General features: G+C 27.4%; 12 protein-coding genes across 13 annotated transcripts; 3 read left to right on the top strand and 9 right to left on the bottom strand.

The window, feature by feature from the left end:
• Positions 1–3,815: 3,815 nt before the first annotated feature.
• Positions 3,816–8,755, top strand: Bma-rnp-7 (RNA binding protein, putative; the record flags this gene model as incomplete). Of its 2 annotated transcripts, XM_043076532.1 has the most annotated exons (9): positions 3,816–3,959; positions 4,288–4,350; positions 4,642–4,696; positions 4,848–4,912; positions 5,315–5,377; positions 5,715–5,793; positions 7,804–7,905; positions 8,170–8,395; positions 8,644–8,755. In XM_043076532.1, 9 exons carry the CDS (start codon positions 3,816–3,818, stop codon positions 8,753–8,755), a joined length of 909 nt encoding a protein of 302 aa, XP_042932466.1. The 2 variants fall into 2 exon arrangements, with proteins under 2 accessions (XP_042932466.1, XP_001896768.2); XM_001896733.2 differs by lacking the exons at positions 7,804–7,905; positions 8,170–8,395; positions 8,644–8,755 and adding an exon at positions 6,652–6,671.
• Positions 8,756–9,458: 703 nt separating this feature from the next.
• On the bottom strand, positions 9,459–10,629 carry Bm6061 (Hypothetical UPF0205 protein C40H1.5 in chromosome III precursor, putative; the record flags this gene model as incomplete). The annotated part of the gene is made up of 3 exons (XM_001896735.2): positions 9,459–9,596; positions 9,830–9,966; positions 10,467–10,629. The coding sequence occupies 3 exons, from the start codon at positions 10,627–10,629 to the stop codon at positions 9,459–9,461; spliced, it is 438 nt and encodes a 145-aa protein (XP_001896770.1).
• A 2,093-nt stretch (positions 10,630–12,722) lies between these two features.
• Positions 12,723–13,765, bottom strand: Bm2684 (Hypothetical UPF0205 protein C40H1.5 in chromosome III precursor, putative; the record flags this gene model as incomplete). The annotated part of the gene is made up of 3 exons (XM_001896736.1): positions 12,723–12,860; positions 13,189–13,325; positions 13,600–13,765. 3 exons carry the CDS (start codon positions 13,763–13,765, stop codon positions 12,723–12,725), a joined length of 441 nt encoding a protein of 146 aa, XP_001896771.1.
• Positions 13,766–17,639: 3,874 nt separating this feature from the next.
• On the bottom strand, positions 17,640–18,857 carry Bm10653 (Hypothetical UPF0205 protein C40H1.5 in chromosome III precursor, putative; the record flags this gene model as incomplete). The annotated part of the gene is made up of 2 exons (XM_001894159.2): positions 17,640–17,854; positions 18,695–18,857. 2 exons carry the CDS (start codon positions 18,855–18,857, stop codon positions 17,640–17,642), a joined length of 378 nt encoding a protein of 125 aa, XP_001894194.2.
• Positions 18,858–21,727: 2,870 nt separating this feature from the next.
• Bm10652 (Uncharacterized protein) lies at positions 21,728–25,353 on the bottom strand (the record flags this gene model as incomplete). Its single annotated transcript, XM_043076531.1, has 8 exons — positions 21,728–21,756; positions 22,459–22,639; positions 22,842–22,891; positions 23,553–23,696; positions 23,828–23,905; positions 24,329–24,454; positions 24,842–24,939; positions 25,262–25,353. The coding sequence occupies 8 exons, from the start codon at positions 25,351–25,353 to the stop codon at positions 21,728–21,730; spliced, it is 798 nt and encodes a 265-aa protein (XP_042932465.1).
• Positions 25,354–32,538: 7,185 nt separating this feature from the next.
• On the bottom strand, positions 32,539–33,842 carry Bm10651 (Uncharacterized protein; the record flags this gene model as incomplete). The annotated part of the gene is made up of 4 exons (XM_001895684.2): positions 32,539–32,727; positions 32,865–33,016; positions 33,425–33,595; positions 33,821–33,842. The coding sequence occupies 4 exons, from the start codon at positions 33,840–33,842 to the stop codon at positions 32,539–32,541; spliced, it is 534 nt and encodes a 177-aa protein (XP_001895719.2).
• A 3,687-nt stretch (positions 33,843–37,529) lies between these two features.
• On the bottom strand, positions 37,530–39,469 carry Bm3650 (Uncharacterized protein; the record flags this gene model as incomplete). Its single annotated transcript, XM_043076530.1, has 7 exons — positions 37,530–37,559; positions 37,647–37,838; positions 38,024–38,224; positions 38,331–38,492; positions 38,610–38,852; positions 39,200–39,265; positions 39,398–39,469. 7 exons carry the CDS (start codon positions 39,467–39,469, stop codon positions 37,530–37,532), a joined length of 966 nt encoding a protein of 321 aa, XP_042932464.1.
• A 1,264-nt stretch (positions 39,470–40,733) lies between these two features.
• Positions 40,734–43,121, bottom strand: Bm16948 (Uncharacterized protein; the record flags this gene model as incomplete). The annotated part of the gene is made up of 6 exons (XM_001902771.2): positions 40,734–40,813; positions 41,069–41,214; positions 41,474–41,748; positions 41,939–42,085; positions 42,722–42,790; positions 43,041–43,121. The coding sequence occupies 6 exons, from the start codon at positions 43,119–43,121 to the stop codon at positions 40,734–40,736; spliced, it is 798 nt and encodes a 265-aa protein (XP_001902806.2).
• Positions 43,122–47,373: 4,252 nt separating this feature from the next.
• Positions 47,374–49,084, top strand: Bm6212 (uncharacterized protein; the record flags this gene model as incomplete). The annotated part of the gene is made up of 5 exons (XM_001902770.2): positions 47,374–47,383; positions 47,459–47,669; positions 47,916–48,053; positions 48,526–48,660; positions 49,018–49,084. The coding sequence occupies 5 exons, from the start codon at positions 47,374–47,376 to the stop codon at positions 49,082–49,084; spliced, it is 561 nt and encodes a 186-aa protein (XP_001902805.2).
• A 1,645-nt stretch (positions 49,085–50,729) lies between these two features.
• On the top strand, positions 50,730–52,199 carry Bm10650 (Zinc finger, C2H2 type family protein; the record flags this gene model as incomplete). Its single annotated transcript, XM_001895435.2, has 3 exons — positions 50,730–51,168; positions 51,398–51,664; positions 51,928–52,199. 3 exons carry the CDS (start codon positions 50,730–50,732, stop codon positions 52,197–52,199), a joined length of 978 nt encoding a protein of 325 aa, XP_001895470.2.
• An 887-nt stretch (positions 52,200–53,086) lies between these two features.
• Positions 53,087–54,079, bottom strand: Bma-fog-3.3 (Uncharacterized protein; the record flags this gene model as incomplete). The annotated part of the gene is made up of 4 exons (XM_043076529.1): positions 53,087–53,109; positions 53,422–53,622; positions 53,731–53,844; positions 54,010–54,079. 4 exons carry the CDS (start codon positions 54,077–54,079, stop codon positions 53,087–53,089), a joined length of 408 nt encoding a protein of 135 aa, XP_042932463.1.
• A 2,306-nt stretch (positions 54,080–56,385) lies between these two features.
• On the bottom strand, positions 56,386–61,009 carry Bm5981 (Uncharacterized protein; the record flags this gene model as incomplete). Its single annotated transcript, XM_043076528.1, has 11 exons — positions 56,386–56,550; positions 56,685–56,941; positions 57,148–57,280; positions 57,360–57,556; positions 57,629–57,676; positions 57,758–57,940; positions 59,733–59,902; positions 59,983–60,136; positions 60,235–60,447; positions 60,537–60,620; positions 60,757–61,009. The coding sequence occupies 11 exons, from the start codon at positions 61,007–61,009 to the stop codon at positions 56,386–56,388; spliced, it is 1,857 nt and encodes a 618-aa protein (XP_042932462.1).
• Between the last annotated feature and the right edge of the window lie 2,929 nt (positions 61,010–63,938).

Here is a 63,938-nt window from a genome sequence, read left to right as displayed (position 1 = left end):
ATCTTTAATCCTTAACTTACAGCGAAAAAAAAAAGACGAAGCATTTGAATGCTTTATCTTTTTCATAAACCAAAATATTTTTGTGTAATGGACACATTCCAAATATTATTTTTAATTTAATTTAATGGAAATATCTAAATATTATTTTTTATTTAATGGAAATATTTAAATATTACTTTTAATTTAAGAAATAAATAATCACTTAATCAATCGATACTTTCGTTTTGTAGTAGTATGTGATTGATATCTTCCGAATGGTTGTAATTCATATATAACTAAATGAATATGATTAAGTAAACAGCAATGTTACTTTACTACTACCTTATTCATATCATAACTAAAAGAACTAATATAAATTATTTCTAATCACTGTTTATCATTGTCTTATCACCAAATAAGTCATATTTTTTATGCAATTGTATGAAACAAATCTTTCTTGAATTATTTCCTTACTTATTTGTTCTTATCATACAAATAAATCTCAAATAGCTTGAAAGAATTGATTACAGTAATGAATTTATCATCCATAAACTTATCAAAAAGATATCAATGAGAGAAGAAAGCGGGGGAGAGTGAGAATAAAATATCGCGAGAATCGGGGAGAAAAAAAAAAGAAAAAAACATGAAGGAAGGAAGAAGAAATGGGAAGATGAATTGATGGTATAGTGAAGGCATTAACAGAAAGAAGATAGGGAAAGGAAATGGTGAGAGTAACCAACGATGATAATGGCACTCTTGAATAAATCGTCGTTAACAATCCAATTTTTATTGAGAATTTTTATGAGCAGAAATACCAGGGATAATAATATGAATGATGAAGAAATATTATCAAATTGTACAAAAATAAAAATTTATACAAAAATTATAACATCGATGAATGAATGAATCATTTTTAGTTATTTAATTAAAAATTTTATTTTTTATTTCTACTGAAATATTAAGTTTTTCAGTTACTAAATACAATATATGATTGGAAAAAAAATTTTATTTTTGGAAAAATATAATGCAATTTATTGTGATTGGAAAAAAATATGTACGTATTAATTAATTAGTTAATTAATTATTTGTTATTATTAAAAAGAAAAAATTTAATTGTACTGTCGAAATTATGAAAACATAAGTTAGTAATTGAAAAAAAGGAAAGGAAAAACAACAAATATTAGAAACTGAAATGATTTAACAAACAAAATCATACTTACCATATTTTGTAAATAATCTTAAGATACAATTTCTGTTTTTATAACTTATCGTAATTATTCTTTATTAAAAGTGAATTGTAATTGTAGCTTACCTTGCAATGACTTAACATAATTTCGTTTATTATAATAGTTAGTAGTTATGGTCAGATTATAATGATGACTGAATAATAATATTAACAATAATAATAATAATAATAATAATAATAATAATAATAATAATAATAATAATAATAATAATAATAATAATAATAATAATAATAATAATAATAATAATAATAATAATAATAATAATAATAATAATAATAATAATGCATGTGCCATTTTATACTTTTTATTTCATAATAAGGAATAAATTAAAATAATTTTTTTTTCTATGCAGCAATAATATATACATTAGTTAAATGGTAATTTAAAGTGATTATCGATTAGATTTTTCCATGATTCGAAATTTCCAACTAACACTAATACTAATTTTTGATTACTATTTCACAGGTGCGTTTTACTGTCTTAAAAATAATATTTTAATTTCGATAAAATCAATCGACGATTCCAAAAAAAAAAAGAAATAAAAATGTTGGAAATCACCGCATTTATCATTAGTTAAAAGTTGGGCGATATTTGGCATTTCATGATGGAAAAAATGAAAGAAGAATGAATTGATAAGATCGCGAAATTTTTACCTTTTTATAATTGCAAAGTTTGAAAATTATCAAAAATCGATTTAAAATGGGAAAAAGAAAGGATTGTTGCTCAATAATGAAATGTATTTGTAATAAGCAATCGATCGGCCTAAATAAAGAAAAAACTTCAATTTTAAATTTAAATTTTAATTAAAATGAAAACTTACAGGCAAAAATTTTGGAAAATATTCGCTTTCAATTTTATTTGTTTTTTTATTTATTTTAACTTTCAAATAATATATATTAGCGTTGTTAATAAAGTATTTCAATATATGCACTACTTTTAAATAATAGTTTAGCTTTTTTTTTTTTTTGGTTTTTCTCAAAAAAGTTTAATTTTTTTTTTTAATTTGCAAACGCTCAAATACAGCACATTTTTCTCATTTGGAAAAAATAATTCGACTAAATAAAATCAATTAAATATTAACAAGAAAGCAAAGTGAAGTATTGTTTTATGTCGCAGCAATTTATTCATTCATTTAACTATTTAAATTTTAATGATAGAGCTCGAATAATTATAATAGAATTCTTAATCTTCATATTCTAACTCTTTGAGAATTCGAAATTAAAATAATTTTAATTATACCATAATATTTGAATATTTATTTTTTTCTCTATTTGGGTTAGTTTATCCCTTCATTTGAATTCTAGCAGTAAATGGGTAGAAAAAAAGTGTTTGAATATTTAATTTCTGAATTAATGTTAACGAATATATATATTTTAAGCTCATTGGATTTAAAAAAAATTACTTTGCAATAATTACAAAATAATTTTATAACATGAAACAACAGTTTTATTACATTTGTCCCATGCTATATCATTTGATTCGTTTCATATAAAACAGTTAAAGTTAAATAAAAATTTAATTTCCATTAAATTTTTTGGAAAAAAGAAATCTTACAGACTATATGCTTAACTTTCATAAACCTATGTCATCTAGTTATTATCATTATGTCATCATTGCCATCACTAGTTATTATCATTATCAGACCACTGTGTATTGCCAACATTATTAGTTATTATCGTTATATTTGTTATAATCATTAGTTCACTAATATCACAGCCATTAGTTTATTGCTACCGTTGTCATCACCGATTAATTGCAGTAATCGTTTTATTCGATCGTATCTCTTATTTTAACTTTTATCATAAATAGCTAACATTTAAAATTCTATTTATTCCTTTAATTACATTTAATCAACTACAACTTGCTCAATATCAATGACTATTCATCAACTAATTAGATTATTAATTATTTCTTATTTTTTTTATTTACTTTAATTTGTTATCGATACGATTATATTTTTAAGATATGAACTGTAGTAAAAATATGACTAATTTTATTTGATGAAATAAAATTTTTAAGTGATTTAAAGAAAAGATGAGTAACCTATTTTCAATTTTCATAAATTAATATTAAGTTATGGAAAATTAAATTAGACATTATCGCATTGGGATTGACGATTTGTACAACGCAACCGCTATTTTGACAGTTCTAAAGTTGCATTGGTTTGACAAGTTTGGTTTCAATATGACTTTGAGGTCGGTTGACTGGTGGTATGATGATGAGGTTAGGGGGACGTGTAATAAAGTGTTCTCACTGCTTTACGTATAGCGTTCACGTGTAAATTCACGTATGGAACTTTTTTTTCTTTTGATTTTGTTTTTGGAAAATCGTTTTTTTTTTGGTTTATATAGCCATGTTTGTTCTATTTTGTATAATAGTTTATATGTCGTTATCTATACACTTAGCATTGTTTAACTCAGATCAGATTACTTTAGCATTACTTTCGATTTCCTTTATTACACATAGCACAAAGATGTTTCATATTCATGTTACATCTAGTAACATTTTAATTATTTGTTACTATGAATTTTGTAATTCCTAATTCTTCTTACCATTTCAGACATTGTTATCATTGGCCATTATTGCACTATGACACAGTTTTTACCGGATAATTTGTTGGCGTTGTTTGAAGCACGACCACCATTACCGTATAAACCACCGCCCGATGATTTACTTATTGACCGGAAGCGACCGAAAATGTCTGGTTTATCCGAATACATTCATCTTTTCGAGGTATGTTTTTGCATTGTAAGATGACAGTTAATTCTGTAGAGTTATTCGAAACTTGATTTGATTTTATCATCTAGTTTCATACGGTAAATTATAGCAGGTGTTTCCGAATTATGAGGCAGTTATATCATATTAACATATATGGACTTTATTTTAAGTAAAGCGTTAAAGTGAAGAAGTAATAATCGCCTTATTGTATTTTTTATATGACTAACTGTTTTATACATGCGGAAATTTTCTTCAGAGAACCTTCATTAATGGTTATACTAATAAAAACTTACAAACCTGATGTCAATAAATAGTATAAAATGGTGTTTATACTTGTTTACAGGACCCTAAGGATACGCCACCAAAGCCAGTCTATGAATCGAAAGAAGAAAGACGGGCTCGACGGGTTAGTAAAATATATTTCTCGATCCAGAATAAAAAATTTAATTCATTTGTAGTTCCTTTTGATTTTTTTGGCTAAATAAATAACAAGATTGCAGAAAGATTTAAATGAAAAGATTCTAACTTTTCAAGACATTTCAGAAGATGAAATTTTAAAGATGTAGAAAAGTTTGTCCTTCGGTTTTCTGAGATGTTAGATTGCATAAGTAGAAGAGCAGTGTTCTCTACATATGTATGAAAAAATAAATACCATCATCTTTTAACAGTAACTGCACATCTTATATGTTTGTTGCAGCGAAAAGAAAAGGAGGAATTGTTGGCATATAAGATTGAACAAGGCATTGCGACATGTATGTTACGTTATTATTAATTATTGATTTCATTGCTTCGATCGCAGAAGCTTATTTTTACCTTTTTATTGAAATTCTTTACACTTTTATTTTTTTTTGTGTTTTCAGTTTTAAAATTTTTGTAATTGTAATTGTAGTTTTCCTGTTTCAGGGAATCCAGCTCAGAATCCAAGTGCAACCACCGATCCGTATAAGACTTTGTTTGTAGCTCGAATAGTAAGTTGTTAATACAATATTATTTTTTCTGAATTAATAAACGGTTTTAAACAAATATATGAAACAAACAAAAGATTACCAAGAATGGAATGATTTTCGGTATCATTTAATTCGATCTGAATTTTACATGCACTGTAATTGAAGTTTATTCGGCCTAAGAAACTTATTATGAGGGTAATATGGAAAAAAAAAAAAATCGTTCATAGTTTTGCAAGTATCGCTCCGAGTTCTAAACTACTGTGAAATAATGAAATAAAACTACGTCGAGAATTTTTTGATGCATGTAATTTTTTTTTTGCTTATCCTCACTTTTTTTTTATGATACGAGGGAAATTTCTTCGATGCATTATAGTTTACCTTTGTATTCAGACTACAAAGTAAGTTCTTTTTTTTTGTATTCAGAATTATGAAACGTCCGAATCGAAACTTCGACGAGAATTTGAACAATTTGGGAAGATCACACGTGTAAGTAAAATTCATTATAAGTCTTAATAAGTCCGGGATGCAAAAAAAAAAAAATTATAAGTCTTAATAAGTCCGGGATGCAAAAAAACCTGCGGTGCAAAAAATGCAGAATTATTATGTTTTACAAGATTTTTTTAATATTCTTTAGATTTTTTTTATATTTCTTTAGTATTGATTAGGTAATGATCATTGTGTTATCATATGTTACTGGTTTTTGGATGAACAAACTTGTGTTTGCACCATAGCGTTCGTATATTTATTGTCAACATCCCATGTGAAGCTTACTAAATGACCTAGTCAATAACAACCAGTGACGATCGGCGAAAACAAATTTCAGTTAGCATTGGTTCATGATAAAAATGGAAAACCACGAGGTTATGCTTTTATCGAATATCAACATAAAGAATCAATGTCAGGTAATTTTCTAAATTAGTTTATGAAAATACTGAAATGTTTTAATGATGGTAAGTCAATTGCTTTGTTGAAAATTTTGGTACTATGGGTAGATAATAATTGTATTGTCAAATTTTCTTACATTTCGTACATTCATTAACTTTCGCGGACGCTAAGCTTGGATGTTTAAGTTTGTTTATTAAACTTGATTTTTACACATTGAATCTGCAGACTGTAAAAAGTTCAGATATGAATGCAAAATAAAATCCAGCTGATCTTTGTTCTTTTAAAGTAACTTATTTTTATTGAAATGCCGCTTTATTCTTTCTTGTTTAAACCACTCTTGTTCCGTTTTTTTCCTTGCAGTATTTAGCTGGTTTTCTCGTAAATTATACGGCCTTATTAGAATTGTCTTAATCTTATAGTACAATCCAACAATTCAGTCGACACATTACACTTAATTTTTCTTTGACAGTATGAACCAACTTTTGATGACACCTGAACAGATACTCTTTCAACCGTCTCTCGCATGACCTAACTTGACATATGGGCTGAACAATGCTGTATAGTAAAGGTAACAATACTGGGTTACATTACGTGATGCAGTTGCTGTTGTAATTCTTTGAGCATTATCATGCATCTTTCCTACTAGAAAAAAAAATTCCTTCTGAGGTAATTCTGAGATTGTTAGTGAAGGAGAGGAATTATTTCTTCAAATAAATTTTTAGTTATTGGGACATTTGTTATTGTTTGTTTGCAAATGGGTAAGTTACATGGTTGTGTGATATTTGGACAAGCACACCTTTCTTTCTTTCTTGGCACAACTTTTTTAATACTTCTTTTTTGGAAATCTACAAAAACTTATGGTGCTGTATTTGCAGAAGGGCAGCATTCGCTTTGAATGGTCGTGCCTGTCTCTTGAATGCACACATATATCAGCCATGGGTTTGTTTCTAAACACTGTGATGAGTCGTCTAAATTTCACATGATTTTTAAAATAGAAGTTTTGAAGTTAAAAAAAGGAAAAGCAAAAATAATAAAATACATAACAGGATACGACTCACACAGAAAAATGGTTAAGAAAACATGAAACTGGCGCAAGATTGCAGAGCGTTTTGCCATGGTTTGTTTTAAGTGCGGTAAGGCTCTGTGTATGTGTGTGTGCATGTGTATGTATGTGTGTATATAAGTATATATATTTAAAAAATATATATATGTTTAATATTTGCGATACCGTCAATTAGCAGTTTTATTAGGAGTGAAGCAAGACTAATAACTAGCAAACTTTATTCTGAAACTGATTGAGGCTGCCAGAACAATATTTCAAAACGATGTTTTATACATGAATGAAAGAATGAAATTTTAAAATTAATGGATGAGGGAGCATCCCTGGTAATATCATCATTAAAAAAAAAAAAACTATTAAGCATGCAGAGATTTATTCGTCGAAATGCCTATCCAAATCAAAAGATTGGGGTATGTGGCCTACCTTGTACTTTAATAATATTGTTACTTAGATGTTATAGCTGGCAGCTTCATTTTTTTTTTTCTGCTAGTATGGATATGTAACAGTTTATTTATTATTTAATTTTACTTTCTACTCTGTTTATAAGCAAAAAGAAAAAAAAATTGTTTATTATTTGATACTAAAGGCGGGTAAGTTGAAAGGAGTAAGTTGTTGTGTGGGTAAGTTTTCACATGGACGCATGCTTCTCCAATTGGCACATGCTTTTCATCTAGCAGATATTATTGTCATATTGTCATTAACGTACATTTAAAGGTAAGCTGGGTGAGTTCCTTTGAGTAGCAATAACCTGCGTGATGTAAGGTAAAGTTAATGTCAGCAATTGTTATTTGGACTAGAGATTGGAAAACCTTCTTTGGTTTTTTCGACAACAATTATTTCTTCTAACAGGGAATTATATATCACTGAATTTATAGTGATTGATGTATCTACTCTGACAGAATATAGACTGTTGCAGACACAGCGTTACGTGCTGTTTACCAATTATCCATTAATAAATTGTTTTTAGAAGCTTACAAAAAAGCTGATGGCATGAAAATTGATGGACGACGGGTGGTTGTTGATTATGAGCGCGGTCGTACACAGAAATCTTGGTTGCCACGACGGCTTGGTATGTTTATTATCGCAAGTTTACAAAATGTAACACTTGTAAATGTAACTGATTTTGAAGTTTTGGTCTGTTTTATTCACAAACTTTGGCCCGTTTTTTCACAAGAAATAAGTATTAGTGATTCAAACGATTTGCATGCAATTTTAGCTTTTTTTTCGTCAATGATACAAATTAAAAAGTGTATATAAAAAAATACTTTGAGCTTGGAGTTTAAAATCCTGAAGTTGTATCACCACATAGTAATGGAGATGATACCATTTCTAGGTGGTGGTAAAGGTGATACACGACGTCTTCGTGAATCAAAAGCTGTGCTAGAAGCAGCTGCATTAGAAATGGCTCATGAAGACCGTGATCATCGATCTTCATCTACCCATCGCTCATACTCCCATGATCGCGATCGGGAACATAATGGCACAGTTTCGAATTCAAGGCGTCACAGTCGTAGTCGTGATCGTGATCGTGATAGAGATCGTGATCGAGATTCAAGACGGTCAGTTCTTAATGTTTAATTGTTACTAGTATTATTTATCTCATCTTCCGAACTAAGAAATAAGCATAAAAGTATTTTGGGATGTATAAAGTGTAACTTATAGGTCATTAATGTGGAATGAATAATACTGATGTGCAAAGCTAGCTGCATGTACAAAATTGCATTCCTTGTATTTAATTTTTATGTGTTAATATACATTTCTTTACATGTTTAAGGAAATGCAACAATCAGGACTTATAACATTTTAGGTACGATGATCATCGTTCGTCACGTGATGGTCGAAGCGATGGTGATCGGGACCGTGATTATCGGGATCGTGATCGAGATAGAGGCCGCGATTATGATCGTCGACGCCATTAAGTTACCGGATAATTTGAGCAAGGCTTTTCGTTTTCCTTTTTTATTTTCTTTTTTTGTGAATCTGAAGTGTTCATCAAGTCATTTATTAGGCCATTCAAAGCAAGTCATTTTAATGGTTCTCTGATTGCGCAGCAGAGCTTCTTGATCACGGTAAGTTTAGTTCATAACGCAATACAGCTTTGGCAAATCCCTTTTTTTATTGTTTGAAATGAATTGTGTAATGTTTTTATGAATTGATATAAAGTTTTATTTGTCGTATTGTTCGTTTCGATGTTTATATTGATAAATTTTGGATAGATCATTGAAATTATTTTGTTTAGCAAGTCATCAGATTACATTTTGTCGGTCATTATATCGCGATTATTGGATTTCTGCGTTCAGTAGTTTATTAAGTCGATGGTTGTTAGGTTGATCACCTGCATATTGTAACAGATGAATTTGATAATGTATTCATTAATTTTCCTCATATTGTTACAAGGGAAATATTCATTTAAAATCATAATACATTAAATTGGATTCATAAGATTATATTTGAAAATGTAAATTAATGGATACTTCATATTTCTTGGTGGACAACGGTGAAATAATGGCCACTACTACCACTGTTGTTAGTTATTCCAAAATGTCACAAGTTGTTCTCAAAATTCAAATTTGAATGAATTATTTCACTTAATGTAACATCATAACACGCATCAGTGTTTTCTTAATGTATACAATCGCGAGTTTCTCCAGCAAATTTGCCAGCTAATTCAATTGTACCCGCATTATACCATTTCCGTGGTGTTTTTGCTTCTGTGATATAACCATCTGGTATCATAATGCTGATTTTTCTCTGGCATGGCTAAAATATTAAGTGAAAATGAAATTTAGAGGAAAATAGGAAATTTGAAGTAAGGTTCTTTTGGGAAAAAATGGCATCTTTAAATATAATTTCCGACATTAATTCATGAGTGAAATGATTTTACTAAAAGTTAAGAAAAGGTGGTTCGTTACTGATTTGTGGATTTTTATCTCTTAATTTTTCAAATCTTATAAACTAAGATTTTAATTGTGCAAATGAAATAATTCCATTGCCTTAATTCCATCATTGCAGTCATGGTAAATGTTGAATTTCGGATCAATTGGTGACATTTCATGTATGTAGCCGGAGAGCTCGAAATTTCCTTGCGAATCAGATTTTGTTTCACCCATGAAATCATCCATATCAATTCCTGAAATGTTTTTCATTTCTTTTTTTTGGTTAAAATACTAATTTTATAGCTTTCAACATTTTACATCTTAAATTATATTCACCGATTGATCTCTCCAGTGATTAGTACTCTCAAATGATTTGTTGATTTGCAATTGGTGTGCATTTTGTTTCCATTACAAAATGGTAGTAATTAAAAGTATGATTTGGAAAAAAGTTCTCTTCGTGATTTCAAATGAAAGATAAATGGGAACTGGTATTTTCTTGCACTAAGTAATTTAATTTAATTTTTTTTTTTGACAATAACAATATCATTGGATGATGAAATTCATCAAGTAGGATTTTACAAATCGTAGGATTACTAGGAGCATATATATATTCGAAGCAATTATAACAAATAGAATTTTTCATTCATTCCAATACTTTTTTTTTGGCATACTTAGTAGGCTGAATCTTGTTGGTATTCTGAACTCGGTGAACTAGTCTCTATAATCATCGTTTAATTTGATAAGTTGCACTAACCTCTGTCATCATCGTATAATTTGATAAGTACCCGAGGTGCAGGTCGTCCGTTGCACATTAATGTACCTCGAACACCGGTGCTTTGTACACGTCCAACTAAGCCACCAAACGCACAAAATACAATCGGCAAACTGATTATTAATAATAATAATAAACGGAACATCTGAAATTTCTTTTTTTTTTTTTTTTTTCACTAAATATTAAAATTTGTTGGATTGTGTACCATTAAGTTAGTAGATTTTTTAATACAAAAGTTTGCTACAGTTCTAATATTACTTTTGGAAAGAATGAATGGAAAGCATTTTGTAATGTGATAGCTATAAAAGGATTTGATAAATGAAAAAAAAAAAAAAAAAAAAAAAACTTTTTTAAGAAAAAGAGAAAAGAGATATCAAATCGTTTGAAAGTCCTTAACAAAAATGGCATATTATATGACATGCGACTAATTAATTAAAAAAAAAGATTCACAATTTTTATACTAGTTTTTTTTAAATTAAAAATTTTTTAGCTGTTAAAATAAAAAGTTTAAATTTAAAAGTTAAAAAAAAGAATTTTTCAAAAAATAGTAACGAAAAATAAAAATAACTACATTTTTTTGTTAACATTCAAAGTAAACAATCTCCATTACTGTTCATCATTAAATTGAATATTAATAAATACGAAAAAAAGGTTTCAAAAATATTTCAATTTTAATATATTAATGTTAAGAATAGCTATCAAAATTTGAACTTAACATGATAACATTAAAAATATAAGAAATTGGAGAAACAGTTGAAAAGAGAGTTAACGTAAGAGATGGCTGTTGCTCATACAATTTGATAAATGAACATTGCGAGCATTTCAAATTTTGAATCACATAACAACAGTTGTTCCACAAACAGTCATACCACGTAACTTACCCTTTATATATTAGAGAGAATGCATTGATGAAATGATCGGATCGTCAATGATGACAAACAAGGTCCTTTACAGTGATATTAATCTATTATTATGATACAATCATTCATTATTAGTAATAATAACAAGACAACAAAAAAAATGACAATAATAAAAGCGATAATGATAATATTTAATAATTGCAATAATAATGATTGATAATAATAATGATAATAATAATAATAGTAGTAATAATAACAATAATAATAATAATAATACAATATTGTATCATTAATTATGATCATGATGATTACCCAATTTGTTTGCTGCAATAAATTGAACTTATCTATAAGTACGAATAACTCACTTCAATGATTCTCATGTATTTCTGCTGAAAACAGACTAAAATTGTAAAATTTGATTAAAACCTAAAATTAATTCCAAACTTCTATGCGATGTTTTTATATCTATTAACCATATAATTACTAAATTATATTTAACAAAAAAAGGGATTGATTAATAAAAAATTTGTCAAATAATGTTTTCAGCAGTAAAATTATAACCAAATTGTAAGAATTTTGGATTTGCATATGACTTTTTGAATTTATTTTTTGCAGGTTAATCACAATTCATTGTTTAAGTTTTTAATAATATGATATAAAAGAAAATATTAATGCAATAAATATTTTATTTCCATTATCGATTTACTCAAAATAAATGTTTAATGGTAGAACATATTCAAACAAATATATGAAATGCCGTCACGAATTATATTTCCATACTTTTCATTTTTCCTTGCATCCATTTTCTATTCCTTTTTTGGTTTTAAATTTGTTGAAATAAAAAATGCTAAATTTAGCAATACTGAATTTTATCCTTTTTTCCTTATCATTTGTATATTAATTAAATTCATAAATATCAAATTTATCTTCATATTTTAATTAAAAATTATTCAGCATATTTTCTCAAATTTATTTCTTTATTTTTTGTTCAATTAGTTCATAAAATTATAAATTTTGTTGAAAATGTTTTTGTCAAAATTTTATTTTTGAATAGTTTATCTTTTTAATAATAAAAAAAGCTTTTTTCTTCCTTTTTCCAAATAATTCATTGGAAAAAACTTTTTTCCAATCCTTTAATTTATTATTTTACCAAAAAATATCAAATGAACAAACTTTTTACATAAAATGTGAATGAATATTTTTTGGTCTATTCTTCAGTGGAAAATCAAATGGAATTAATTCATACAATTGAAAAATAAAATGATCCACTTCTTTCTTTCTTTCTCTCCCTCTCTCTCAATCCTTTCATTTTATCATATCATTACAACAGTAATCTAATAAATGATATGATTAAAATGATAATGATACAATCGACATTCTAATGTATGCAATCACGTGTTTCACCGCTGTATTCACCTGCCAACTCAATTGTTCCAATGTCATAAAGTTTTGTTGGTACATTACCAATAGCAATATACTCATCCGGTATCATAATACTGATTTTGCGTTGACAAGGCTGCAACACCTTATTTCACCTTATCTTATCATTTTTTTATTATCACTAATCATCTTAAACCAGAAAAAAAAGGAAAAAAATTGAATTTTTCCCTCTTTTTTCGTCGCAAAATATATATTATAAAACTTTAAATAAATAACTGCACATCTTTTTTTTTTAATTTCAGATTTTTCAAAAAAGAAACATTATTTTTTAAAAATCTCAAATTTCTAAATCGTTTTCTTTCTTCATTGAAAGAAATTCTTCAACCAAAAATACTGTATCTAATTCTTTGTCTTTTTTTTTGTATGATTTAATAAATTTACAAAATTGATAATTTAATACATACCCACCAACCATCATTACAGTCATGGTAAATGTTTATTTTAGGATCAATTGGTGTCATTTCAGCATTACTTCCAGTAATTTCAAAAAATCCACGTGAGTCGGTAATGGTTTCACCCATAAAATCATCAAAATCCAAACCTGTAAAAATTATTGCAAATAAATATAAATAATAAACAAACAAAGTTAATGTTATCTTTTCAATTTAAATTAATACATGGTATTACTATTGTTTCCAAAGATTTAATTCATTATCTAGAAAATTATGCTGCCAAATAATATTACTGTAAGATTCAATATATATTTGTTTGTTGTTTACGTTTTGATGAGATATTAAAAGAGATTTACTAATTCCTTTTTAAATAATTTACTAATTTTCTCTTAATACATATCTTTTCATTTGCTAGACTGTTACCTCTGTCATCATCGTACAGCTTAATTAGTACACCACTTTCAGGTCGTCCATTACAGGTCAGGTAACCTTTAGCACCTGCAGCTTGTGTTCGTCCAACTAAACCACCAACTGCTCCATAGATTGATGGTATTAGAAATGTTGTCAATAGCAAAATTTGTCGTATCATAATCTTTCAGCAGAATTTCTGGTAACAAATCGGTCATAATTCAATTTTTCAACTAAATTTTCCTCTAATTAACTGATTAACTAATTTTTCATTACTTAATCAGCTAATTTTTCTTAATTAATTAATTAATTTTTTCTTAATTAACTAAATGTCTTTTAATTAGCCTATCACCTATATACAAGTAGCAAATTATTTAAGAAAAAAAATAGCAAACATTTTGTTATAATAAGCTGATAAATAAATCATCTTACATTATAATTTATTTCATTACTTAAATAAAAATATGAGCGAAAATTGCCTCGTGTTGATCTATCCAAAATTTCCAGTTTGTAAATTCCATTTGTTAATTTTAATATTTCAAAAAACTTTTAAAATATTTGTATGAATAGTACAATGAATTAATCCATCTTAATTTTATGCTCACTGTTTTTTTTTTTCATTTTTGTTTTTATTTTTGTTTTTGATAAATTAAAAATTTTCTGTCATTTTGAGTATAAAAAAAAAATTCTCATTAATGTTGTTAATTTATCAGATGAATTATAATAATTTATGTCATAATTTATTTTACATCGTTTTTCTATTAAATATTATTAACTAACTGAAACAAAAACGATTTTTTTTAATCATAATAAATAAATTTAATTTCCGATTCTTTCAACGATAATATGATTTTTGCTTATATTTTTATATTGAAATGTTAATCGAAAACAAAAAATTTTTTATTTCCTTTTTTTTTGTCTCTGTCTCACTAATTCATAATAAATTATTGATAATGAAAAGTAATTACTTATTAAATAATGTCAATAAAATTAGCTGTGCTAATAACACTTTAAGTAATTGACTAATAAGCGAATAAGAAAAATCACAAAATATATTAGTGTGGAAAACATTAGAAAGATGAAGCAATAAAGTTAAAATGATGAGAGTTTCGAAAAGATAAACGAATGCTACTAGAGCAAAAGTTTCGATCTTGTTGATTTGATAATCAATCAAAGAGCACAATTTCTAATTATACATTATTTAATCGTTTCCTTTTCGTTAACATTCAGTTTAGCTCCATATAATAGCTAAAATTAATTCGAAATTAAAGAATTATAAATTTTGAAATAATATCTAAAACTAATTAATTCATAAATAGATTTCTAAATGATCTGTGGACAAAAAAAGAAAAAAAATATGAGATTTTAAATAATATGTATAAATAAAGTAATTTATAATTAAAAAGCATCAATCAACATGTAAAATAAAATAATTTATAACTATAAGACTTTCAACAATGTGAAAAATTATAATATAATTTATATTTCCAAATGTTATTTCATGTATTTTCCTTTTTTTTTTTTGCTTATGATTAGAAAATGAAAGTTGAGGATTAGTAATGATTAAATTTAGTCTGTTTATTAAGAAATGTCTTATTATTCAAATTAAACTAATTAAATTTTTAACTAACCAAATTAAGTAATAACTGAATAAAACTTATTTGAAATTGTTTATATCTTTTTTCTTTTATTTTTGAATTTTATTTATTTGAATAAGAATGAAAGAAAAATAGCTGCGTGATTAATAATTAGTATTGTTTACATAATTTACCAAATTAAAGTTTTCAAACTAAAATTTTATTCAATTTGCAATGAAAAATAACTTAAACTATGTTTTCTTTTTTCTTTCTTTCTTTTCTTGCTCCTATTTTTTTACTCTCTCTCTCTCCTTCTGAATTATTGAAGTAAAATTATACATTAAGAAAGTTGAAGCAATAGATGATAAAAATGAGATGAAGAGAGTTGTTATTTAACAAATGTTATAATTTGTTTATTTGTTAAAATTATTTTTCATTAAATTTTTCGAAAATTTGCTTGCTAATATCGTAAACATGTAAATATTAAAAAAAACTGAGCTAATAAAATAATATTTGTTAAATAATTAACATTAGATTAGGGCAAAATTAATTATATCATTTTTTTTTTCCTTTTTTTTTTAAAATATTTTGTAGCTAAAAAAAGTTGTTTTCTTTCTTTTTTTCGTATTTCTAATTATGATTTAATTATTGACATAAAATTTTTTGCTAACTTCCACAATGTGTTGAATTTTTAAATTTTACTAAATCCGAACTAAAATGTAAATTATTTATATTTATTGTACGCTTTTTGAAATCTTTCAATAAGTTTGTAGAATAATTTAATAAAATTCATATTTAATTGTATATATGTAAAAATTCATTTTTGCATCTGTCACTAAATGTAAACAATCAAGAAAAAAAAATTAAATAAATGATATATTAAGTGATCGAAATAAGACAATTACAATAATCGGAAAGGATTGGTTAGTAAAATGCAAAAAATTTTGTGAAAAATAAGGAATAAAGTAAGAAATTTGAAGTTTTTTCAATTGTTAGTAATAAAAATTTGTGCAAAAAGTTATGACTAATATTGTTCATATATTTCAAAAATGTAATAAAAGATTGAAAATTCAACGGCATATGAATGAATTTAAAATAATAATAATAAATGTTAGAAAGTAAAATGTGATCCATTGCAATTTAAATTAATTAAAATATAATGTAAAAATTAGATAAGATTAAATTAACCAAATTAAAATTTTAAATTGATCAATGAACATGAAAAAGCAAATCGATTAAATGATTGATTAATTAAAGAATTAAAAAATGATTAAAGAAATTAAGGTTTACTCAATTCTATCGTTTAGTAACAAAAACACGAAAACAAAGGAAAAAATCTTTTTTTTTTGCACATTAAACAAAACATTTTCAAAAAATTCAACAAAAAGAGAAATTTCATATGACAAAAATTAAAAAATGCTATAAACAATTTACAGATTTCAAAAGAAAAATTTTAGTGGATACAGTCACGTGTTTCACCTTTGAATTTACCCGAAAGTTCAATATTTCCAGCATTATAGAATTGTTTTGGTGCTTTTCCACTGCTAATATAGCTATCAGGTATCATTATGCTAATTTTACGTTGGCAAGGCTGAAAAAAAATGAAACTTAATATTACAAAGTAAAAAAATAGGTATAAAACATTTAATGTTATAAATTCCATAATATTATATAAAATAAATTAGAACTAAACAATTGTTTTTTGTTATGTAATTCATTAATTTATCATGCAGAAATTATAAGTAATCGTTAAAAAATTTAACAATTAATTAATGAATGAAGATAAATAGTTAAAACTTTGTTGCTTATTTGAAAAAATTTAATTTCTTTTTTTTTTGCAAAATTTTTCAATTTTAGTGTAATTTATTTTGATTGCATAGCAATTTAATTTGAATACAAAACATTGAACTGATTCGAAAACTTTTAAGTTAAACGCTAATTTAAATAAAGTATGAATAAAAAAAAAATAAAATAAAACACTACATCATAGTAAAAACAAACAGTGAAAGTATCAGAAGACATTTTTTAGACGGATTAATCTGCAATTTATAAATTAAATTTTGATTAAACTCTTACGATTATTGAATAAAGATAAGAAAGGCATAAAATTTTAACTTATAATCGAAGTAAGCTTAAGCTTCAATATTAAAATTTCATTCTCCACTAATGATTAATAAACTACCATAAAAAATTGCAATTTCCTCTCCAAAAAACAAAAAAAAAAAAAATTAATGTAATAACGTGGGAAAAAACTTTTTTTCTTTGAGAAGATTGATAAAATAAAAAATATGAAAATTTGATGAAAATAAAATTTGAGTACAAAAATTGACAAAACTTAAAATTTAATAGAAAAAAAGGAAGCAAATGATGAAAAGAAAAATAAATAGTACGAAATAATAATAATAAAGAAATAAAAATGCAAGCATATCTATATTTATTTACAAAAATATTATCAAATCCAATCTATCTGACCAAATATCATTTCTGCTTTTTTGAAAATATTTGAGGTAAACCTAAAAATATAAAAAAAAATTTAAAAATAAATGAAACTATTACAATCCAATTATCGTTACAATCATGATAAATGTTAAGTTTCGGATCAATTGTTGACACTTCATTGGTATAACCCGAAATACGAAAATGACCTTTACTATCTGTCCTACCTTTTGCCATTAGATCGTCTGTATCAGTACCTACAAATATCAGTGCTAGCAAGCAAATGATTATTAATTTAACATCCATACTTCTTAATCATTCATACAGTTCATGCCAAACATTTTACTTATTTATCATGATTTGAAATGTATAACAAGAATGAAAATGAAAAAATCAATTATTAAATCATTGATCAAATCATAATTTAAGAAAATAAACGAAGATAATTCTATTGGTAATCCATACATTTCAATTACTGGTAAAATCAAAAAATTTTAATATCTAAAATTTAAGTATCAATCGAAACAAATTTATGTGCATGCAATACTGAAATATTCTTCATACAATAAATTAATCTCAAAAAATAAATTCATTCAAACAATAGTGAATTTTTCTTAACATTTAATAAATATTGTAGAAAACAAAGAAATAAAAATTCATTTATAATTTTTCATTATTAATATTTCTGGTGATTTTATTAATGTAAACAAAATATAAATTGCTAAGCCATACAAATGCTCCATCAAATCTTTTATATTTATTTTGGTAACAAATTAATTGAGCAAATTAAATTCCTCAAAACTTCCATTTTATGGTAAATAAAATCTCCCATTTTCATTCTTTTTTTTCTTCCGTAATAAATAATAATCATAATCAAGTTGACCAATATGACGAAAAATTGATTATTCTTATTATCGTTATCATTTTTATTAATTCTACAGTCGTAAGCAAAGATAGATAAAAGATACTGTGCCATAAAATCAAATTAATAGAATATCTAAAAGCATTATAAACAAATTTAATGCTATGAAGAAATTTCATACTTAAATAACGAAAAAAGATGAAAAGTTAGAAGCTGGAAAAGATTGATAACAAACCTCTATCATCATCATATAATTTGATAAGAACACCACCAAGTGGTTTTCCATCACACATAAGGGTACCTTCAATACCCGCACTTTGCGTTCGACCGATTAAGCCACCAAGCGCACCAAATATACCGGGGAAATTGAAAAGAAATAGTAATAAAACATGCAACATCTTTCTACAATAATAATAATATATAAATCAAAGGAATTAATTTTTTCCAACTTATAATGGCTTGCCGCGATTAATATTATTATTATTATTATTATGAAGCCTCAAACAAGGATGGATGAAAGATATTGTGTTATAAAATCAAATTAATAGAAAATGAAAGTATTATGAACAAATTTTATGCCATGAAATATTAAAATATAAGTATTAGTGTTAAGATATACTATTTGATGTTAAGGAGTTACAAAAAATTTTTTATTGGAATTTGTATTATTTTTTTTTTGCAAATAATGAAAAATTCGTTAAACTAAGCTCACTTGTAAACCAGAAATATTTATTGAAAAGAGAGGAAAACAGGAGTTGGAAGAGTAGAATGGTGACGAAGAGGAAAGGTGAAAGAATTTCAAAAGTAACGAATAATTGTAAATAAGGAAGATTCATCATTGATCATTTAATGGTGATGGTGACAGGATGAAAATATTTGATGAAATTAATGGTTAACCGATCGATTAGTCGTGCAAGAATAGATTGTGCATTAAAAACAGTTGAAATGATAGTTTAAAATAAACTACGAAATGGGGGAAAATATTTTAAATGGATTATATATAATTATGCATGCAATTATTTGTTTTTGCTGTTACTTTAAAATTGTTCCCATTTTTTTTGAGGAATGGATCAATCTATGATTCATTTTTGCTTTGTGAAAAATTTGAAATTATTTTAAAATTTAATTGGTGAACTTTGACATTTTTTTAAATAAATGACTCTGATAGCATATAATATGAATAGAATGGTTGATTGAAGTAAATTTCTATGCTAGTAATTATAATTATACTAGTAATTATAATATTACTTTTACAATATGTATTACCAATATTTTTTGTTAAATTATGTATATTAATAATGTAATTTTATAATATTGGTTACAATTTGGGGTTAATTTTTTTTTTAAGATTTAGGCAGTAATTATAACTTTCTTTTCTTTTATATTTCTTTTTTCTTTTGAACCTTTGGTATTAAAAGTTCTTCTCATATGAATCATTGGTAATTTTTTTCAAGAGAAGCAAAAAATTAAAAAGAAAAAAAGGAAAGAAAATTCGAAATGATTTATTTGTTATCACAACAATATTATATGGTGACGTTAAAATAATACGCACAGTAAACAAAAAGGTCAAAGTATAAAGGTATTATATAAATATTTATTGAAACAGTGACATACTGATATTACTTCGATGTAATAAAGCATTTTGATTATTGATATTCATATGTTGAAAATGATAGTTTATCCTCATCAAATGAACTAATCAAATTTTGGTGGTCAAATTTTTACCCTCAAAATTTCAAAAAAAAAAAAAAGAAAAAACTCATGAAGGATTAAAAAAATTGAATAAGAACGAATAAACGTATCAATTGATCAATATGAAACTTTCATCACTCCTAGAATATTATTTAATTAATTTATAAATCTAACTTATATTTCTTCTCTCATTTACCAATTAATAATAAAAAAAAATGTTAGCATTAAACTATTAATATTAATTCTCAAAAATGAAAATTAGTAAGAAAGAAAAATAATGCTTCAATCTTTTACTTTTATAACATTTCATGTAATCAATCGTATTATTCCATACAAGTGAGAAAACATTTTGATCAACTAAGATAATCATTAAATGTACATGTTGAGACTTTCTATTACTCCCTTTGTCAACTATTTCAAATATTGAATAATTTCAATTATTCTAAAAAAAAATAAATAATTCTGCAAATAATTTTATATCGGAAGACATAATTTTTTCTTTTCTTTTTTTAAAATTCTTAATTAAAAAAAGTAATTATTTTTAATAATTATTAATTTATGTTCTGTATCTTCTTGTTATTAATCATTAAAAAAACTTTTATTATTATTATTTGTTTCAGAAATTCTAATCAGAGATAGACTATTGATGACAGCTTTTTTTTAAATTAAATTCTATCAAATGAAAAAAATTAATAAGATATATGCTGCAAATTTTATATTCAATATTTTATTCCCGTAGAAAGGTACATTTCAGTTCAGTAACAGAGATGAAAGTATTAATGAAATTTATTAATTAATCTCTTTCATTATTTTATTTTTAAGTATTTTTTCTTATGAATCATTAATCTACGATTTATTTTAAATGTTATAAAAGATTTTTTTATTTAAAATATTATTTTAATAGCGCACGATTGTCGCAGAATACGAATTCTTTCCTTTCTTTAACTTTAAACTAATTCAATATTATAGATAATATCATTCATTATTGTTTCTAATATTTCTTGAATTAAATTAGGTCAATTATTTTAGAAAATATAAATTATAAGAAGGTGAAATGCCATCAAAATGCTAAACAAAATTATATATGTGTGTTTATTTTTTTGTTGTTTAGAAATATAACCAAATTTAATAAAGTAGTAATTATGATAATATTAATAATTGCTACAATATATGTTGGAGTAATTACTGTAAAAAGTATATTTGTTCATTATTTTGTGTGGTGCAAATCTATTGTTATAAAATAAAAAATAATATTCAAATTATCAAATATAATTATTGAATTATTGATTGAAATATTAACAAGTAAAAATACGAATTTCAAATTTGTACTCAATTTAAATAGCAAATTAGAAATGAAAGTCAATGTTGATAAAGATTTAAATCGATTTTGAATAAGAACCATTTAATATAATTTTTAATTATCTAAGGATTGTTTCAATCTTCAAAAGGATAAATTATTTTTTGAGCAAAAAATTTATTCAATTTTGTTTGATAAAATGAATAAAATAATATTTTGAAGCATTTCATATACACTGTTTAATTATTTCACAAAATGTTTTAAATAGTAAATGCATTGTTATTTCTTCATTTGATCTTTTTTTTCGCCTAAAAAAAGAAAATCTTAGAAATTAGTTACACAATTATGATAAAATGTTGTAATAAAATTTACATTCATAGTAAATTTCAAATGAACTTTAAAATAATAATACAGAAATCATTGTTGAATACAAATTTAATTATTTGGCTATTGAACAGGGTTATAAATAAGAGTACTAATGAAAAGAGAAAATTTTATTTCAATTAATATCATTAAAAATTTTAATAACTTATAAAGTAAATATTGATTTTATTAATTCTAACTAATTCAAATATAATCTATTTCTACACATTAAATGCTTTGTTAATCATTTGCCGAAAAGTATACGGCGCCAAATAGTCCATCAATTAATATTTATCTGCTAAATGCATTCTTCTCAACCGTTTTATACTATCGAATTAAGCCATAGCAAAATTATAAGAATACAAGTAGGCTGTTTTGATTAATTCAGAATCAAAAAAGAAAAAACAAACATAGATTCACTCAAATTAAACAAAAAATATAAATTAAATAAAATTAAAATAAAATACAAAAGTATTGATCCTTTTTTCCTCTTTTTGTAAACAATTACAATTTCATTCAATAATACAAAGAATTGCTAAAGTTAGCAAATTGAATTTAAAACTATTTTTCATCTTAAATATTTCAAATATTCAAGAGCTATTTAAATGTTAATATGTGCTTATAATTTTATTTAAAAAATTACAAACCATATTTCATCCTATTGCAATGCTCAATTCGTATTTTCTCCAGGAATTCCTTGGTTAAAACCAATCTTACAGGTTTACTTTTAGCTGACTGATATAGTTTGTAGTGTCGAATTTCGATTATAGCCATAACGCAGCTAACAACAATTGCCAGTACCGCTCCCAGAATCAATACTGCATCAATCTGAAGTATGAAATTTCGATTTTCATGCTGCAGTCTAAACTACCTTAAAGCAAATAAACAACCAATGAACTATTATCAGTTATCAGTAGGAAATTCAGACTAAATTGATCAATATAACATTTTTTATTACCATCACTGTATCATTTTCTAATTAAAAGTTAATTTTAAAATTAATAATTTAAAAGTGCACATTTATTCATACCTTACTAAATATATTAAATAATATATGCTGTTGCTCATCGTCAGAAAGCACTGCAAAATATAAACTTGCAATTATCATCTATTAATTCATAAAAAGTAAATTTTTGAATGATTAAAAGTTAATTTTGAAATTTATTTCAGTTAAAAACTGCACATTTACTCTTATCATATCAAATACATTTGACATCATTTTTATTACTATCACTATATCATTTTTCAATTAAAAGTTAAGTTAATTTTAAAATATATAAATTAAAAGTGCATATTTACTCATACCTTATTAGATTACTCAGATATATAAAATAATACATGACACTACTCGTTATTAGAAAAGTAAAAAATGAAAATGAAATAGTAAAATAAAAAAAGATCACTGCTAATTATATTACTATTCTTTCAAATGTTAAATGAAACTATACAAGAAGCTATTAATTAAAAAATTAAAAAATAGTGCTTTTTTTCTGAAATTTTAAAAACATTTCACCTAATATAAATGATTATAAATAAGTTAAATTTTATTTTAACCCTATGATTTCATTTAATTATTCATAATAAAGTAGAAAAAAATGAAAAATAATATAACAGAATCAAAGATAATTATATTATTACTACTCTTTCATTAATCCATAAAATCAGAAACAGAGATCCTTTCAGGAAATGTACCCTTTTTGAGTATTTGTCATAAATTTTGCTAACATAATTAATAACATACAGTGTTTTGCAACGGTTTCGATTTGTTTTATTGTATCATTGACACTTTCAGCAAATGTTATTGTCTCATTGGACATTGCTTTTATCACTGTTTCTTCCGGTTTTGTTAAATATTCAATTTCTTTTTCACCCATTTCAGATTCTTCTAGAAAAAAAAAAAAAAACAAATATATAAATTTCAAATTTACAATTATTCCTCATTTTGCTCCTTGATATTTTAGCAATGTTATTATTGCCCATCAATTAAAAATTTAGTTAAAAAAACGAATGACATACTACTCAAATACTCCTTAACTATTATTCGATCAGGTTGACAACTTTCTTGAATTAATACTAAAGCAAGATCTTCGTCATCTGAATAACAAAAAGTTTAGTTTTTCTGGAATGCTTTGTATCAATTTATTATCTATTTATCAGTTCATGTAATAAGACATCAAAGAAGAAGACATGTAAAATAATCCAATCATGATAATCTACTGCAGTTACCCATCAATGATCAACCATCCATGATCACTTATTATAGTTATTTAATCATAATAATCGATTGCAATAACCTGAACAATTTGTAATCTACAAATCGATTATCAGAAATATATGTATTTTGATGTCCATCAAACAGTCTTTTTTTTTACTTAATTAATTTGCTTATCATATTATTAATGTTTTGAAAAATTAAATATCCAAATTTGTTTTTAACTCTCTCATTTTTCTTTTTCTTTATCAACTATGCAAATTAGCATTCAATTCATCATTCATTCTAAAACATATCAATAATACCATGAAAATTGGGAAATTTAACTTCTCCACCATTCCATTTAATTTCAACCTTCCAATTACTAATACTAAATGACCATTTAAAATGATTTCCATATTGATAATTGCCAAGAATATATCGACTTTCGTCTGAATGCAGAGTGTAAATTTTAAATTTGAAATTATGCTATCGATTAAATTGCTTCTACTATAATTTTTATTGAATTTTATAACAAATAAAATAAGATGAAAATGACATAAAAAAAAACTGAAAATTTTAAGTTTGAGAAAAAAAACTATCGTTTTTTCAAATTATATATCAATTTTTGCCTAAAAAATTAATATTCAATAAATGATAATTATCATGAATATATCGTTTTTTGATATATTAACAAATTAATAGCATTTTGACCAAAAATTTAGACTAATTTAAAACTTTTTTATCCATTAAAATAAAATATACTTTTTATTAAGAAAATATATATAAGTTAAATATGTCCTATTAATTTAATACTATTATTTTTAAATAGTACAAACTTTGATTATAGAATGTTGCCCACCATATACCACTTTTCTTATCTAAATTAAATTTGTACGAATATTTTCGTTCTCGATTGATTACCGCTATAAAAGGCCTAAATAGTAATTCGATGAATATTATTCTTTATCTTTTACATTATATCAAAATAAATTATAGCAATTAATGGCAAGTTATGATATGATTTCATTTGACAGTCTTAATTCAATTCATAAATAAATTAATTTAATAAGCTCAAAAAGCGGTTTAAAAAGAAAATTTTTTGCAAAGCTAATAATTCATTGTGCGAATGAAATTTTTACCATTTCACATTTTGATATATTTCCATAATTGTTGAAAACTTTTGACAGATAACAAAATTACCTTGTAAATTAAATCTGAATTATTCATTTTAATCTTTTCAACTCAAAATTTCAAACCCCTTGCACTGTTTAGCATCATACGGATAGAAAATTTCAATTTCGATATTATAAAATACATTCGAATTTAACTGTAGCAATTCATTTTGCATACCCAACAATTGCTTGTAATATTTAAACTGCAAAAGAAAATGCATGCAAAATTTTAGATGAAGCAAGTCAATTTTTATTTTTGAAATGTTTAAAAATGTTAATTATTTATATTTTAAACAGTTTTGATGAATATTTCTACAAATATTCGTGTATGCTCGAAATATGAAATTTTATTCAAACCAATTAATTTTTTTTTTTGTTTTAATTTAAAATATTTCCAATTTTAATTAATCAAAATATGAACACATTTTTCTTTTCATCATTTCTCAAATAATTTCAGATTATTTACATTAAATTCATCTATTGAATGTAATTAATAAATTAATTAAATGATAGTTTAAACGAAAGTCAATTTTATTAGCTGGCATATATACTGCAGTGTTTAGAAAAAGACTGTAATTAAAACGTGTAAAACGCGTTAGCATTTCACGCAAGTATTATTTCAAAGGATATTTTCATGCAATTTGATTTATGACAAACTTTTTTTTTTTAAAAAAAGGAAATTAATATTTCTTACCACTGCAAATGATTCTTTTACGATAATCAGTGAAATGATTACAAAAATTATTAGGCACATTCTGTAAACATAAAATTGATTTTCGTCGGATGTATATATTTTAAAATTGTATATTTTGTATATTGTATATATGTATATTGTATATTTTAAATTTATTTAAAATCATATATTACTATCACGTTAGCTGTCAAATAATGGAATAATGATTGTAAATTCGAGAAACAAATTTGGCATTCCAGAAGTCAATATTCAATCATTTAATAATGAGATCAACATGAGACTGTCACGTATTACTTGTAGATAACATAGTTAAGAGAAAAAGGTGATTTTTTAAATCATTTTTTAAATTTGTGCCTCACAGAGAAGACAAACACTTATAAAAACTTAAAATTTCCAAAATTTTTAATTTTTAAAACTTTTATAGATAACTTTTAAATTTCATTCATATTTATAAAATCTGATAATTTAATTTTTTTATTTTGAACAATTCCTAATTCATAACTTTCTTCCTTTTCCACAATTTTATTTTTGCTTTTTTTTTAAAAAAATTTTGATTGATTAATTTTTTTTTTTGCAATCTTCCCAGCAAAACTTACTCGCTATGCATGCTCCATTTAATTTAACAAAGATCCCATCTTTTCACAATTTTAACAATGATAACAGCAACCGTCTTTGATTACTATAAACTTTATCAATGCATTTCTTTTAGGAAATTTTTATTAAGTTAAAAATTTATTGCTTTTTTCTTTTGAATCTCATTGAACCTTTTTCTTTTCCTTCTTTTTTTGGTCTGAAATTTCAATATTTGTGATTAAACTTGACAAAAACATTTTATTTACAAAACTAACCAATCCATTAGTGACATCTGTCATTGTTTATGAGAAATGATGATATAAATAGAAAATTTTCCATTTCATTAAATGATGTGAAAGAATGAATGAAATTAGTTAATGTTCAAATGATATTCATTTCTGTTCCAAACTATTTATCCTTTCTACTTGAAAATAAATTTGTGATATGTGACATGACTACTCTTCGTATGAATGCATGAGTTCGATTTAATTTAATTTAATTTGCCAGCTTTTTGGTTTAATTTAGTACTGTTTTTTTTTTTCTTTTCTTTTACTATTATATGTTATCGTTTATTTCTTGAACTTATCTAGAAGATAAGAAACAGAAGCTGAAAAAGTTTGAAGAGCCAAAAAAGGTGATTAGAAGGATCTGATGTTATCGCTAATCTTGAGTGTCCATTATCGAGAAATCATATGACTGCAGATGTTATGATTAATAAAACATTTATTGTTTGTATAATTTTCAAATAATAGCAACATTTCATAATTACGTGAATTTATAATTTCTGCTGGTTAACATTTAGAAATGAATTTTAATTAATTCTATCAACTAAATTCGAACTATAATGTTTTTCATCTTAAAAAAAAAAAAACCTATATTGGTGAATAATAATAATAATGCACTCAATTTAATTTAAATATTAAAAAATATGTAATCTCTTGACTACTTTCTTGACTCTGAAATAAATGAATAAAACGATGAAATGGAAAATATAAGTAAAAAAAGTTGTCTTTTTTCTGTTTTTCCATTTTCTTTATAAATTACAAGAAAATATCTTTCCTCTATTATCACAGTTTACAAATTCGCATACTTTGCACTTTTCAATTGTGATTAATCCTAGTTGCATAGCATTTCTGATAAATATATATCAAAATTTGATTATCATGGCATAAAGGTTTTAAATAATAATAGCTATTATCGTAATAATAAATTATAAAAAACTAAAATATGCTGCATTTCAAGAAACCTTAAATGAAAAATAATTTACAGTTATAAGCTTAAAAATTTATTTTCTTTTATCTATTATTTGGTTTATTTTTTTCAATTTATTTATTGTAATCAGCTGATTGGTTTTGAATGACTTACGTAACAAAAATAAATTGCTATACAAATTAAATTAGCTGAATAATAAAGTTAACTTTATAGTTAACTTCATTAAGCACAGAAATGAGCAAATATTCAAATATTTGGTCACATGGATGAAAATTAATGACCATAATTGGATATTATTATTTGCAGTTTCTATTAGCAGTTGCAAAAGACATAGAAAATCTTATTTTTCAGCTAAATTATTAACATTTCTTAAAATAAACTTCTATCGTCCACTGCATTTTACAGCTAATATTTCAACTATTTAAATTTCTTTCTTTTCCAACTCATTTGAAGTTTTAATAAAAGTAAAGATTAACGTTTAACAAAATGTTAACTTATTCTTACTATATTACTGTATTATTTCTAATACTATCATTATTCTGTCAAAAATGCGAAATGATCAATATGATTGACATAAGAGATGAAAATCATAAAACTATAAAATACCTGGCCATTCTACTTTTTACACTTTTCTTGCTTTACGGTATTATTAGCAATACACTGATGACAACCGTATTATTCTGTAAACGACAAGACAGTCATTACGGTCGGGAATTTATACTTATCACTTTACAATTGATTATTTCTCATTTTATGGCTTTTCTCCCACAAATAGTTGTTGTACTACCTGAATTATTATATGCTAAAAATAATTCGTATAGTAAGTTACTTTTATTTACATTTTTTATTGTTTGCTGTTAGTATTAGCTAAATACTAATTGAAATAATCCATTAAAAATTTTTTTCCTTCTCAACTCATGGTACTGCAAAAAAAGAAAAAAAAATGAGATTATTGTTAACAAAATGTGATAAATATGCTTGATTTTTTATTTTGATCATAAAATACTTTAATGACACTATTTTATAACTAACAGTCAATAGCAATCTTTTCTGTATTTTTCTCGAATATCAAACACTTAAACTTTTTCTAGAGATTGAACGTAACAATCGAAATGATCTAAACCTATATCAAATTTTTCTAATAGCAAATTCAATTCAAAAATTTGAATTGAAAATTTCAGTGAATTCATTCTATAACACTTTTAAGGAATGTACACTTCATTATATCAAACTTTTTTGAGGAATGTTGAGGTGAGAAGTGACAATTTCATTGTAACATGCAAAAAAAAATTTTTTGAATAACTAATTTGCTTATGTTTTATTTAGCAAACGAAACAACATGGATCAATCATGCATTCTCAACTTTCGATACTTTTTCATTTTTTTCCATTCTTCATTTTTCATTCCTGTTGACGCTAAATCGCTTTGTGGCGCTAATTTCACCAAAATATTATCATTTTTTTGAGTCAGCAAAGCTACATTCTTTAATCGTTTTTCTATGGTTGTCACTTTTAGGTATGAATTATTGATATCATTCAAGCAATAACCAAATGATTTTTTTTTTTCCAAACAATAATTTCTAATTAATATCTTCTATAATTGATACTTTTTAGGTATAATTTAGCATTTGTTTAAAAAAGATTTACTATATATCATTAACAAATATTCAAAGTAAGGAACCCACCCGGAATTTCTACTTAGGCACTAAATTTTGTAATTCACACTGGATTTCTTAATTCTTGATCATTTTATTAACATCAAATATTAATTTGTAGTGTTCATATCTATCGATTTTTATTATTGTACCAGAAGTTTCTTTGTTTGGAATTTGAGTTGGGAAACGAATTGTTTACAGTCAAACGTAATAAGCAAAATTTGGTGGAGGTTAGGTCACCTTTCAATTCTAATTTTTTCTTTATTTTTAACATGATGTTATTTTTAAGCTTTAAATAACTAAACTACAAATTTTCATTTCATGATTTTTAATCGTTTAAGAAATTTAATTTAATGAAAGATTTCCCTGTTATAGGAGCTAATGTCTTTTCATTTGTTCATTGTCATAGTAAAATTCAATTGACTTTAAAATGTTAAAACAATGATTAACTGCTTAATACTTTAGGATGACATATCTTTGGGCACTATTCATACCTGGTGCAATGTTTATCATGTATATTGTGATATTCTGCAGTATACGTCACAAACGTCATTTTGCAACAAATAATAATCAAATTCAAAGTTTGTAATACTAAATTATTTCTTCCTTATATAGTAAAAATAATTAAAAAATTTATTGACAATTTCAAAGTCAGTTATAAAAATTTGTTGATTTACTCAATTTTTTTTTGAGTTTTTTTCATTAATCATAACTTAATCTATCATTAATTACCAAAAATATTCAGGAATTGCGAAAAGATGCATCATCAGACATAAAACAAATGCAGTAAAAATTCATCATTTCGAATGGTCAATGCTAATTCAGGCTGCATGGAACTGTGGAATATTAGAAATTGGAATTATTACTTTTAACTTTTTATCACCAATGTTGATTAAAATTTTCGGCGAAAAGGCTAACATACCATCAAAAATTTTCATAAATTGTTATTTTATTTTCATCTGTTCCGTAACACCTACTGTTCATTTTATTTATAATAAGAGAGCACGTGACATCATAAAAACATTATTTCTAGCATTGAATATAGTTGACAATTGGGCCGTTAAAAAAATAAGGCCACTAATTAAATTATTAAGAAATAAAGAATAATGTGACAAGTAGTAATAGCAGTAGCAGTAATAGTAGTGGTAACCCGAAGTATAAAATATTATATCTAGGAATACTTTTTTGGCAATATTTCTGATGAAATTTGTTATAGATGTAACTTGAAATTATTTGTGAAAAAAAAATGAAATATTTATTATTTGTAAGTATTGTACTTATTATTATTGATCCTTTAAATTAAGTAAAATTATTTTTGGAAAAAATTTTCACACATTTATTTATATATACCACAACAAATTTCCATATATTAAATAGAGACTAAATTAATAAAATTGATTGAATAAAATTGATATCATAAATTTAAATATGTTTTACAACTTTAATTTGTTTCCTACGTTGATACTATCTATTCCAGCATCTCTAGCAACAATTTCATTAGCTCCATAAGAAATATCATGCTCTTAAGAACATAAAAAAGCATAGATTAGCAAAAGTTCAATAATATTTATGAAATAACACTGTAAGTTAATTTAGGCTTTAATTTGATCTATGAGTGATTTCGTATATAAAAATAATCAGATGAAATGTCATTAGACTGATGTGACCAGTTTGATTCAAAATATTAACACAAAAAAAAATTAAATATCCTTAAAAGTAATTATTAAAAAAGAATCAAAAAAAAATTTTTTTAAATTGATATGAAAGGAATACTTTGTTGTTCATATATTTGAAAAACATTATTTACCTAAAAGTATTATATTTATTATTTATTCATAAATGAGTAAAATTGTTTTGGGAAATATGTCTCCTGCAGAAGTATATTATACATTGTATGGAGACAATTCAGAATTCTACGTTGGAAAGAAATGGTCCGGAATTACAGAGACAATTCTGAGATGGTTCGGAATTTTAAAAAATTTAGAATTTCCTTGTTATTTGTTCAATTCAACTTTTCCTTTTAAGCTGAGCGGATTAAAACTGCTAGTTATGCTGAAATTTAGTCATTGTCACACTTTATAGGTCTCTTTTCCATGCTTAATAAAATTGATTAATTTGTCAATGAGCTAATTTATGAATTTTCTAGCTTCATTTTTCATTTTTTTTCCCGAATTCATCGTTGTTTCCAAACAGTTTTGCATGTTATTTCTCTCAAGTCATTTGAGCAGGCAGTGATATTCCAGTTCATACGAAATGTCCATTTTTTCTTGTATCAGTTTATAGCGCCAATCTTTAGTTTTCACAATTATATTCATTGAGCTTTTATTTCATGGCGCTTTTTTCCCATCTGTTCAAAAGTGGCTCAGTTTGCTTCAGTTTTATAACTGAGGCTGGATAATGAAGGAAATTTTGACATAATCAATTGATCCTTAACCATTGATCGAAATTATTGTCCGATTAAATGATGCTGATAAAAGATACTATGCATTTTTCTTGTATTCCAGCAGTTATTTCAAATTAATCAGCGCCATTAATAAAATAGGCTATGTTATGAGCCGTGTTGAAAGCACTGAAAATGAATATTTAAAAATCAGAGGTGTTTAACAGAAATTCTTTGAAAAATAACTGTGAAAAAGCTATATGGTATATTAATACTACAAATTTTGTTGTTTTTGAAAAGAAAGTTATTTTAAGTCAGTCAGAGAGAAAATGCAGCGATGATAGATGAAGTGCTTGGATTTAAAATTGAAATTAGTTGAAATTGAAAAAATGACATTTGAGTTATATTATCTTTATGAAAAACGACCGTTTATTATTAGCATAATAAAAATTACGTTTACATATTGAATAAATATCTCTGAACTTAAGATTATATGAATCCAATCCTGGAATTGTTGAAAAATGTTGAAAACTAGTTTGGTTTGCAGAAAACAAAGTTAAAAACTCAATTGTACAAAAAAAAAAAAAAAAAAAAGAGAAAAATTACTTTATTTTTATATGAGAAAATTCTTGCAAATATTTCTTAATTTTATAAATTGTGGATGTAAACTTTGAGAAATAATTTAAAATTAATTACAGCTCGTCCTATCAATTTCATATTTTTTCATGAAACTTAAACAATTAGCTTTTACATCACAAATAGCCATCCCCTAATTAATTAATCCTCATCAAAAGTTGACTTAAATGATATTACAATTTTTAATTCATCGTTTAAAAGCATTTAATAATTTAACCATTAAATAGAATTTCAATGTCAGGATTGAACAGATTCAGTGAAAGAGTGCTCGTCTCCCAAGGCTTAACAGCCATGTACTTTTTTAACATTTCATCGACACCACCTTCATTGCATTTATCTTCATGACATGCGCAAATTCGCCAATGATTATTTGGTATCGCACTTGCGAGACACATTTCAAACTATAAATTAATTTGTGATTTAATATTAATAATGAATCTATCGCTTCGGAAATAAGAATTCCTTCAAAATACTTTATGTGCTTCAATTTCCTTTTATTTTACATTGATTAATTGCGAGTAGTTTGTTTTTATATTACCTCACAGTACTCGGTGATTTTTTCATCACTGAATTGTCCTATAAAAGGTAAACGATCAATTGGATGAACTAGAATGCCCGCCTGTTGCCGTACGAATGATTGAAAATCATTTTGACAACCACCTGCTTCAACGATAAATTTCCCTGACTGATCTGAACATATGGATTTAATATGTTATTCTAAAAATGATGAACTGACAATAAATTTTCATTGTTGAAGTTGAAGTATGGATGTTTCCCAGCAATTTTAATATGAATTTTAAATTCGCATGTCATGAGGATAAATACGGTGGATGAAAAAAAAAGAAAAAAAAAGTGTCATGTTTAAAATTCTTGACTTGAATAATTTCAGATTAATTTGAATTTTCCTTATCAGATTTATATCTAAGTTCTTTTACAAATTTAGCTAGTTTTAAAATTAGCTAATTTAGCTAGTTTTATTCAAAAGCTTTGTTTTAGTCTATGCTAATTTGAGCTAATTCTTAGTACCGCATGTAAAATGCTTCTTTACTTTTCCATGGTTCTAATTTTAAAGGTAAATTCGAAAATAAACCAAAATACCTATAGTAATAGCCGAAAAACAACAACTATTGCCGATCGTGCATTCATCATAATCCCATTTTCTGGTTGTTCCGTTAACTTTTCGATAAACCAAACAGTCGTTTGTAAAGTCTATTGGCTTCGAAGGCAGATTTCGCAGTGAACCAAATTGTATTTTAAACAGTGTCAACACTAAAATTGAATATTACAATTTCTAAAATTAAGGACTCATAAAAAAAACCTTTATAATTTAATTTATGCAGTAAATCCATGAGATCACAAAGATTATCTTAAGTAATCGTTTACTAATAGTCAATAATCTATTATATTTTCATTTTGACTTCAGAAAAAAATCTTTAAGGATAAAGATAATAATTAATGATAGTAATAAAATAATAATAAATAATAATAATGAACCTATAATTATTGCAAAGTTCATTGTGTTCGTTTCTACAACTCTTTTCAAATTTCAAGCAGTCTATTATCGATAGCGCTTAATTAAAACTGTCCTGCAATTTCGATTTGATCTCGTATAGCAGTTACAATGAAGAAATCAGTAAACAGTAAATTAAAAGTAGCGATTGAGTAAGAGTTGCAAACATGAAGCGAATATGTAGGTTAATCAATTCGTTGAATTTAACGCTTAAATTCAACAATTTAAATTTAAAAAATAATAAAATTTCAGATACAATTAGCATTTGTAGTATTTTATCAAAGTTATAGTTTTGAAGATGAGTTAAAAATCAAAACGAAGTGAAAAGAAACCTATGTTGCATATTTCACTACCGTAGTAAAACAGCAACAATAGAATTAAATTAAACCTTTACAAGAGTTTGGTGTTAAAAAGATGGATGTTGAAAATTGATTTTTAACTTTAGCAGATCATTGGTTGTGAAAAATTTAAATAACATCAGAAGACATTTTAGGATAAAGCAACTATTTGAAAGTATATGCAAAAGGTATAAATGATTGGCATCGAAGCAAGAAAATAGAAGGAAGTACAATTTGATGAGGTCATCTTATGCACAGAGGATGTCCATCAGATTGCATAATTTATTAGCTCATTTGTTTTATGCAATCTCCCAATTTATGACATCAATTTATATATATATATTCCTCTTAGTTCACATAGCTATGCTTAAAATTTTATAAAAAATTAATGTTGTTAAAAATTTCGAATATGTTTCCGTTACTTTTTAATTTCTCGCTATTCTACTGATTTTTAGTACAAAGAAAAAAAATACATCGTTAATTTAACTGATAATTAGTGTGATATTAGTCAATTAGTCAATAATTGTAATTTGTAATGCTTCACTGATAATATGGAAAATATAAAATTAATGTTCAATTAACAGCACTTATTATCATGTGGAGAGTAATTAATGAAAACCAATCCGAATAACTAATGACGACTTTAATCTACGATCAGAGTTCAAATGAAAAAGAGCAAGCATCGATAATACAACTTAATAATAGTGTCTTTTTCAGATTATTTTTCTACATGAAGATTTGTCACTGCTCTAAGCTTTTTAATATTTCACTCTTCCCTAACTTAAATTTGAAATGTTTCTACTTTCAAGTGTTTTATTAACTGAAGAGCTGATAAGCCAGAGTGATGAGAAATGAATCAAAATATTTTTAAAAATGCATGTAGGAAAGAATTTTCATCCAATCACTTTGTCGTCACATTGGTGAAGCTATAACGTAGTGAAAAAAGACTATTGTTCTAAGTGATTTTAATCCACTTTGTAACCTTAACACCCATAAAATCCCTCCCAATTTCTTCCTTTTGCTTGTATCTTTAAATATTTTATAATTAAGTTACATTTGTGTGTTAGATATCAATTCATTATTGTAATGTTGTATAATATTTAATGTTATCTGTGGTTTAATTACCCAAATTTGGGGTTTGAATAATAAAGTATTTCACGAAAACTCTCACAGTACACGTACACAGAATAGAACCAGTACAGATTCGAGAATCTACCAGTATCGAAGACAAAGAAGTCAACGATATGATCTATCAAGAAAGGGAAAACTACTTTGTTTCACAAGCAAACAGAGCAGTAAGAAAGAAATTCTAAATTTGTTTTTACTCAAATACGCTTAACATTTTGCTTCTTTTCTCATCTATGGCAATAAAAGCATTATTAACCACAGATTTTCGGAAGTATTTAAATTTAATTTTTCTTTTCTAAACTAATTAATTACGGGACACAAATGTGAATTGTATAATAATTTACAAACCAATCAAGCACAATTCCTCCAAGCAAAGCAATCAATTTGATGGATTTAATGGTTTAGATTGTTAAAAATTTTGCTTTATTTAAATTTTCTTCTTAGTTTTGCTTTTAAATTTCTTTTTTTTTTTCAAATTTTTATTTCGATTCTGTTGATAAAATTCAGTGTCCATTTTTTTAATAAAATTTTTATGTTTCTTAAGATATCAAAATCCTTTTTTATCTTAATTTTGAAAGTTCACGTGAAATTTTCTAACCATTTGTTTTTTATTATAGAATATATAATTTTAAGCAGCAAAGATGATAAGTATTTGATACTCATCTAGAAGCAATATTCTTTTGGTCTGATTAATAATTATGCAGTAAACTACAATACTCATGTAACAGTTTTTCAAAAATTAAGTTGCGTTAATTATTATTCACAGAAGCAAAGAAAAAAATCTAAATAAAGTACTTACTTTTGTTTCTCATCATTTCAGTTCTCAATTACAAAAAGACCATTGAAGCCTAAGATTTTTATAATTCATTTGGCTAATTCTACCATTACCACTTGTTGACTTGCTGTTACCTCAAAGTTAAATCCGTGAATTGTCCAAATTAGTAATTTCTTCATATAAGAATAGATGATAAAAATTAATAAAATCGTTTCTAATCATTTCATATTTAGTTCCAGTTAAACACAAAAATACAATCTCAATTATCAAACTTATTAATTATTAAGAAAATAATTATGTTTATGGAATTCGTTGAATTAGTGAATTAAGAAATTAATCAAAAAAAGGAAAAAAAAAGAAAGTAATCTGAATTAAAATAGAAGAAGCAAATAGTGACAAGTTCACTTTCTAAAGATAATCTAGAATTGTGAACACTGGAAATTGAGTGAAATACTATAACAACGATCATCTTATGCTATTCGTAAAAGTTTTGTGATCTCTATGCACTGTCACAATTGGCTTTTGTTTTGCTTCTCATTATCAAATTTCTTTCCAAGAAGCAACATTCTGTTGTTTTTCCCACTTTTTTCTTTTTTTTTCGGACTTTTGTGAAATTGTGAAACAATTTTGTGATACCATTTGCCTGACAACATTATTCATCGTTAGTTGCAAAATTTTTAATTCCAACAAAGTTTTAAGAGTTGAAAATTTCTATTATTTAGGAAGTTTTTTGATGGAGTTGCAATATACTATTTGTAACATATCTTTTAAACATACTTTATATTAGTTATGTCATTTTTCTGAAGTACTGTTTCATTTTAAAATGGAAGTGTTGACTGGAATGAAACTTGAAGAATATATGAGCAATTATATATATATGAAGAAAAAAAAAATAGGAAATGTTGTCTTGAAATAGATAAAATTTAGGTTGGCGCTATACGTTGACGAAGCGAATGCAGTAAGATTCGATACTAAAATTTCATTTTTTTTTTTTGATTGCAAAATTTGCGCAAATATTTTTTTTTTGATTGCAAAATTTGCGCAAATATTTAGTTGTGTTTTCATTGTCGCATGCAATGTCCTCATTTAAACATATCTAAGATATTCTTTCAATTTTCTACGAATAAACCTCTTTTAATAAATTAATTGCTGAAATCTTAAGCTGTCGCCAGTTCTTTCGGAATTCTTGGGTTATCAAAATTGATAATCCTGCCGAAATATTATGACTACAGTACCACGTATTGGCCTTTAACCTATTAACTTAAACGATTATCATTTCTCCTTCTTTCTGTAATTCACAATTCATTTAACACTGATTGCTTTATGATCTGCATAAAGTAACACTGTAATAATGCCACGAATTTTATTTAATACTGAAATACACAAATATTTAATTGATGAATGACGCGACATGAATTAAAATGAGAGACGCCGCATGAATTAAATCCCAATCTATCGAGAAGATGCAGTAGCAGGCTGGAGCTAAAAATCAGTAAAGTTCAAAAGTTTAAGAACGAAATCCTAAAAATCCAATCAATTAAAACAATTGATCAAGAAACAAACCCGTACCAAAGTGTAAAATTGCGCATTAATCCAGTTGCAGTCAACATTTGGATTTCTGCGTGGCGATGGCGCATCTGTTATAGGCCATATATTCTGATCGTATAGACGACGTTCACTTTGCCACAATCCATAAGCGCAATTTTGCTCGAAACAAAAGCGCAACTCCTCATTATCTATACATTGAATATCTTGATGCATCTGAAATTTGATTTTTTTATAATTTATGAAAAGCTCCAAAATTTTTCAAAAAATTTAAATTATTTCTGTATAAGATGACAGTATTTCGAAAACTTTTTTCCGATCGTTTACTAAATTAGTGATGTAAATAATTTTATCAGTAAGTATTAATAATTTAAAATATTCCTTATTATTTTATTACATACCCGCATGAGTGTTTCATTACCACAATTGTATCGAATAACATTCAGCAAACTTTGCATATTCACATGTCCTTCACGACGAAAATAATACATCAAAGCGATACGTAGAACGTCACATTCCGAACGGACCGGTAAATTGTCACGTTTCAGTAACTCTTCCACAGCTGCTTGATCCAGTTGCGCAAATCGTAGATCCAAAACTGCCTCAAATGAAAAAGGAGGCAGAGAGATGGGACAAATAAATAACATTTCATGTGAAATAATCAATAATTCTTTCAAAATATAAGTATAACTTTTGGATTTGGCATACTTCTTCCAAAGAACGCATCACATAACTGAGCACAAAATCTTTTGCTCGAAGTGATAAGTCAAATTGTCGATGACAACTTATATTCCAACAATCCAATAAACAGTTATGATCAGCTGCTTTTTGAATGATAAATTTTTCAATTATTGCTCTCATTGATGGTACCTATTAAAATGAGCATTCAGTATTTTTCATATTTATGCAATTACAACGGATTTTAATTTCAAAACAAAACATTTAAATTCTTACTCCAATAACATTTTTTTTTTTGATAAAACGGACCTGAAGTTTACAGCACAAGGCTAGAAGTTCAGGAATTTCAGCCAATGAACATGGTAGGATACCACTGTAGAAGAAGTTAATCATACGACGAATAGCATTGGCATCGTAATTGGTGAGGTGATCGATGAACAATGTCACAGGTTTCTTTTGTGCTTTCATTTCCTTTAAATATTGTCGACGGAAATATCCGGAATGAGCTGTTGCTATTTCCGAATGAACCATTATTGTACTGTTATCACTAAGCTGAAAAAATAAACAAAGTTTAATTATATATATATATATATATATATATATATATTTACTATATATTTACTACTGGAAATTTTACTTTATGAAATTTATGATTAATTAACTCGTTAATTTCAATGCGTCTATCAGAATCACCAGAGATTTTTTCAGTTTATGATAAGATATTCCTTTATTTCTATTTCATTGAATTTAAGCATAGATCTACAATCAAATATTTGATAATAAATTTAATCTAAGTTATATTCATCAATCATAAGCGATTAGTATAATAAAAGTATTAATGATTAATTTCAAAAAAATAACTAAATTCCAAGTATATCAAATATTTTTTAAAAAAGTACTTTAATGGAAATATCCGTTTTTGGTTTCTCATTCGAAGATTGAATATAATCCAAATAATGCGATAGCTTAAAATAAAATTTCATCTAAATAAACTTTGAAAGTTTTTGCTATTCACATAAAAATAAAACAATTATTTTTCAATTATCAATAATAATTTTACATGAATAATTAATTGAAAAAGAAAAAAAAAACAATACCTTAGCTTGATGTGCAAGTAAGTGGAATCTATCTGGATTCCACGTTAATCGATATTGACTTTGTCGATGCATTTCTCAATTTTTGATTCTTCTCTTTTTTTTTTTTTTAATGAAAATATAATAAATGAATACTATCCTATAGGAATTTATTAGAGAGCTTCTTTTGAAAGAAATTAAGTATGAAATGAAAAGATATAAAATAAACACAGAATATTTTTCATAGAAACTTAATAGTGATTTGAAAAAAAAAAATTTTATCATAATTTCTTATCATGATTTCTAACTTTCAATTGCATTACTTTTTAAGAACGAAAAAGCAACCGTATAATGAAACAACCGTACACGATATTACATACACGTACAAGATATGCCGAATGAATAATTGTTTGTCAATTTAATAAAATTTTGAACTAGTCTTTAAATTTTTTTTACATACTTTTGCATAAGAGAGAAAAGAAAAACGAATTCAAATTTATATGAAAGTTGCAATTTTGATTTAAAATTTTTTATGCACAAATTAAAGATAATCATCATTTTTTGGAATTTTGTTTAATTTTTGCTATACATTTCATATTTTTTAAATCACTGGAATTAACTATTAGTTCGGAAAGCTCTAATATATTTTTCAAAAAAAAATATATATATATATAATAATTAAAAGTTATCAAAGATAGAATTAAATATTTTTAATAAGATTAAAAAATGTGAGATGATGAAGTGAACCATATAAAAAAACATATAAATATATAAAAAATATTGTTGTGCAAGGTAGCAAGTAATTTTTAATTCTTTTTAACTTTTATTACAGTTAACTTTATGCCAGATATTTAATCCAAAAAAGTATTGATGTAAACATAATTGTCAGATTGTTTAGTTCTGCTAAAGCCGTATTCAAATGGCAAAGGAAATGATATGTTTAAGCTTCAAATCATATCTTACATATTTTTTTACTCTTTCTCCGATGCCTAATGTGGAAAGAAAAAAAGGTTACTAATAAATAACTTTTTCATAAGATGTTTTATTAATAATACTTTTTAATGGTTCAAAGAGTTGAATGCAGTAACTTGTAATTTAGTAATGATTAATCTTTATGCCAGCATTAAATCACAATAAAGCAATTAAAAACTGTAAAAAATCGAATACAACTAACAAATTGTTAGATTTAAGCCGTAAATTCTGAAGTAAAAATTCATAATCACACAAAAATACGAGATGCAGTTTCGCACCTGGATATTTTGAATTATATTTAATTGATTTTGGAATATTTCGAAACAAATTCTAGCCATTAAAATAATTAATTTACAATACTTATATTTATTGAAATTTACCGCTGCATTTATATGGTACTTAAATTTGTATTCTCATTGCTAATAGATTTACTTCCAATTCGGGACTTTGTTGTACTCATAGATAATTCTAAAAAGTTTAAAATTTTGCGAAAAATCAATATTTGACTTGTTCATAATCATTATTTTAGTTTATCTTGACATTTGTTATTTTATGTGTAGCAACTGTTTGCTATTTGAGATGAAATTAACTGTATTCATAAATTTTAAACTGACTTCCATTTTACTATCCTTTCTAATTTAAAGTATAATTGAATTTTAGATAGAAAATTTAAAACTTCACAACAAGAAAGGAAATAAAAGAAATTAGCATAGATTAACTAACCTCCTATGGTCATTTTAGCTTTATCTTTCGCTTTACTTCGTTTCTTAGCCGTACGAATCCTTGATATACCAATGGCTAATTCCAATATTGTAACAATTGTAAGTATTACTATCACAATCACCATAATTATCAGTAACATCGGAAATCTAATTTTTTTTTTTCATTTAGAAAATCACCATAAATTTTTTTTTAAAGTGGTCAAAATCATTATAAAGTATTCATCACAAATTTCAAAACTTAATAAAGCCTACAACATTTATTTTTTTTTATGAAGGAAAAGAAAATTTATGCAAAACAATCAAATTTTTTTTTAAAATTAAATATTGTTACTAGTATGTCAGTATTAAAGTTCTTCCTCCTTTTTTTTTTTTTTTTTAAGATTAAATAATAAATAAATGTTCTTACTGGCCACATTGAAAGAATATCATATGCTGTAAATGTTTGAATGCAGCTGTTTTAATCACTTCCATATTATCATCTGGTACCAATTCACAATCCAAATTAATTCCCAATATATTACATTTATTTAAGCAATCATCTTGAGCATATAAATATCGTTGTTGTTGAAAGGATGCTTTTCGTAATAATTGTTGAAATATTTCTTCTGGTTCCAATACTTTAATTTTTACATTTTTTAGTAATTTATTTTGTTCACCACAGTATGCACCTGATTCTTCTTGCTGTAAATTATTGAATGAATTTCATTTATATATGCATATATTTATAAATTGATGTGACTTAACTGATAAATAAAACTTATTATCTTTTTCCTTCTCTCCCTCTCTGTCTCTGCTTCTCTCTCTCTTTTTTTTTAAAAACAGAAATTTTTGCATAAAATTGTTAAAATATTGATTAAGATTTGTTATTAACTGTAAAAATTGATGTTTTCAACGGATCATACAATAATGGATTGAGTCGCTGTTTAATGTGTGGTTTATGACGAAGTAATTTATTGAGGATTACAGCATTATTGTGGAAATGAATTGCTGAGATACTTTCACAATTATTTGATGCACACTAAAAATTAAATGAAATATTGAGAAAAAAAGAAATAACTTTGTTAGAAAAAAGGAAAATTAACAAAATAATTAAAAAATTTGCGAAAATAACTTATCAATAATTGTTTAGAAATTTGCATTTGGTAATATATTACAGCATATATTATAAATTTATAAAATTGTTAATGAAAATTTTTATTAATTGTAAAAACTTGGAATATATTGCATTTAAAAAAAATTTTTAGACTAAATTAAATTTTTTTTTTGAAATTTTTATAATTTGTAATGCTTTGCGTTATAATACCAATACTGTTTATTAGAAAAAAATGAATCTAGCAAGAATTGATATATTAATTTTTTGTATTTTCCTAATTACAAGTGCTGTAAAGTATATATTACTTAACAGAATTCTACAAAAATTTCAGCTTATGATGATGATTGCTGAAGTTAAGAAAAATTATCTTTCTGAATAACCTGAAACTTCTAAAATGATAAAAGTAATAATTTTGAATGATACAATAAACTACGATCGCAAATGAACGATTCCATTGTTTTTTTTTCCCTCAATTTTATTAGAAATGTTTAAAAATTTAGCTCAGTTTTTTAAAATATTTATGAAATAATGCAACAATAACCACCATCATCATATTCTAACCTTTTCATTTCTACAGGCTTTTAATGTTGTACAGATAGTATGATTCCTTGCATACACTATACAATTTTTCTAAAGCGATTAGTTTTTATTTCAGTTTATCTAACATTTACACATTATATGTTAATTATCATATCAGTAAACATATATTATTATGATGTCAGTGAAGTTATTATCATATCAGTAAACCTATTACAATATTAATGAATAGATAGTATCTTCCATTCAAACATCTATAATCTTATAGTATATATATCTATATATCGTATAGAAGCATATATCATCTTATCAAATACTCATAATAGCAGCGTACAACTCTGACATGAATTGAGACATTTGACACCTTCGTTTCGAACGAAGGTAACATGATAATAAATGATATCCAAAAATATTGCGATCTCATTTCCTAAGAACTATTTAATTCTCTTTCAATTGCTTACGCAACACCACTAATACTAGCGCATTCTTCGTTCAACCCATCTTTTTATATCTTCAAATTTTCAAAGTTTTAAAACTTTTTATGTAAATTTTAAGACTTAAGAAAGAATATTTTTAAACTTTTTGAAAATTTTAAAACTTTTAAGTACTCCGGAAATGTCACAAAAATTGTTGCAATTATTTCAAAAATAAATGAAAGAAAAAACTTTTATTTCTTGACTTGATATTGTGATAATAGAGAGATGTCAATGTTAATAACAAAATAAGAAAATATAAAAGTGTGTCAGAGTATGTCAAGGTATTTCTTGTTAACTGATAAAAGATAATCGTAAATTTAAATGAATAAATAAATGTTTAAGGGAATATTCAAAAGATTCACATCAAGAAATTTAAAATGAAATTCAGTATCATATGTTTCCACAGTTGCATTTACTGAGATTTTATTCTAAATTTTAACAAAAAGCATTCAATTGATCAGTTCTTCTAGATTCCGGCAAGTAATAAACAGGATCTGAATCATGTCATCCTAATAAAATGATCGGAAAATACATTAATAGCTGATTAATGATCGCACTTTAATTTCACAATTTCAGCAAATAAATAACCGAGTTTGCATCCTTCCATTAGATGGATGATTCCATTTGCTAATATTCCTAACTTCAAGAAACAACCAAATCCCTTAGATTTTAATCAGCCAAAAGCCAAACCTTTAACTGATAATTGAACTATGAAAAACAGGCATTTCTATGCTTTCACTGTCTTATTATCAATCTCTGTGCCCTCCTCGATTCCCACACGCCTTCCTCACCCTCTCCACCCCCCTCTCAATTATTAACACTTCCCCATTTCATCGTAAGATGCAATCAAACTTCAACAGCAATCCTTGCTGTTCCGAGAAATCAAAGAACTATTTTTTACTCTTTTTCCCTAACAGCAGTGTTATCTCGCTACTCTCTCATTGCCTCAATCTTCTAAGAGTAGCTTATTATTTCTGTTTGAAAATATAACAGTTAAATTGTAAAATTATTCAAGAAATGGATATTTGTAAATGGTTTTCATATTGGTGGAACCTAACATGTGGTACCTGAGCAACAGCCTAGCCTGAATTGTGGCATATTTCAGGTCATGAAAGACGAGTTAAATGAAGATATATGCAAGATTGGAGACGATGATAATGATGATATTGCTGGAGAAGTTAGTTTTTTTCCTTCTCTTTTCGATCTTTCGCTTTTTACTAGGATTTTTTTAGGCAGATTAGTAATGTTATCCAAATCAATAATGTCATATAACTAATCATATAACTAGAAGCTAGCTATTCATTTAGTAAACAATAACATTCCATGTTAAGCTTATCTGGCTTGTTCAAATCTTAGGTAAAGCTTCTCATTTTTCTTTTCGAATTTCGTATTATTTACCCCAAAGATTAATTTCTCATATTATTTTGGATTTACTGCGGAATTACATCTTGTTAGCACAAAAATAAAACGAAGAATTGAATGGATCATGGTGATGAGTGAATGATGATGATGTTATGCCAGAAATGCTTCATAAATTCATTTGCAATCTATTCTTCCATCTGATAATAATGTTATTATGGATTAGAGAGCATAGGATAGGCATATAGGGCTTTAGGTTCCTTCTTTACTTTTGCTACTAATTTTTAGGCCAATTTTAGCCTACTTAATATATGTAATAATGCAACTTGATTTATTTTGTATTTCAACTACCTTTAACTTTTTAAAGGCGTAGTCAGTTCATATATAATTCATAGCAGCCAACCATGAATAAATTATTTCTAACGACACTAGTAATGAAATGGCCGCTGCTCCATACACCGAATCCTATTTGAATTGGCGTTGATTTTATGACATTACCCAATATTGTTTTATGTCATTGAAACTTGCTTACAATTTTGTTCCTGTTACAGATAGATGTAATACTTTCTCGAAATCCTAGCAATAGCGAATTGTATCGTATTCAATACCCAATACGTAAAGTAAATCCATTTGGGTGCGGTATTGTCAAAGCACGTTACAAAAGGAATGTTAAAATGGTAATATTTTTACACGCCTTTATGTCAAAACTTGCCTGTTTCAGAATTTTATCAAGGATGCTGGTTAATTTGGTTAGCTATAATTTTAAGAAATATCAACAGTTTGTGATGCTTCCTCAATAAATGTTGAGTTGAAGTTTGGTTTATAATTTTCTTCCATATCGTTTACAGATGGAAATGAGATTGCCAGTGGATAAGTTGTCGAGCTCGTTCGATAAAGGTCGTGCGGAACATCTTGCATTGATTTCAGGAACAAGTTCAGGACCATCTGCGACTAACAATTTGTATGTAGCATTTTAGGGAAATTTTAATTCACTCCGTGAAGCTTAGCTTGTCGGTTTCTTTTTTTTTGTAACGACTTGCCCGGTCTTTCAGTTATGACCGAAGGAAAACATTTCTAGGGAATCAATCACTTCGAATATTTCTTTTTGTATTTCTTTTTTTTTTACTTCGTATTTCTTTTTGTATCTCTTTTTTTTTCTTTTTTTTACTTATTTCTTTTTCTAATTTAACTGGCACACTTCATAATTCTTCCTTTAAGTTTTATATAGCATCATTATGCAGCTTAACTTCCCGGAAATAGTTTATTGTACTTTCTATCTTCTTAAACTTCAAATTTTTGCAATTATGGATTTTACAAATTAATTGCTATTTTGACTAGGTTTCTTACCACTTCTACCTAATATTCTAGTCGATTAATGGATGAAGAAGTATATGTTGGACGTAGTTTTGGAAATGATGCACCAGTTCATTATGCTGTTGGCTTTTTTAAAAATCGTTAGTTCTATAAATTTTACTTAAATATAATTATTGACCTGAAAATTTATGCACATTTCAACATCTTTTATTAAATAACTATTTGAAATGCTTCTTCCAGGTCATTTTGATCATTTTGGTATGAGATAAACCTTCAAAACTATTATAGCTTGAAAGCATTTTTTGCAGAATGTTTGTATGTATGTCCTTTAACTGGTAGTTTTGATATGAAACGTTCGATAGCCTATCTGAATGGTCAAGGAAAAAACAGCATAGTTAGAACTTCTGAAGGCAAGAAATTTTTATTTTTCGTTCTTTAATTTGTAATAAAATTTCCTGCCTTATTTTACGAAATTGTGTCTCATGTCAATTTTTCTATTACACATAAAGTTACAATATAACTTATACATAATCATACAAATTTTTTCCAATTTCATGCAAATTTTCGCATTGCACATCTGCGATTTTTTTATGTTTCGTTTTGCTTTCATGTGTGATTAATATAACAATTTTTGAATTATCTTTAACTTCATTATCTGATATGGCATGTACTGTTTTGATGAAGAGTGACAAAGTTTATGCCATTGATTATCACGTGCATCTCAACATACGTTAAGGCGATACTACGAAGCTACTTTATATTTAACAAGTTATACATTTCGCCTCTAAATAAACATGTAATTAATCTAGAAATGTGATTTAAAAAGAAGGGTTTCAGATGACATGTCTGATTCGGGAGAGGAGGGAAGTTCTAAAAATCCATCACCAATTCGCGTCCGGTTCAAACGACCCGAAACAGAACGACAGAAGAAGCGTCGAGAACAATCGTCAGCTCATCGAAGTCGTCTTATTGAGCAAGATCCCTGGACTCCACTGAATATTAATTGCATGGCGGTTAATTTCTTTGTCATTTTTGGGTATATAACAAAATTTGTATTTTGAATATTGTCACCATGAATTGATACTCGATCTGTTTTTCTGTGCTTTCCTAGGAAACAACTATTCAGTAAATTCTTGACTTCTGGTATTACTTGAAGTGTAATTTTTTTTCGGATATTATTTTGTCGATATTTGTTTATCTCTCATTGTAAGATATTTAACTTACTGATTGATTTAATTCAGGATACAGAATCAATAAAATATAGCGAATCCTTACTTTCAATCCCAGTTACAATGCCTGATTCATGCAGAGTTCCTGATCCTATGCAGCTTGTTCAAGAAGCTATTATTGGTGAGAAAATGAACGCACTGTAAGTCTATTTTTTTCGGCTCTTCCGTATTAAAGCTATAGCATTTTCAAATATTTCGACAAATTGGTTTGAAATTCAGTGATTTGAATGACTGCAATCAGCTAATATCACTTCGACGTATACGACATTTGCCTGAGGTCCAGCAAGTTCGAGCCCTGATGATAAAAGGTTAGAAATCTCAATATCTTTAATACTAATAACTAATTACTTTGTGGGCTTTTTTACATCTCTACAAAAATTTAGTGCGGTGTATATCGACGAACGAAGCACAAGAGTATGTTTCGAAATGTATTCCTCGACACTTGCTGATATCGCGTGTCCGTGACTGTGCACACTTGGTGTGCAATGTTTGGGTACTGAAGAGTGAATTGCTTTATCCTGACGAGACATCAGTGCTTAAGCATGCCCGTGATCTTGTCCTGTGTTTATTTAGTTCTGATCTACCTGTTAGAAGGTGATTTTTTTTTTCTTTTAACTGAACGCCTCAATTAAAGTTTTTCATAAAAGTCCTTCATTTTAGGAACCGAGCAAAATCCCAATTATGAAAGTAAACTTAGATTAATTTGGAAAAATTGACATATTTACGTATGCTAAACAAGCTACAGTTCATGTTTTCTCCGGTCCATGATACAGCATGCTCAGAATTATTATGATTTTAGTCAGAAACTTCAATTTCTAAGATTAGAGGTCATATCTTTAGGTTGGATTTACAAATGGCATTCGGCTTAAGAACTTCTGATCTTGATGGTATCCTAAAAACATTAAATCGAGTAATGGTGGATGAACATGAACGAAGCTGGAAACTGAAACATGATGATGTAGAAGAATTTGGAAAAACGTATGGAATTGCAATTTTTTTAAATTAATTATAAAATATATTCATACATTTTTGCATCATTATGCGTATTCATAAATATTGTTGACGACTGATATGTCATGGAATTTCGATGTCCTAATACTAAAGAATCTTTTCCGAAAAGCCTATTGATTCATTGAATTTATTATATAATATTCCGCTACAATTTACACTTTTCTTTCTTATTTTCATTTTTGATTACTGATACCGTACAGACTATTATTGGTTCCTTTCTCTTTTGAGTGTTAATATTGCCGAACCTTCACAGAAAAGCAAATATGTAATTGCATTCCTGGATAGTAGCTTAGAAAGATTACTTTAAAACCATTTTTTGAAAGTTAAAACAAAATGTATTGTTTGCATCATTTAAACTACGAAGTTTTAATTTTCGAATTAAAATTAACCATTATAAATAAAATTAAGAGTTCATTATCTATTCTTCTGAAAATTGCAGCAAGGACGACTTAAAAGTGTTTATTGAAGAAAAACGCTACTGGCATAGACGTTGGGAAGAAATACATCGTTATTTAATGGCTAGGAAAGAAAAAGCAGGAAATATTATACGGCGGAAGAAACGAATTAATAGCAGGTTGGTACTTATTTAAAAATGTTAAGTTCAATGAATTTAGGTAGTATTGAGCTTGGAATTCTTTAGCGGCCTAAGAGATGAATATTTTTGCTTATTTAGGTTCTTACTTCTTTCTCAATTTTATTTATAATTGGAATTATTTGTTTGAAAAAAATTTTGTCTCATGTATAAAAAATCCACATTTTTTGTTGCTTTTTGTTTTAATTGCAAGTCGAAGTTAGCCTGTTATAAAAGTTTTCACACACACAGTGAAATGTAGAAATATTACCATAAAAAAAGAAGTGTAGGAAGATTATAATAAAGATTATCATTTTTTGCTATTCATTTTTCATTTTAATAATTTGGTTTCTTACTTAGACAGAATGGTTCAAGTGATAAAACCTTAAAGAAGCGAAATAATGTGAAAACAATTGTGATCGATTGAAAGAAATGGTTTAGTTTCATTGTTACGTATAGCCGATTTGTATATTTCATAATGTTGATAAAAATATTCCTCACAATTTGCTACTTTATCAGTATATTTATCATATGTTTAAGTGACTAAGAAAGGATTATATCCGCGATTCATTATGATTGAAATAATCGTTGAATAACATTCTCTCGACATCAAATTAAAGTAAAAAAGTGATGAGATATTTCGAAGTGATCATATAAAGAATATCTTTTGACCCAGACATTTTGCAAAAACTTTTAAGAAAGTGTATGATGAGATTTTGATTGATTTAAAAAAACTACACCTCAGAATTGATTAATCAGGAGATTTCCTATCTCAGTGTTAATGTTTTCTGGATAGATGCAATGCAAAATTTCCAGACATCCTTAACCCGAAGTTTCTCAGATTTTCCTTGCTGGAATTTAGAGATTAACTTTTCTACACCTACATGTGCTACGCAAAACAACTGCAATTAGTTTGGGGAACCTGAGATATGTACATTAATCCTTAATTTGCTCTCTTTTAGAAATGTCAAATAACTAATTTGGCACTATTGTGGAATCATTTTTGCTGGTATTTGATGTAAGAATTGTAAGCATTCAGCTGACTCACAATACAATGTGAGTTATGAATGGAGTGATGAACCATGAAATTGTCAAAAATTATCCATAAATCGATTTCGCATATTCAAAAGTAACAATACAAAAACTTCCGAAAGTTTGCAAAGTCAATTACAAGTGACGCATTTAAATTAATTTTGATTTGATACATTATCAATTTGTTTGCTTTAGCGAAGCCATGCATATGATTATTGTTGAAAACATAGGTAGTGAGCAAAACTTTTTGAAATAACTTGAGCATAATTGCAAATTGAGCTGGATTTTTATTGCCAAAAAATTGCTTTAGTACAAAGCAAATTTACAAAGAGTGAAAGCTAATTTCTCGTTTATTCAATTTAAATGAGTTAAAATTGATTTCAAATATTCGTGGGATGTTGCGACCTATCAATTTGAAACCGAAAAGTGAAAATCGAATGACCTTCCGTGATCAGTTATCACTCGACTTATTAATAAAGTGAATATATTGAATATCTCATAATCTCATAATGTATACATAGAATATATATATATAATTTATATTTGGACACCTCGAACTATAACGACATCACACTCTACGGTTCTGCAATAGACTCCCTCAGTAAGTAATGTATTGTCACCCAATGAAATTTTCATCTTTGATCAAGCATCATCTTTACACCATTATTTCACTGCTGCCTTAGCGGAAGAATCAATTGATAGCCATTTAGCTTCCTGCATAGTATGCCAGTTAAATGTAAATTGAAAGTTTATTACCTAACAAAAAGAAGATTAAAAACAAAACAAATGGAAGGCTATGGAATATCCGACCAATGCTAAACATCATATGGAGTCCAAAAGCGTATTCATCAGCTGTCAATTTAATAATAGAAAGACTAAAATGAAAAGGAAAAAGTATGAGAAATTAGGCAAATGAGACGGATTAAAAACTGTTTGAACCTTTGGTCTTTTAATTCCAACAATCTGAAATAAAAGCTTTTTTCCATTCGAATATTTCTGTCATTTCAAAAATTCATTATTTCACCTTGCTCTTCATTTCAATGATGCAACCTATTTGGTTCAGCGTTCTGCTTTGTATTGTTTTGGCTGAGAATGGAACTATCTCTCCGCTAAATCTCGACATCGATGACATTACATGGGATGACTGTAGCAATGGGTACTTCTCAACTAGTTTCAACATCCTTGATAATAGCAATTTGGAGTCGATCCTAGATTCAAGCATTGATGCTCATAAAAGGGAATCAGAAAATACTGGTAGAGAATTACCAGGAACATCTGCTAGGAATTTGGAGATTAGCATTTCATCTGATTTTTCGCACTTCGATTTCACTGATTTGTGGAAAAGTGAGCATAGAAGCAATGAGGATTCGAAAATCGAAACCGTTCCAATCACAACAGGAAATTACCAGTTGCAAGAATTATCGAGAACAGATGGCGAGAATATGCATAGCATTTCGCCCGACTCTTTGCAGTTCATAGGTAATACTCATTTCCGCAAAATTGAAGATACAAACAATGAGTAACCAGAAATAAAATCTCGTTACTGCGAAAAACTTAGAATTATTTGTTCTGCAAAATCTCACCATTACAGGTAACATTAAGCTTTTGCTTGTAATATATGCTCGCAATCAAATTACATTAATCAATTACCAGATAATATAGTGGAATGCATTATTTGCAAAAACAAATGTTATAGAAGAATTTTCAGATAAGAAAAATTATGAGTGTCCCCATGTCGGATGTACAATGAAAACAAAGAATCGCAAGGAATACATAACTCATAAGAAAACGCATCCCAAACCTTTTATTTATGAATGCAAAATGTTCGGTTGCGGACGAACATTCGATAATGCAGCATCATTGTGCACACACATGCAAAGACACCGACCTAAACTTCAGTGCAGAGACTGTGGCAAATTCTTTACTTATATGAATAATTTGTACACTCACAGGAAGAGTTGCGCGAAAGTTCCACGTTAGTTTCATAAATTTAACGAAATTTTAAACACTTGTTTACCTGAAGTGGAATACACAGCTGAGAAATATCCGTTGTATAGCATTACAAAAATAAATAGATACTTCGATATTTATCCAGTATCAACAGCAAAAACCTAGTCTGTTCAATATAAAAAACGAAACCAGTTAGTAGCAACTGCTGCTGTATGAATAATCCGATAGATTTACTGTAAACTTGTATGACAAAAATGGGAAAATAAGTGTTATAAGAGAATTTTTCAGATAAGAAAAATTATGAGTGTCCCCATGTCGGATGTACTATGGAAACGGAGAATTATAGTGAATACATAGCTCACAGAAGAACGCATCCCAAACCTTTTATTTATGAATGCAGAGTGCCCGGTTGTGGACGAACATTCAGTAATCCATCAACATTAGTCAATCACCAGGAAATACACGGGCCTAGATCTCATTGCGGAAACTGTGGCAAAATTTTCAACTATAGGAAGAATCTGAGCCCTCACAGGCAGTGCTGCACGAAAGCTTCATGTTAGTTTCACAAATTTAGCAGAATCTTAAATAGGTTTTTCTACCTGAAGTGAAATCCACATGAAAATGTTGAAAAACATCCACTGTATAGCGATACAAAATTCAATGGGCGATATTTATCCAACTCAACAAAGAGATACATCCCTTCTCGTTTATATTCAACATAAAAAAAAGATAAGCAGTACCTGCTGTTCAAGGAATGCAATTAATTCAAAGGTTATTTTCATATGAAGCGTTTTTGCTTTTACGTGAAATTGTGGATATAAACATTAAAAAATCAAGAAATGATGATCTCATTGCAGAAAATCTATAATTACATTTTTTTTTTTTGTTTAAATGCATAAAAAAACAAGTAAATATCATTATTTTTCAAATTGCGTTAATTAATTACAAATTGATATGATTGAATTATAAGAAGAAATGTTATAAAAGAATTCTTCAGATAAGGGAAATTATGAGTGTCCCTATGTCGGATGTACTATGAAAACAAAGAATTACAATGAATACATAGCTCACAAGAAAACACACCCCAAACCTTTTATTTATGAATGCAGAATGCCCGGTTGTGGGTTAACATTCAATCACCCATCTACATTTTACGGTCATCGGAAAACACATGGACCTAAATTTCAGTGCGGAAATTGTGGCAAAGTTTTCACCTTTAAGAATAATCTGTACACTCACAAGAAGTACTGCACGAAAGCTCTGCGTTAGTTACACAAATTTAGCAAAAATTTAAATACCTGTCAACCGGAAATGAGATGTGCGCAAAAATACGTTGCGAAACACTCGTGTCCGTGGTGTAGCAAAATAAAATCCTTTTGTGCGATGCACAAAGGATATATTATTAAGCATTTTATTGGTTGTTCCTACAGCAAACTGTTCAGTTCTTTTAACACGATGTAGTTACTACATCTGAAATATTCATTGTAGGAGTGCAAGAAGAGATACACAATCCCAGCATAAGTTCGGAGTAACACAGAAGGATACGTAGGAATCAGAAGATGCGCGGTACTGTCATCAATATGCTGCGGACAATTTTTTGATGACATTGTGATATTTATCTTTATCTTTTTTTAAATCTATATTTTTTTTAAATCCTCTTTCTTTAAAAACTTCACCAGTGATGATCAGTTATCGTGGAATTTCCAAAAGAGAATTCAGAAGAGTAAATTGCGGAATCAACCGTACATGATCAACAGAATCCTGTTGTAATTGAAAACTTACTTGTTTTATCCATAACGTTGCCATTGCTGTTTAAAACATTGTACAGTATAGCCGGTGTTTCGCAGAAGAACGCAATACCATCTGGTATAGGCGTAAAATTTACATCAGCGTTAACATCTCCCATCCAAACAGTGATCATATGTGCATAGTTCATCACTTGGCACGATACTACGCCAGGGTTGCAGTAAGCTATCATTAGTGCTTCAACAAATAGCATCTTTTGTAGTTTTAACTTTTATAGAGAAATATGATAAAATACAAACAAAATTTAAAAAAAAAAAATGATAGCCTGAATTAAGCGAAACAAACATGGGAAACACGCTGCAAGATCTTCTTCAACAATCCCAATGCTTGTTGCGATTGTGCTGAGAATTTGATCTAGGCAATCTCCTGCTTTAATCATCAACGTTCGCTCTTTTTCTCCTGCAAATACTAGATGTTCAAATTATACTCTTTGACTTAAAATAATTTCAAATGTAACAATTTTCCTTTTGTAAGTAATCGAAAGTCAAAATACTTACGAATATTAATGCTCCTTTCACACACACATAAATACTTTGTAATTATTATTAGAACTATTTGGCTAACCATATTCTGGCTCTTCTGGCTTCCATTTCCCCAAAAATCTTCTCGCAAGATGATTACTGTAACTTTCCATGAACAAACAAATCTGAAATGATACAAATTATCAAAGTGTTAATAAACCACTAAAATCCTCCCACCAAAAAAGAAAAAAACACCATTAAAAGTTATTTGTTGATTCGCTGCTAATCAATAAATCAAAAGGAAAAAGACAGAAAACGCTACAACGCTACCCGACGCCGAGGAATTCGATGATGCATATAAATAGCCAGAAAATTGATCAGTTCCTTTAGCTCTGTATACATATTCCTTCATGAAAACATTATCAGTTACTTGGAACAAACATTATTCTACGCAAATACTGTTAGTTACATTATCTTTGTAGATTAAAACACAAAAGTCATATTTCATATAATTTAGTTCGTTTCAATTAAATTTGTAACTGATAAAAGATCTCTAATGATTAGCAACTAAAAGTCTTTGAAGCCATCCTCCCATCCAAGATCTTTTTCTAACAGAAAAGTTAAAGAAATGTAGTCAATTCGCACAATTTAGCTTCAGTCAGCTTCAGCAGTTCATCCCACCAGAAAATAGTTCCTAATGCGAACCAACCAGTCAACGAGGAAGAATTAACTAACAATGAACGAGAAATGTAAAAATTTGCATACAATTTCAGTGCAATGCAAGTATGCCCCGATGAACTGAACCGAGTGGAAATATGCAAATTTATTTCACTACAAATAGTGGACTTAATAAAATTGAAACCTTTATCCTTCACTAATTGTTTTATCAATAACACATTAATTTGTTGCAAAATTTCAGTTTTCGCTTTATACTTAAAATCTTCGCTATGGAATTAATTTTGTTTACATAGAACAATTACAATTTTCATGCATTTTACTTTTTCTTAATAATATTGAAACATGAAATGGATATCAAATATCGTTCAATTGAAACTGCTCGAATTTCTTTGCGGAATTAATCTCTTAATAGAAGAGATTTTGAATTTAAATGAAAAACAAAGAAAAGAAATAATAATAGAAAACCAAATTATATTATGTCAAATAAATTTATATTAGATCCACAAGATTAAAGATTGTTTTATTTGAATATTCGTTAAATATAATAACATTTCAGTTTTATTTCAAGTAAGAAATTTAAAACTATCCAAAACTCATCTTCTAATTGTATTTGAATTTATTTGAAGTGCCTAGAATGTTACAGTTTGCTAACGATGAATAAGTGCAATGCTAATATGTTGATAATTATTTCTTATTTCAATCTGATAGCCAAACAAAGATTCCATTGTTTAATGGGATCAGAAAATTCTTTGTTCGTTTAAACTGTCAAGATAATAAACTTGAATTCAGCTAGTTTTACATTCTTATAGCTCTTTTCTCACCATCCCGACTTCAACAATTTTTGTCTTGTCTTATTTGCCGAATAAATTTATTTCCGAGTATTTTGGTGTTATTCCCACTTATTCTCAAGTATTTTGGTGCTAATCTATATTCCTGTCTTGACTATATTAGCGATACCACTACTCACTGTAACACTTCTCGACAAAGAAATCAACTTCAACAAATATTCGACGATACCAAACTAATGTTCTCCCAAAACAAAATAAAATTTCAAAATAACAGGATGAAATAATGGTATCATTATTACATGAAAAATAAGTTTTCCCATATGTAGTTTTCGAGATTCGAGCATTAGGGGTAAAGTGTACTTGGACAGTATGTAAAGGATATGACAGTACAGTGAAAGAAATGAACAATGAATAAATTTCAAAATTCCAAAATTTACATCCAATTCATCGACTCATTCTATAAGTTCAATTCACTTATCCATTTCTCTCTTTAGCTCTAACTCAGTTACTGTCAAATTTCGAATTAGATGAATAAATTCTAATGAACTATTTCTTCATGTTTATATGTTGATTAATGATTTCATAAATAACTGCAATGATTTATAACTTAATGCGCAAATATTCAATTTTCAACCTTAATAAAAATATTTATTCTCATAGCACGCAAAAATTTCTGATATAAAACAAGGCAGACAAGAAAACTAACATTTTAATCAAAGTGAAAACAGATTGAAACTAAGCACAGCTTTTTAGCTACCAAAAGAACTTATATCATTGCAAATTAAATGTTGAAGCTGAAACAAAGCAATGACTGTGAGATGAAATGAAACAAAAAAATATCAGAGATCCATTTGGAAGTAAGAAAACTCAAAATTTTGTACAAATGATATGGCAACAACCATAATTTTCATCTCCTGCAAAAGTGGTATAAGTATATAAGGATATATAAATATAAAGGGTAGGAATTGGCTCATCTGTATAAGCAGTATCAGTGATACGGTATTCGTTCTACCTCAGCATCGTAACATATTGATGTCATGTGACTTGATACTGTCAACATTCATATTTCTTACGTCATCAGCAAATTTTTTGAATTCACGAACAGCCACAACGAATTCAGGTCGAGAGATGGCATTGAAAATATGCTGGACAAATCGAGCAAAAATACTGTCGCATCTCTGCAAAGGATTGCTAAATAAATGTGTGAATATATGAAAGATGAAGAAGGTGGGAAACATGTTACCAATGCTCAGAACACGACGATAGATTCGTACTGTCACAAATTGGGTTAAATATTAATTTTTACCCATACCTTTAGTTTTTCCTCTCTAATAGCTGTGATCGCACGATGAATACCAGGTGGTCGAACCTGTTTCACTTCATCAATTGAAATATCGGTGGGTAAATTGCCTTGAAGCAGTATTTCTGGTGGCTGCAGAAGCACTATCATAACGTCTCTTAGTTGCACATTCGACCATTCCGAGAGATAAAAATCAGCGCCATATACTCCACAGATGAACGGTAAGTATACTTCCTGCGGTAGACATCCTCCACATTTGATGATGTAAGCTAAATCGGATTCTTATTAAAAATAGTTCAAGTATTTTTTATCTAATGAAATTTCACAGAACAGATTTCTATGTGGAGCAAAAATTTGCAATCCAAATCGTAAATTTTTTTGCGTAGCTCCAATATTGCCTGTCAATACAAACTTCAATTAGTTGAGCGCTTAAGTTTATCGAAAGAGATTCATGCCTACGGCTTGGAAGACGAACCGTTCATAATTAAATATTCTATTCTCTGCAACCGATCCACTAAGCGATTTGCGAATATTTGCTTCCGGACGGAATCTGTTGGAAGCAAATTCTTCAATGACATTTGTTGTATTCCATCAACGTGTTCTGTTATCTGAAAATGTCAATTTTACTTTTATGTTCTTCTATCCTTCATAAACTTTTTTTGATATAAACTTGTTGTTATTGCTTACTTCTGCGGAACGAGTAACCGGAACAAAAGCAGAGTTTTCTTGGGATGAAATAATGGCGCCATAGTTTCTTTCTAATAAAGTGGTGGAAGTGGGATTTTCTGCGGGTGAAATAACGGATGCAGAATTATCTTCCGCAACATCGGAAACATTTGCACGCTCAGTTAGTTGTGGTGATTTGCTTTTCGACTTTGTTTCTCCTAAAATAGCTTTGTTCCTCCTATTACCGTATCGTTTGTTGACATATAACAGAGAAAAGTAATAGAAGTTACCTGTTTCTCTCACTTTTTTTTCCTTCATTTTCTTCGATGCAATACCACCTGAAATTTCTATAACTAATAATCATTTCTATATTGAAAATAAAGTGAAGGATAGACGTAGTTGGGAATCTATTAACTGACCAGTTAGATTTCGTCTCTTCTTGTTTATAATACGCAAATAATCCTCCTCAGTGCTTGCATGATTAGTGTGCTCTTCGTGGAAAGATGAAATTCGAAGACAACCGTTGGTCGTGTCAGCATTCAAACGAAATCTGGCTTTGCAACCCAGTGGAAGATAATTTTGATTTGGACGTTCACCTCTTCCTGAAGGAATGCAACAGTGAAATTTTTGCTTGGTTCATTAAGACAAGTTTTAAAAGTGCCCAATATTTATAGCAAAATATTTGTGGTGAGTGTAGCATGAGGCTTCTGATTTAAAATGGCAAATGTGAAAGAGAGAAATTTGCATCGTAGTTTAATTAATTCATTGACAAAAGCTTGTGGAAGTCACCCTGAAATAATAGCAGACACTGAGTTTTTTGGTCTCTCTTGATGAAGTCATTTTTCTTTCTGTGATATTTAATTTAAAGGCATTTAACATTTTCTTGTGAATAAATAGTTTTTTACTGATTTGATGCCACTATTAAAAATAAGTCTGTCTTTCGCAGTTCATATAAATAGTTCATTTTGATATGCCTAAGTATGCATCGACACGTTTGAATTTTGTGAGTGATGGAGAAGGATATGATTCTATTTATGAAACTAATTAATTGTATACCAAATAAGATGTTTAATTTTATGACTGCCAACCGCTGATTTCTCTGAAAATGCTGTGACAGTGGGTGACAGCTTGGCTTGGACCTGATTGACATTAGTGGCTTACTTCCAGCATTTGTTATGTTAGATTTATTTTTTTTTTTTTCAATAAAAGATGTGTGTTATCGATCTGATTGTCATTTATTCATTATTTTGTACTTCAAAAGACTGACTGGTTGGATCCCCTGAAATTACCATCCCAATATCGCCAGTCTTCATAATATTAAGACAGCAGCTGGCGAACATAATTTCTATTATTTGGGAGAGCGCTGCTTGTAATGCCCATGATTTAATGCTTTAAAATGGTCAAAATGGACAACCGCAATGTAAAAAAAAGAAGGAAGCAATAATTATCGACTTCATTATTTACTGTTTCCTTTGCCTAAATCTGTAAAAAATGTAAAAATCCCTAAAAACTTTCGTCGTAAATTTTGGTTTTCACCTCACAGCGGTTTAAAATTGGAACGAACTCCCAATAAAACATTAAATTATTCATTGTTTCATATTCTAAAGTGTTTGATACTAAATAAAAAAAAAAACTGACTCCTGTTTTTCAACTATAATTTATATTAAAATTTAACACAGTAAGTAACATCATCGGTAATAACTCTTCCAAATGGAATTTATTTAGCATCCATCCTGCTGTCTAGAAGTGATTGTTTCGCATTCCCAAAGCTGACATTAATTAGCATAAACGTGATAATGATCCTTTCTCAAAGCCATTCAACACAGTGGTTATAGCATAGCACTATGACCATTGACTCAGCAGCTGGAGCGGAAAAGAGACAGGCGGAATTGGCAAGCTGGCTGGTGGAGGGATTAATGGCTAACACGTAAACAAATCATCCATCAACCGCAACAGCTTTTGTTGGATTTATATCATCCAATTCTCTCCCACTCTCTACTTCTTAATTGAATAAATAAATGACATTTGAAGATTAAGGACTTCATCAAATCTAAATAAAAGCTAACACGCGTGAAGTGCAATAAAACATCTCCTAGTTTCTTCCGATCCGTTAAAATTTAGTGGAAAATGAAGCTTCAGGTATACAGATTTATGTAGGGTAATTGTTGTCAAAGAATTTTGATCGTTCCCAGAATAAAAGCTTAGTGAATAACTGGATTTAGAACTTCACAAAACTTCTCATTTTATCTCACTGAAAAATTCCAATTCCATCATAAAACCTCTTAATTCTCTTAACAAATCAGTTGGCTATTTGACAATTGCACAACTATCAATTGGCATTGGTGCGTAAGTGCAAGAATTATTGCTCTCATATTAATATTAATCAAATGTTACCTCTTTTACGTGGAACTCCATAATGAGCGCAGTGGAACACTATATATTTATATTTAAAGCGACTGATCACTTGCCCTTCGCCATCTCGAAGAAGCTCGGAACTGGCTACCCTATACGGGTAACTCCATACGATCTTGTAGGCATCGAAACATTCGCAAAATTCGTCAAAACTGAAAATAAGAAAGTTTTCTGGCATTGTTGTAAAAAATAGAATTACATGTTTACTACAACAAACTACAATAAACAAAACCTCTGAAATGTGGCTCCGTCGTGAATACGTAAAGCCTTACGTCGAAGTTCTTCTTGCTCTGCTAGTGTAAATGACGAGAATGTTCTGTTACTATATTGTTGATTAAGATTTAATAATTTCGATTCAGAGCGCTTTCGTTTAGCATTTGATGAAGCTGAAGTAATATGATATTTTGATGGGAGTAAAGATGGGAAAGATGGAAATATCTAAAAATACACTTTTCAATTACCGTACAGATTGTCAAATCGTTACCATTTCCTGAATTGTCGATTTTTTCACCATTTCGCTTATCCAACCGTTTTTTATGGGATTTTTCAGCTGATAACACCATATTAAACTGTTTGTCCAATACTTGATCTTGGCAATTCCTATTGTTCAAATCAGCAGGCCCCTCCTCGGTATCATCAGAAAAGAGTTGTGGCACATTTTCCGTTTTACTTCCACTTTGCTCCTCAGTGTTGTCTTCTAAAAGTACTCGCTTTTGTAAAGAATATGCTTTTTTTCTAAAAATATGAAAAAAAAAAAACGTTTCTAAAAAAGCATTGATTGCTTACGAATGATATGCCTAACGAAATTTGGCTTCCGTTTGTTTCGGCCTGATCCGTTTCTAGTTTCCTGAACACCAAATTCTTCATTCGCTGAAAGTTTTTTTGTGAATCATTTAAATTTAATTGTTATTTGACGACATTGCAGAATTTCTTCCATTACTTCATCGAATTTTCTTGTTAAACTGAGTATATCCGATCAATTAATTATTTTTATCATCGTAATTACCTGTCGTCTTCTTATTGTTTCCACAACATTCCGATGGCGATTGAAAATCATTATGTCTGTTTGGAAATTGTGTATCTTCGACTTTTTTCATCTTAGACCACACTCTTCTTGCAGCAGCTTCTATTGCACTTTCATTTCTGTTCGTTATATTTCTCATTTCGTTTAATCCTTGCAATTCTGCAGCTGCAATTGATGATTCAACTTGCATCGACAAGTTCAATTCACTGATTACGTTCTCCTGTTGCTGCAGCATAACCACTATATTCTGCAAATTTATTACTATACTGTAATTATTATTACTATTAATTATTATTACTAATTATATGTCCTATTTAAATCGTCGTTATATATTCTTAGGGTAGACTTATTGATACGTATTCGATATGAGTATTTCAAATTTGTTCCCATATTACTGGAATAACATAAAGCAGATAGCAATAATAATAATCGATTTATCTTATTTTTTTCCCGAGAAAACCCCTCCAAAATCTATCTGTTTCAAAATCTAACTGTTAATTCTAATTATTAATGGATGCATTCAGAAACTTAAAATTTAATTTAATAAACAAACGATTAATTAATTAATTAATTAATTAGTCAATTTGAAATTGAAAAATGGATAAAATGAATAATTTCTAACAATGAAATTACACTTTGACATTCAGAAAAATTTATTTCTGAATGAATTTAACGCAATTTGCTATTGTCACTATCAACCACAGTTTAGTTATTTATGAGAAAAGCTCAAATAATCAGTCTATCATTGATAAGAGTAGTGATAGTTGATTTATGAAAGAGCAATTTAAAATCTCGTTTTTTGCGGTTTAAGTCATTTAGATATAAAATTGCTTTAATTACTTTTGGTGATAACTTATCAGAATTTAACAGAATGATCGCAACTGAACAAAGAAGTAGCAATGATTTCTACACTTGGATGTAATTTTAAAATTTCGTCGAATTTGACATTTTTTAACCAAAATTTTGATTTTAGAGAAAGCTAAATTTACACCATGCAATTAAGGAGAGATTTAAAGAGAAAGTTTTATAAGATTTGATGCTATAAAGCAAAAAAACGAGTAATAATGGACGGCCAGAGGTTGAGGTCAGAAGGAGGCGTCGCCGGGGGTCAGCTTGCTGCTATGGGTGTAGTAGTGAGGGTGGTCAGCGACTGCTCGTTGACATCCCTGACAGCGATAGTCGCTTTTTTGTAATCAAAAAGGAAATAGAAGAGAGTGGACAGAGATTGTAACAGCGACCTTCCTTCTGCCTTCTGCCCCTTTCTCTAATATTTTCAGCACCTTCTCTTAATAATACCAAAAACAATCCTTCTGGATAGGGAAAATATCATTTGGGAAATACCAATGGAATCAAAAAGCTTTGAAATTTCTTAAATAGTTCGCTGTACTTGGCTAAGGACTCCCACCTGACTGTCAGAGGGAAAAAGTTAAAAACATTTCATTTTTACTAACTTCATGCTAGCCTTTACAAGTTCAAAAGCAACAGCTTTGCTATTTAGTGGAGGGCTATCTTTGTTATCATTTGATTCTAAGTAACTGATCTGTTTGTTAGGCGGGTTTTCAAAATCAAAACTGAAAAAAGACGCTTCCAATATCAAATCGAATTTACGGAAACTTCGTCAGTAGTTTTTTTCAAAATTATGATGTTGACAACTGCAAAATTCAAAGTGAGTATTCAATCAGGATTTGTTTTAAGTTGACAAGTTTAAAATTAGAAAAAAAGGAACTGAATGCAGAAATGCAGAAACAAAACTTATTGCAATGGGAAGCAAAAAAAAAAAGGGAGGTTTTTTTTTGTGAGGTCAAAAGAACGAGGGAATCTTTGGGGTCAGCCTCAATGAAGACTAATAGTGGACGGTGGTCAATAGCGAATTGACCATAAAGCCTCCCTCTGCAGTTGACGTCTTTATTTTTTGACACCGAGATCTCTTTTTTGTAAACGACAGGAGAAAGAATCTAGAAAAACTGTGATACATTCCTGGTGTTCAGTTAGGATAAATTAAGAAAACTTTTTTACAAATGGAAAAATATGCCAAGTAATCATTATTTTCACTAAATTAATAAAATCTTACAGTATCACGCAGAATTAAATGCTAAAATGAATAAGTAAGTATCATAAAGACACATAGCGTTAACAAAGTTTTTTTTTTTTTTTTTTTTGCACACCTTAATAAACAGAATAGTGTAGTAAAGACATTCAAGTTAGGCCTGCAAGTTGGCCTTAGAACAGTTTTCAACAGACGACAAGTAACTGCAAAAATTTGATTTTTATTTTGAAAATTCGCAAAAATTATAAAAAGAAGAGGAAGAGTCTAGAAGAGTTTTTTCTTTCCTCACTGACGCTGGAAGGTCGACTAGTTGATGTAGTGGTCAACTCAATAATTGTGCATTTAGCAGAGCTTCAAATTGTTTTTCACCTTTGCCTGACCATCACTTATACATTTCCTCAATTTGCTTACTGCTATATCGCACGCTTTGATAGATAATCGTAAGTGTAAAGCTGCGTGATAGTAAATAAAGTGAATACATTATGCGGTACTGAAATTGATTTTGTTTCTGCATCGAAATATTTAAAATCTTTAAAAACAACTCATATCAACGGTAAACACAAAACAAATGAACTGTAATAAATTAATTAGTAATTTACAACTTATTATTGCGAACTTTCATGTTTTCTATTTATTAAGTAAACATCTGATGAAATATTGCAATTAATTATGCAACACTTAATCTTCAGAAGATTCCTCCATTGCCTGCTTCAAGTTTTCAATTGAAATTGCTAAAATTAATAAGCACAGTTTTACCTTTAAATTAATATTGATTAAGTTTAAAGTAACAGAATGAAAATGTTTAGTTTTCCCTATGTCCTTATGTGCACATTTAAAGGGAAAGATATTAAAATATTCTTTAAAAAATAATAAATAGTATAACAACAGGTGCAAAAATGTTAAGATGGTATTATGTCGACTTATATTTATGACAAAAGAAGGATTGGAATTATTTGCTGAATGGTTTGTTGGATACGATGTGAGCATGAATAGTAGTTGGCGCTGTTATCCAGCTGTTACAGCCTCCTGTTTTAGTGGATTATAGTTGTATTATAATTTGTTGCATATGCGTCTGATATTTAATTATTGTACCAACCGCTTGTAAAATTGCAAAGAA

The sequence above is a fragment of the Brugia malayi genome (genome assembly GCF_000002995.4).
Source record: "Brugia malayi strain FR3 genome assembly, contig: Bm_v4_Chr1_scaffold_001, whole genome shotgun sequence".
NCBI classification, from domain to species: Eukaryota; Metazoa; Nematoda; class Chromadorea; order Rhabditida; family Onchocercidae; genus Brugia; species Brugia malayi.
This window is presented reverse-complemented; position numbering and strand designations above follow the sequence as displayed.